The 57,148-nt window shown below is 34.6% G+C and overlaps 4 protein-coding genes and 2 long non-coding RNA genes across 7 annotated transcripts; 4 read left to right on the forward strand and 2 right to left on the reverse strand.

The window, feature by feature from the left end:
- Positions 1–6,127: 6,127 nt before the first annotated feature.
- LOC125497449 (uncharacterized) lies at positions 6,128–13,823 on the reverse strand. The gene is made up of 2 exons (XR_007274198.2): positions 10,505–13,823; positions 6,128–7,288 (listed from the first exon to the last, which is right to left on the reverse strand). It is a non-coding gene; the product is annotated as an uncharacterized LOC125497449 (long non-coding RNA).
- Positions 13,824–16,971: 3,148 nt separating this feature from the next.
- On the forward strand, positions 16,972–23,741 carry LOC104907920 (ABC transporter B family member 25). Of its 2 annotated transcripts, XM_048644376.2 has the most exons (18): positions 16,974–17,369; positions 18,321–18,430; positions 18,538–18,606; positions 18,715–18,750; positions 18,843–18,917; positions 19,007–19,131; positions 19,327–19,426; positions 19,593–19,764; positions 20,138–20,256; positions 20,574–20,684; positions 20,757–20,904; positions 21,097–21,229; positions 21,792–21,867; positions 21,950–22,015; positions 22,139–22,246; positions 22,864–22,971; positions 23,055–23,252; positions 23,341–23,741. In XM_048644376.2, the coding sequence occupies exons 6-18, from the start codon at positions 19,091–19,093 to the stop codon at positions 23,542–23,544; spliced, it is 1,584 nt and encodes a 527-aa protein (XP_048500333.1). In that variant the 5' UTR covers positions 16,974–17,369; positions 18,321–18,430; positions 18,538–18,606; positions 18,715–18,750; positions 18,843–18,917; positions 19,007–19,090; the 3' UTR covers positions 23,545–23,741. The 2 variants fall into 2 exon arrangements, with proteins under 2 accessions (XP_010695252.1, XP_048500333.1); XM_010696950.4 differs by lacking the exon at positions 18,321–18,430 and having other exon boundaries at positions 16,972–17,369.
- A 61-nt stretch (positions 23,742–23,802) lies between these two features.
- On the reverse strand, positions 23,803–26,345 carry LOC104907921 (hypothetical protein). The gene has a single exon (XM_010696951.4). The coding sequence runs from the start codon at positions 26,053–26,055 to the stop codon at positions 24,673–24,675; it is 1,383 nt and encodes a 460-aa protein (XP_010695253.2). The 5' UTR covers positions 26,056–26,345; the 3' UTR covers positions 23,803–24,672.
- A 3,593-nt stretch (positions 26,346–29,938) lies between these two features.
- On the forward strand, positions 29,939–36,497 carry LOC104907919 (RHOMBOID-like protein 12, mitochondrial). Its single transcript, XM_010696949.4, has 8 exons — positions 29,939–30,411; positions 32,507–32,630; positions 32,806–32,925; positions 34,112–34,222; positions 34,532–34,576; positions 35,462–35,566; positions 35,652–35,693; positions 36,106–36,497. The coding sequence occupies exons 1-8, from the start codon at positions 30,059–30,061 to the stop codon at positions 36,196–36,198; spliced, it is 993 nt and encodes a 330-aa protein (XP_010695251.2). The 5' UTR covers positions 29,939–30,058; the 3' UTR covers positions 36,199–36,497.
- Positions 36,498–45,244: 8,747 nt separating this feature from the next.
- Positions 45,245–47,051, forward strand: LOC104907940 (RHOMBOID-like protein 12, mitochondrial). Its single transcript, XM_048643973.2, has 4 exons — positions 45,245–45,395; positions 45,585–45,704; positions 46,473–46,583; positions 46,929–47,051. Exons 1-4 carry the CDS (start codon positions 45,351–45,353, stop codon positions 47,016–47,018), a joined length of 366 nt encoding a protein of 121 aa, XP_048499930.1. The 5' UTR covers positions 45,245–45,350; the 3' UTR covers positions 47,019–47,051.
- A 2,636-nt stretch (positions 47,052–49,687) lies between these two features.
- LOC125498007 (uncharacterized) lies at positions 49,688–51,030 on the forward strand. Its single transcript, XR_007274778.2, has 3 exons — positions 49,688–49,719; positions 49,834–49,875; positions 50,248–51,030. It is a non-coding gene; the product is annotated as an uncharacterized LOC125498007 (long non-coding RNA).
- Positions 51,031–57,148: the final 6,118 nt, after the last annotated feature.

Consider the following 57,148-nt stretch of genomic DNA (forward strand, 5'->3'; position numbering starts at 1 on the left):
TCGGGTCAGGTTTGATTGCAGGTTCTCCACCAGCTTTTCTAAAGCACTCATACTCACGGTGTCCCAATTTCTGACAATAATGGCATATCACCAAGTTGCCTTTAAAATCCTTTCCAGGGTATTTCTTATCACACCATTTGCAGAAAAAAAAAGGTTCTCTTAACTTTCTTCCCATTACCTTGGTTCCCATTATGCTTCTGACTAGGGTACCTATCGTCTTTCTCAGTTTAGTTAAATCCACCATTGGACTTAGGCTTCTTATCCCCACTTTGTTGGTTCCCATTGGTTATATACTTCCTCTTTTCCCAAAGGAGGTCCCTTCAAGCTCTCTTCCTTTAATCCATATAAGTGAGCAGCTCTACCATAAATTTCATCAAGAATCTCAATTACACCTCTTATCTTACTTTAGAGAATTAAGGTTAACTATTGCTCAAACCTTTGGGCCTTCAAAGTCTCAGAGTACTATCTTAGGTGCGAACCTCATTAACTCTAAAAATTTGCTATAATACTCATAATAGACATAGCCCCATCCTCAGATTGGTGAACTCTATAGCCTTTTGCTTCCTTAAGTACGCAGGATAAAACTTAGTCCTCAAGGCATCTTTAAACTCGTTCTACCTTAAATCTGGATCCTCTAAAAGATCATCTTTCATTTGTTTCCACCATAGGTCTACTGCATCTCTCAAATAATAAACAACATTATTAACCCTAAGGTTTTCAGGGTACACTATAGCATCAAAAAGCTTATCAAATTCTCGGATTCAGTTTCTAAGCCAGTTGGGTCTTCTTTCCCATGGTAAGGTGGAGGTTTGACAACTATTACCCTCTTAAAGACCTCACCAAAACTATTGGTCTCACCCTGCTTGACTTCCTTATTATGAGCTATCACTTGAGTGATGTTTTCAGTTATCTTTGTTAGCCTACTAATCATAGAACTTATACTCCCTCTCCTTCTTTCTGTCATTCTGCTAGATATAACAGTGTTTGAGGATAAATCTCAACTAACATTCATAGAACAATTGTGTAACTACCAAATCATTCAATAAGCATGTAAGTATAACTAGTTCAAAAGATAGCAATCACATATTTCATATATCACGGCCAAATATGAAGCCTTATTTATAACAACTACTAGAATATTTGAGCATATCAAAATATTCTTAAGACAACTAGAACGTTTCATGACCAAAACAAAACTATATATGTCTACGATCTGAAAACTTTAAACTCTGGTACATAGTCTGTCTAAATAACATTCTCCAACTCATCAATGGCCATATAATCAGACTGGCCTGAGTATTTTCGAGAGGTAAAAAAAAATACGCATAGTACTACTATTTGCTCGCTAATGCAGCATTACTCCTTGCTTATCCCATTCATAGGGGATGAAATAAACTTTTTCTCAACTTCCAACAACAATCATATAAAAGCAAAAAGAATCGAAATATTATAGGAACATGATAAAAGTAATATTAATATATGTTAACTAAAAAAAATTTGGTCCAAACTTTGTACTAAATGCATCAGTAGGACTTAAAATATTTATTTCAAAAAATTTTTAAGTGTACTTGATTTCAAGATATAGAATAGCCAAGGCGATTATAGCTCCCAGGTAAGGAAGTTACCCACAGCGTCAGGGAGAGCCTTCCTAATCCTAGACAGAGCTTGTCACCCCAACATATCTATACCTTTCATCTTTCCAAATAAATTAAAAAAAATATATAAATATATATATATACCTTTTTGTGGTACTAGCAAGATGCATCTATACGAATTGCCAAAAAGAAAATAATTAAATTTAACAAAAACATTTTAGAATGCAAATGCGAAACTCTATATGCCCATCTTATGTCTACCCATCAATTTTAATGTTCAACTTTGATCTTTTCAAGACCTGAAAAACTAATACCACTTTGTAACCTCCAAATTACTCACTTTTAAATAAATAATTTAATAATAATATTTGAGTAATTTAGGAGTATTATGCCACGTGACTAACACGCTTTCGGCAACTAACTACTAACTAACCAAAATAACTTGCAGCGGAAGACTTTAACCAAAAATAATAATACTTCTTTATTAATAAAAGTAAATATTGTCTCAATACTCAAAATAAATGAAACACTCTAATCTAGGTGAAGATCCCGTTCCTAGTATGCTCCCATGCACATTCAAAATTCACCTGCAAATCTGCTTACCAAAAAGGTAAACAGGGCAAAGCAAAATAGGAAAAAGGAAATACGCGTCAGTATAAAACTGAGTACGAAATGTACTAGATAAGTAACACATTTTTGTTTTTTTTTTTTTTGAGGGACACATTATGTTATATTTTTCGTTTCAAAACTCCATCACCAATAATTCAAGAATAACTCTTTAAGAATAACATTTTCAAACACTTAATAATAATTCAAGAAAAAGAACAAACTCTTTCCAAACACTTGAATAATAATTCAAGAATAACCTTTTAAGAACAAACTCTTTCCAAATACTTGAATAATAATTCAAGAATAACTTTTAAGAACAAACTCTTTCCAAACCACTTGGATTAAAAATAATCCTGAAAACAATTCCTCTTCTTATCACCCCTTCTATTTTGCTAAGTGTGCACACCCCCCAAGCTAGTCATCCCATCACGGAGCTATATCAAGGGGTAACTATAATTGCCAACAAGTGGACTTTGAATCTCTTGATATTAATCAAGCGGAAATAATAATAATATGACTTGTAAGTCATGAATAAACCTCCTTTCCTCATAAACAACTTTTTGAACATTCAAAGTTCATAAAAAAAAACCAATCAACCTTTCCTTGTAAAAATAATTTAATTTTCCAAAAAGGATAACAAAACTTCTATATATGAAAATGATTGATAAAATCATTCCTTCTTTTCACTTCCAAGAGTGAATAATAAAATATTGTAACCATTTCAAATCAAATTTCTAAACCAATCCAACCATTATATAATAAACATCTTTATCACATAAAACCATATTTCAAAAGATCTAGCTACATAACGTACCTTGATCTTGCACAAAAAGTTATACTCTTCACTTATTCTTATACTTGAGCTTTCTCATACCCAACCAATAAGCAATTTACCACATGAATTTAATCATGAATTTAAACATGAATGACCTATCATGAGCATAATATTTTTGAGTAAGAAATATGAAAATATTTTTCTTAAACCAAAGAAAATTGAAACTTGAATAAGAAATATAAAACTAGAATAGATAGGAAGAGAAAGAAGAACTTTGAAGTAAGAGAATATGGATTCTTCAAAGTTTTTGTGTGGAAAAGATGGCTTAAGGTATGGGGTATTAATAGGAGTAGAATAGGTAGTACTTAATTTCAAAAATTAAATAGTTTGTAACCTTCACCATAAATTAGGGGATTAAACCAAGATTTGTAACATCCATCATATATTTGGAAGTTATAGGAAAACCACTACATATCTCACCATAAATCCCGTAGGAATACATGGCCCCTAAAAAAAAAAAATTTTTTTTTTTTTTTGGTTTTCTTTAATTTTTGACTTATGTTAACTACCAAAAGCTTAACAAATTCAATTTTGGCGCTCTCCCGCCAAAATAATTAAAAATCATTGAAAATACTAAAATACCCTTTGCTTAAAATATTTATTATTTTAGAAAATAAATATAAAATAAATATTTCATTATTTAAATAAATACTAAAAATATGGGGTATTACAGTACTCTTGTGGTTTTTCAAAATTCATGGGGTACCCCTGGTTTTAAAAAAATGCACAAGGTACCCTTACTGTTTCAAACAAATGTACGAAATGCCCTTAATGACTAACGGTGTTAAGTTTCCGTTAGTCATTAACCCTAATTCATCCCTCTAACCCTAATTAAACCCTAATTAACCCTAATTCACTAACTAAACCCTAACTTATAACCCACCACCCCTCCCCTACCCCACCCACCCACCCACCACCCCTACCCCACCCACCCACCACCCGCAACACCCCTTCTCTCCCATACCCCACCACCCACAGCAGCCGCCCTTCCCCCACCCTCCGCAACACCCCTCCCCTGGCCTCCCCCACCCCCGCAGCAGCCACCCCCCCATCCCTCGCAGTCCCCTTCCCTCCCCCACCCACGTCGATTTTCGATGATTTCCCCCCACCCCCGTCGATTTTCCTCACCCAATTGATTTCTGTCAATTTCCCCACCTCCATCGTCCCCTGTCGATTTCCTTCGAATTTCCCCCAACCCCATCGTATTTATTTCGTGTGTTGTATGCGGTTGTTTGTGCGAATTTCCCACCACCCAGGTGGTTGCTTGAAAGAGGAGGGGAAATCGTCCCATGTCGATTTCCTTCGAATTTCCCACCACCCAAGTGGTGGTTGCTTGTGCGAGGAGAGAGAAGGGGAAATCGTCCCCTGTCGATTTCCTTCGAATTTCCCCCAACCTAGGTGGTTGCTTGTGCGAATTTCCCACCACCCAGGTGGTTGCTTGTGCGGTTGAGGATGGGTCATGGTTGGTGGTTGAGGAGGAGAGAGAAGCTAGAGGGAGGGAGTGAGGGAGGAAATCAACGATGGAGGTTGGGGAAGGGGTTCTGCTGTGTGCTGCGGGGAGGAGGTTTGCGGGGGGTGGGGGCTGCTGGGGCGGGGAAGGAGGGGGACTGGGGTGGTGGAGGTGGTGGGGGTTTAGGGTTAGGGTTTAGGATTTAGGATTAGGGGTTAACAATGGCAAAATGGTAAATATGACTAACGAAAACTTAACATCGTTAGTCATTAAGGGCATTTCATACATTTGTTTGAAACAGTAGGGGTACCTTGTGCATTTTTTTAAAACCAGGGGTACCCCATGAATTTTGAAAAACCACAAGAGTACCTGGTGAAAAAACCCCTAAAAGTAACCACATTTATAAACAGGACTCAAGAGTGACACCCTTTTATTGTGAAGAGTAACCTCATACTCATATAAGCAATTTTATTATTGTTCATAAGAGTAACTCTATCTGTTGATAAATGTTTGTGCACAAAGGTCAACTTAAAAAGATCATATCTTACAACATACTCAATACTTTGAAAAATTCAAGTTGAATTTGAAATTTTGGCTCGATATTTTTCTAACTTCTAATTTTTTATTTTTTTTTATTAGGAAATTAAGTTAACCCAAGAGCTAACCCCTACCAGGCTACTAGCCTGTAGGAACTACCAACACATTGGCCGGTAAGACATGCATAGCATGCTAAGGAAATACCCCAGCATAATGCTGGGGGTAAGGATCGAACCCCTGACCTCAAGGGCCAAGGGGGAGCGCTCTACCCACTTGAGCTAGCTCCTATCCTTTTTCTAACTTCTAATTGAATGCTCAATTCTGATGAATAATGAGTGGCATATGACATTTTGAAAATGAGTTGGTTGACAGACAGATGTGCGCGACCACACACAAGATGGGCTAGAAAAAAAATATGAAGCATGCATCATTCAACTGTCATTATAAATGTCATGGAGCATGCAAATCCCCGCCGCCATTTGAAGAGAAATCATTTTTTTAATTATTTACTTTTTCGCAAAGAAGAAACTGTATTTACAAGTTGTTTTTTTCCAGCCACAAATTGCTTTGGATAAGGTATAATAACACTTTTAAATTGTCCATCTATACATACGTATTTTGGTAAAGCTAAGTGAAAGGTTTGTGTCCGACATATGATATTGAAGAAATCTTAGATCTCGTAAACGACATTTTGAAAATGAGATTTTTCTTGCCTTTTCTTCCTACTAGTTGCGAAAATTATTATAAATAGTTCTCCCTAAATATTAGTTCAATAAATTTAAGGCATTTCAAGCAATATTAATGTGTAGGTAAGATAATAAGATTATTAAATTATATTGCATATATGATATGTTAGTATAAATAGTTTGTGCGTTACAAAACATGCTCAAGGTAGAAAAAAATTACTAGTTATTAGACCCGAGCTATGCCCCGGGTAAAAAAAGGTTGCTTTTAGTTGATTTTAAAAAATAAAATTACCCACGTGAGTTAATAATATATATTTATTATATATATTTAGCTGACAAAAGTTGAATGAAGAATCTGCAAAATTGTACTTAATTCCAAGGTAGGAAAAGACATATTACAGTAAGATCAGTAGTAGTATCCAGAAGCCTCCAAGAGGATGAGCTTAGCATAAGGTCAGAACTTTCCTTATACAGAAATTGAACATATACTATATTAGTTCCCACAGAAAACGTTACTCTTCAAGCTTAAACATAAAAAGAGTTCCTAATATATAACATCCCTGTGGAAGCACCTTGACGCTTATTCTTGTTGGTTTAGCCTGTGGGTTGTGACAAGTGTCCCGAATGTATTACATGTTTTAGGCTATTTCTGTACTAATAAGTTACCTAAGCAGCAAAATTATGGCTAAAAACCCTACAAGTTTTAGTAAGGAAATTCAAAACCATAGGAGCTTAATGTATCCAATGTAGTGTACCCTGCATTTCAAACAATAAGTAATTGGAATTTGGTAGCTCAATTAGCAAAGTTAGTGTAGCATACATTTAAACAGTTGACCTGGCCAATGATAAAGGATGAAATCCCACATTATCAACTTTATTCATGCTTACAAAGCGAAGTCCTTGCAGACTCTTTCAGGGCTCTAATAGTTCCTAAAATTTCATTTATGAGAAGCTAAGAACCAATAAGAAAATTATGACAAAGGCTACAATGATCATAAAGTCATAAACTCCGACAATACTATGAACAATTCAGCAATAGCTACATAGATTTCACAACAGTCCACCAAAAACGATAGCCTCCAAATATGCAAACCTAAGTACAGCACGACATGCTTACATATACATGCTAAACCAAATTCATACCTGGGCCTCCACGTGTCAATTCCCACTTTCCTAACAAAGTGCAAGCAACCCCGTTCCTGACATTTTATGGGCCCTATGCGAAGTGTGAAAAATGAGTCCCCTTACCGTTTCTATGATTTGAATAAAATTCAATAATGGACCAAAAAAAAAATTTATTTAGCATAACAAGTCTTAATACATAAAAGAACTTTTAAAAAATATAAAAAAAAAAAACCTATCTCTTTCTTAAAAATCATACAAAGCGGCTTCTTCAAGCATTTTGAGATGCAAAGTCATTTATAATTACATCAAGATCAATGTTTTCCAGCATATCCTTCTCAACGATAATGTTGCCAAACCGTTCAACCTCTTTTGCGCCATTGATGATCTTAATAGGTTTTTATTAACTTCAGTTTTGAAAAGCTTCTTTCGGCCGATGCAACGGTCACAGGCACTGTTAATAAAACTCTGTAAGCAATTGCTACATTCGGATAACAATATGCTGATTTGACATATTTAAGAATTTCAATAGCAGCCATTGATTCATTTGGCAAAGTGAATTGTGAGACTTTTAATTCGGAGAACAAACCATCTTGATCAACATCCGATAAATTGCCATGAGAAAAGGTAGAGTAAAACTTTTGACAACATTCTTTCAACTCATTTTTATCAAGTGATTTTAACTTTTATGAATTATATAAAAATCCAAAAATACTTTCAAATGTCTTCAACTCCTCAAATATGTTTTTCAAAGACGTTTTTGCCATATCAACAACAATAAGAAAATAGTTGACTCTAAATGATTCTTCCGGTGATTAACTTTCTTGATCGTCATTGTTATCTTCAAAATGTCTTTTTCTAATGACACGACGCTTTATTGGAAAGACAGGTTTAACATTGATTTCAAATGCAATACTTTTTGCAAGATTTATACTTTTTTTCAAAGCCTTCATCTCGATACTTTTCAAAATATGAAAACACATCTTCCAGTTGCTTTATGGTAGAGTTAATGCACATAGACTTAGACTGCAACTTCTTGCTAACCATATTAATAGCAAACAAAATGTCATACCAAATAACATTACCAAGTAAAAATTCAAAACTTTCTAGTGCATTAATCAAACTTTCTGCTACACTCTTAGTGTTTGCATCATTGTCACAAGATTCATACAATTCTGACAAAGCTAATCTTATTTGGGGACATTGAAACCTTATAGCTTTGACACTCTTAATTCGACTCTCCCAATGAGTATTAGACAAATATTTCATAGTTAGGCCAGGAACACTATCTAACAAAATTTTCCATCTTTTTGTGGATCCCGAGAATAATGAATATAGACATTGAATAACACCAAAAAAGGATATAGCTTTAACACAAGAACGTGCCATATCACCAAGAGTAAGATTAAGACTATGACAAGCACAAGGCATGTATAAAGCCCTCAGATTTATTTCAAGCAATCTTTTTTGAACCCCTTGATGCTTTCCTTTCATGCATATTAGAACCGTTGTCATAACCTTGTCCCCTAACATCATTAATATCTAGATCAAGAGACTTACATACTTCTAACAATTCATTAAAAAGTCTCAATCCAGAGGTATCATCCACTTTTAAGAACTCCAAAAGGAATCTTTCTATTTTTATTGAAATACTAGACATATTTACACATCGCACTATCAAAGTCATTTGTTCTTGATGACTCACATATGGGGTACAATCAAGAATCACAGAGAAATATTTTGCCTCTTTAATGATCCTTATTATAGAAGATCTAACACTATATGCTAACAAAGAAATAAGTTCATTTTGTATTCTCGGACCAAGATAATGATAGTGAATTTCTTAACTTTTGATACGTCGAATATGATCTTGCATAACTAAATCAAATTCAGTAATCATTTCAATCAATCCCAAAAAATTTCCATTACTGTACTCATAAAGTTTTGCATTAGATCCTCTAAAAGCTAAGTTGTTTTTTGCAAGACATTTCACAATAGAAACCATTCTCAACAAAACTTGTCTCCAACGCTCCTTTTCTTTTGCAATTCCTTGTTGTAAATCTTTATCAATCCCTTGATTATTACTTAATCTAGTGCGTACTTCAATCCAAGTATTCATGTTGGTCATATGCTCAACACTATTCTCATGTGTTTTAAGTCTTTCACTAAGGTGTTTCCAATCATTCAAACCATCATTTGCTAAAAAACTTTTGTTATTTTGCGATGTGAATAACTTACAAAAAGAACAATAAACTTTATCCACATGTTTAGAGTAAACCAACCACTTTCTATCACTAGTCTCTCCATACTCATCTTTCTTAGATAATGAGCATATGAAAAATGTCTAGAAAGATTATCAAGAGGAAATGTAAGATTCATTTCTCTTGTAGGCCCCTTTTCAATTATAATATCTCTCATTTTATTATCGAGAATACCGCAATTACTAGGATCATAACTATCTAAAGGAGGGACCAAATTTTCATCATTTTCCACATTATCTGTCGACGCATTTGGAACATTATCATAGTCATTAAAATTGTTGTCATTCAAGTGCTCATTAGATTGTTCAAAATTATCACCATTCACACCTTCATTAGGATGCTGAAAATTATCACCATTCAAATGTTCATTAGATTGCCCAAGATTATCGTCATTCATATTTTCATTGAGTTGCTCAAGATTATCATCATTAATATTTTCATTAGGTTGCTGAAAATCATCCTCATTGTCACCTAAATCATTAGAAGACCTTTCAACTGTTTTAGAGAAAAATTTGAAGAGAGCTCCCTTTTGTGATTCTAATAACTCTTGTGTTTGGTTTCGTTATTTCCTTTTTTCATAACCAGATAGATGTTTTTTCGGTAACATCGTATAAATAAATAGTAGAGAATATAGAACAATGTCACCTGTTTTGGCTGTTTATTACGATGTTGATTATTGAGCAACGAAAGAGGCTTGAATTTAATTTCCAACATCAACAAGAATACTATGCATATATGAAAATCAGAAGAAAAAAAATTTAACAAGTCTCATTTATTTTAGATCAAATTCATTAAAAAATAAATAGCAAGAACATGTTCTTCTGTTGTGACATATATATAAGTGATATAACTATCTTTTGCCAATTTTGTCACACAATGAAAATATTGACACCCATCAGCATACTCATTTCTATAATTCCAAAGCTTTTGGTGTATTTTTGCCGTCGGTGATAATGTGATATTAGATCCTACTGCGTATTTTTTTTCAAACTGTGCATTTGACAATGAAAATTATAACAAGAACACTAGTACTCTACCCATTCGGCATCACAAACAAGTGTTATTTTCTCAATTCAAATTACTCATTTGGCATTTGACAGATATCACAAACAAGAACAAAAAAATTTATAACAAGAACACTACACATTCGACATTTGACGGATATGAAAATCAGGAAAAAAAAATTACAAACAAGTGAACAAGTCTAATTTATTTTAGATCAAATTCATTATAAAATAGAAATATTAGCAAGAACAAAAAAACAATTATAACAAGCACACTACCCATTCATTTCGGCAGATATGAAAATCAGAAGAAAAAAAATTACAAACAAGTGAACAAGTCTAATTTATTTTTCAACAAATTCATCTAAAAAAATAGGAATTTTAGCAAGAACAAAAAAATCTTACCCAAATCGTTGAAGATGAAGTAGCCAACCGTCCAGATTTTTCTATTGTTTACCCAATTACTCCCTTCGAATCTTCGATTCTTTGTCTACCAAATTAAAACTTCGGCACTTCACGAAGTAACATACAGTAAAATTCGAACAGATAAACTCCCAAATTTGCCAAATTATCAAAATTTTGAACCCAATAATTGTGAGAAGAATAGGAAGAAAGAATGGAAATTGGTGAGATATAAAGTTCATAGGAGTTTTACTTATATGAAATATAAATCCCGTTAGAAATTTTAATACAAAATAGCCGTTTATGGGGGAAATCATCTTCAATTGTGAAGATCAATTAAGAGAATTCGGAGATTGATTGAGGATGGAAATTGGGAAAGAAAAAATTAAAAATGTTGAGATTTTCAGAATATGGAAAACTGAAAAGAAGGAATTAGTTCAAGAATTTAATTTAAACTTGGAAATTTTTCAAAATTTATTTGGTAATTGGAGGATATGAAACGATTTTGAGAGAAACAAGGAGTAGTAATTGAATGAGAGTAATAAAGGAAGGTTGAAGAATATGAGAAAAACGTCTCACACGCGTTTTTCTTTGAACTGAATTTAAAAAAAAAAAAAACTGCTTTAATAAATTTGGGCTACCTTTTCTTGGGCCCTGGGTAGGCGCCCCTCCTGTCCAGCCTGAAGGACGGGCCTGAGTGCAAGTAAAAGTATCAAACAGAAATTCAACGAGTAAATATTCATGTATGTCGTTACCATCTCTCTTTCTCAAGGAGAGGAACTAAACCTTCCAAAAAAATCAACCTCCAATACCTATTTTCTTAAACCTGTTTATTTTCATATTCCAGAGGCAGAGGCCAACAAGGAAAAATCAAGAAAATTAACATATATAAAAATAAGCTCCCTCCTAACTCGGGTCAGTGTTACTCAACAGATAAAGTACTTTCGATAAAACCTAGTCGTCATTGTAGTAGCTTTAACGTCTGAGTGGATGAAATCCATTTTTGGAGAGGAGGGGAAAATGAAATATAAACCTTATAATTGAGCTCTTCTTTAGCCTTCTCATATTCTAAGCATCTGAAACATGAAAAAGCATTGGACCAATATAAAGAGAAAACAACTACAAATTAGTTAGTTCTTTTTTATTTTTAGAAAACATACTTTGCAAGAAGCTTCTTATTATTCAGAATCAGCACCACATCCCCCTCTCCATTGTACCATTCATCACCTACATCTTACTTGGTTATTGATACATCACAACTTAACATGTCATCTCTCACTTCCCATATTTCTTCAATTACAGCAAAAGTGAGCCAAAATTCCAAGCCCTAACTTTAAAACCCGGGCTTCAAGCATAAAAAATTCCATTAATTCTAGAACAATTAATTACAAAACTTAGAAATCACCAAACAAAATAAGGATGTGATCATAAACAAAACTCAAGAGTCAAGACAATTAGAAAAGGGGGTTTTCTTTGAAAATGGCATTTGAGTTCAAAAGCCATACGAGAGTTCAACAACAACTATTTTTTTTTTCCAGACTAAAGCATAGAAAAGATTTCTTGATTAATTGCAAAGGCCTAATTTTTGGATTATTTCATTTTCCATTTCATTATAAAGCCCTCAAGTTTCAATTACAAAGGAATAGGAAAAGGAGGAGAGAGAAGAAGAAGATTGAGAAAGTGAATATGGAGTGAAAATGGTACTGATGAACATGAAAGGGACCAAATGCCCTAAATGCAGGCATGCAGCGCTTCAGAGGAAGGTCCTCGACCAGTATACAAGAAAAACTTATCATCTCTTTCGTACGCATCAAGTATCTCACTCAAATCACTACAAAATTCAACACACAAACAAAAATCAGAGGATTCAACCGTAAAATTGAATAACAACAACAAACAAACAACAAAACGAGAGGAGAGAGAAAAGGACCAATGAGCAAGCTAAAATTTCATCCGCAACAACAACTTTTGCTTGATGTGCACTTCTTGCTTCTCAACATAGTTTATATTGGTGAATTCAAATTCCTCTTGACTTTTCTCTTCTTCTTCCTACCACAATTTCCATCCTCCAAACGATCCCCTTCCAATTGAGCATCACAAATCGTACAATTAACATGGTTAGCAGCAACAACACTGGTATCCCTATTTTTCAATTCACCTAAGCCTATACATGCACCCGCATCCATTGTCCCATTCTCTCCATTCATGCTCTCCTCATTGAGCCCTAAATCGAACCTACGTTCTTCCTTCCCTAAAGAACCAACCTTTTCAATCCTAGTGTCATTCTCATCAACCCCATAATCATCATCTACTCTTAAATTTAAGTCAATACAACCCCTAATTTCCACATTATCAACTCCATCATCAAAATTCAATCCGCGATTCAAGTATGTCCAATCCACCATTTCCAACAATACCAACTAACTTACCATTTACATTACCATAATCATTAAATTTGTTCACTATACTACGTACAACCTAACACATTATCAATCACTAATTTGTGTTGCGAATTATCAATTTTCAAAGAATCAAAAGCTATATCTGGATCATTACGAAGCCGTCTTTCAGGCTTTCTCCCAACTTTCTTTGTTGTTGCGACCTTCTGATTTTGGGCAATTAAGTGAGCAACAGTATCAGAAGTAGAAGAAGAGAGTAAACGAGAAACTTGTGAGAGATCGACTTCCTCGAAATCACTGACTTCGTACATAATTCTGAAAATCCAGTTGACGAATCGTATGATTTCAAAAACTCCTTTAAGAACCCCAAACCCTTAAAACTTCTTCCTCGTGATTTTCCCCACTACTTCATCAATTTCTGATTTTGAAGGACCGATGAGCAAAGAAGACGCAGCGATGAAGGGAGACGTGAGCAGGACAAGCAAGAGGGGTTCAAAGCATTGAATGAAAACAATGTTCAGTTTGGAAGAAAATTTGGAAGAATATATAGGGATTAACAATTCTTGCGAAATGCGTGTTGATAATCCGAAGAAAGTTGCAGATGAAAGAGAAAATACGATCGATTATGAAGAAATCAATGCCAAAACCCTAAAAATTGATGTTGATGATGTTACCTCGAAAGTGGAAAATTAGAAAAAAGTTACAAAGGGGAGAGAAAACGCAAGCAATGGTGAGGAAATTGATGCCAAGAAAGTCAGATTTTGTGGAGCAGTGGAGTTAGGCGAAGAAGATGATCATGGAGGTGCTGAGAATCATGAAGGGGAGAAAAATGGGATAGAGAATAGCGAAAGATAGAGAAAGAGGAAAAGTTGGAAGAAAGAAAAGCTGGAAGGGAGGAAAAGTTGGAAAAATCGAAAAATAGAAGAAAGGGTAGGGTTGTAATTTCAATAAAGTTGCAGGGGCATAACCGTCCGCATACTGTTACTAAGGCTATGTTCAGTTCACCTGAAATTTTCTGATCTGAACTTATCTGATCTGATCTGATCTGATCTGAACTTATTTTTTCTGATCTGATCTGATCTGAACTTATTTTTTCTGATCTGATCTGAACTTATTTTTTCAACAAGATCTTATCTTTTATAAAATATATTATTACTATTATATTATTACTTTGTAAATCATTATTATGCAATACATTATAAGATATTTATAGTGTTATACTATTATTATCATTTTATTTCTATTACAACTTTATACCAACTTTTATTATTAATAATAATTTATTATTATCATTATTATAAGAACAACAATAATAATTATAATCATAATTATTATTATTACTAAAAATAATTATATAACTCAAGTCATTATTTTATAAGAGCATTATACAATGTTTCACACTTTCCCTTAAAAAAAGTTTCACACTTGAGAAGTCGGCAAACTGAACTCTTTTTTTTCCATATAAAATAGAACAAGATATACAAACAACTATGACTTGAGCAAAAAAAAAATAAATATCGTGCAACTTCAAATAGCTAGAGAGATTTGAAATTCGGTAGGAAGAGGTATACCGAATCTAAATTTATAATTTGTATCTCACACTTAGCTTATTTTGAAATGTAATCCGAACATAGTAGTTTCGTTATCATGAATTTGAGATATCATATTTTATATATTTCTTATTTTTGCGTCAATCTTATGTTCTTAACACGTGGCTTTTAATTTTCTATTATTTAATAACAACAAAATAACTTAATATAATAATAACAATGACATTTATAATGGTAACAAAAGATTAATAATAATTACCAATATTAATAATTAATAAGTACAACAACAACAATAATAATAATTCTTTTGAACAAATGTACTAGTAAATAATAATACCCCTTTTGTATTTTTTTTTATCTTTGTCACTTAGAATCTTGACACTATTCACAATAATAGAGATAATCTTTTAGATTTTTCTCAATATATAAGAAAAAATATAGTCATGTTGGGTCTTGTTTGATTCGTCTCAATGAGTACTTTATTAATATTCAATTATTATAATTTTTATTAATATGTAGTGAAAGATATTTAATAATAATAAGTTTTTAAATATAAGCATGATATGATCTGAACTGATCTGATCTGATCTGATCTGATCTGATCTGATCTGAACTTATTTTTTCTGATCTGATCTGATATGAACTTATTTTTTCTGATCTGATCTGATCTGATCTGATCTGATTAGATCTGAAATAAGCAAAAATAAGGTGAACTGAACATAGCCTAAGTTATACTTCCTCTGTTTTTTTTATAGATGCTACATTTTCCTTAAATGGAAATGTCATAATAGATGCTACATACCATAAATGGATATCTTTTCACCATAAAAATCTTAAAATACTATTAAAAAGTTAGTGGTCCCCCACCTTCTCTTTTAAAATACTCATACTTTTTCCTTAACAAATGATTTTTTATTCAAAAAGTGGTGGTTCCCTACTTTCTCTCTCTACCTTTCTTAAAAACCTCCCACTTTCTCTATGTAACAAGAATAAAAACACGGAGGAAGTAGTAGACAAACTTCTCACTTTTTAATGGGTATGGACTTAGACCTAAACTTGTACACGTACATGGTTTTGGTTTAGTTGGGCATTTGTTTGTAGTCTATACTAAGCTAAGGAAATATTACCCCGATCCATATTAATTACAACAGCTTGATCGATACATAATGCACAACATTGACTATTACTATCTCTAATTATCAATTAGGTTAGTTATAAAAGGTTGTTGTGTTGAAAATATACATTGAAATAAATCTTAGAAAAATGTTATAAACTAACAATTGTATTTATATATAAGTTAAAAATTATGGGTAAAGTAAAGCATATGAATAGTGCAAAAGTCAAACTATTGCTATTAATATGAAAAGGAGAGAAAACTAATAATTAAAGTCATTTGAATTTTCTCTTTCATTTTTCCAAAAAAAAAAAAATTCAATTACAATTGTTTCACACTCCATATATCTTTCATCGCACTCGATAAAATTTATGTTACAAATTTGGCCTTTTTGTCTAATTAAAACCTAAAAAATATTCACTTAACCAAAAAATATTATTACCAACCAAGCACTCAAAATTTATAGCCGATAAAAATTGTTATTCTTTATGCACTCTCTACACCTTGAAAAAAAAGTTTTAAGACTAATCAAATATAATAAATCTTTTTCCTTTCAAAAAAAGTATAACAAAGTGTAAATATAAAGTAAATTTAAGACTGATATACAATTAAGTACAATAAATTTAATTTTATTAAGTTCACGTGAAGAGAAGTCACCAACATTCCTTCTAACAAAAAGCCTATGTGCTACGTGACATTATCCTCACATTTCTAATGCAAATGTTTTATGTCTACGTGTACTACTCACTTGTTAAAAAATGTGTGCAAGGTATCGAACACGTGAAAAGTAAGAGTTTAACCATCAATACACTATGACTTTGTTGTCTAATGTTTCAAATAAAATATGATGAAGTCTTGTAATAATTGTAATTAACTAAAAAAGACTTAAACAAGTATATATACATTTCTAACACTCTTATTACGTAACTTACAAGAGAATATTGATATCATATTCTCTTACCACAATTCCTTTTTTAAGATATTGTTTTCAAAATCAAACCTTTCAATTTTTCTTACTTATCACGTCGTAAGGTGAATTTTTCAATTTATTAATGGATAAAAAATACGAAAAGTAGCAAAATAAATTATGAAATTTTAAAATAATAACATATTTGTTTATTGTAACTAAACCGAGGCATCATCCGGGTAAAAAAAAACTAGTTTTAATTTGAAAGTAGACTTAGTCATTAAATGGATTAAACTAGTCACCAAAAGATATTAACAATTAACATAGTCACTGTTGGATTAATTGTCTTTTTAATATTAAGCTTATCATTATCTAATTTTAATTTAAAAGTAGGCGATTTCTTACAAGACAAACTCTCCTTCTCATTATTAACATCGGCCTAATATTGTAGTGAGAATAAAGAAAGACGTGATGGATGACGAAAAGCTCGTCTTTACGTGATGAGTCATGAGAGTGTGGATTTCCACAAATTCCACTGGTGGCACTGAGAGTTAACAATGTCTTAGTATTACTTTTTGGAAACCCACTTCTTATCTAGGGACCAAATTTTGGCATTTCTACTGAATAGTCCTTAATTCGCTTATATTATCCCAAATCACAAGGCCAAAATCTGCCACTATAGTTACTTCACATTCAACATTACACTAGCATCTCACCACTTGTTTGTCCGCTATTTTCTCCAAGCAATTTGGTTTCTTTCTTTCTTTTTATTGGGACAACATATTAGATTTTTGGTTGAAAAATAATTTTAGTAGTGACAAAAAGCATGAATTTTGGAGGGCATGGTGGTGGGTATGGTGGTCGAAGTGGGCAAAGAACTCCTCTTTTGGATCGCTACGTGAGTTTTTATTTTCTTTACAAATTTCACACTTTTTCTCATTTTGTTGTTCTAGTTTGATATTTAGTAATTGGGTACCAGATTTTTGTGGGTTTTTATTAGATTTTTTAATGATTTGAGGAGGTTATCAATTTTCTCTTGTAAGTTACTTTGTAGGAATAAACTGGGTTCATTAGTTGATACTATAAAGTTTGGTAAAAGTGGGTTTTGAATATTTGGATAATTGAGGATGAAGTTTACTTCTCTTGTGTGTTTTCTAATTTCTGATATGATTTTAATGGTTGGAAATTTGTGGGTCTTAAAGATTGTAATCATTTTGATTGTTTCTTTTTATGTTCTTGGAAATAATGTGGCTTTAGTTGTTACTGAAATTAGAAATTGTTTCTTTAGAGGTTGTTATTGAAGGAAGGAGGGAATTCTGGGTGGTGGGGTATGACTAATCATCATTGTATGATAAAATGGCAACCATATACTTATATATTTCAGTACAGTTCCATGATCATTTTTCTTTTTGGATAGCTACTGCTTATGTCTGTGTTTCTTACATGTCATTTTACTCTTATGTTGAAATGTACATGGCTTCAATTGTTAGCTTATAGGAGAACTTTGACATGCCATCTCTTACTGCGATTTTGATGGTTTATTCCGCAGAGAGATCAAGCTTTGAGAAATAGTTAACAGTCTTACCATTACACAAATGTATAACTTCCTAGAAGTAATAACTGCACTTATATAATCAATACTGTAATTATTTTGCTCCTTAGATTTTGGATAAATAGTTCTGCTGCCTTGGTTGTTCTGTACACAGTACCAGTACTGATTTTTGCATGTTATGACTGCTGCCTTTGAAGATTATAATATGTGTTCATATTCTGACTTCTGAAACAAAATTGCTCCAATGTGGATCAATGCTTCAGCATCCTGGGTTTGAGCATTCAGTTTTTTCTGCAGGTGCCTGGTAAATCACCAGTTTACGAATTTGATTTGGGAACATGATTAGGGAGATTTTAGTCATTGCCTCATTATTACTCTCAAATCTAGCAGGAAGTCTTTAACTTAGGGTATGAGGTGTTCTTGATTGTTATACAATTTAGGGCCAGAATTGATCTCTATATATTACATGAAAACCTTAATTTAAGTCACTAATTAATCCTTGTATTTGTTAAAGGCTCGCTATAAGAGAAATGAACTTTCTGCTGAAGGTGGCTTAACAGACCTAGAGAATGGAGATACACCAGTAAGGCTACGTGCATATCATCTTGCGCCTAATTTTTTTTTTTCTTTCTTATCTTTGAGTGTGATGTTTAAAGTAAAAGCTTCTGATATCTCCTGTTGAATTGTTTAGGCTGCAAATGTGGGATTCTGTAGGGTTCTAGCTCTTGTAAGTACTTTTTTCTTAAGTCTCTTCATAATGTGCTCTTCAAATGTTTTCATTTCTTTCATTTCATATTCATCATTTATCTCATTTTGCAGGCAAAACCTGATGCACCAAAATTAGTTATAGCTACAATTGCTCTGTTGATTGCAGCCACATCAAACATATTAGTTGTATGTCTATATCTGTTCTTAATGAGTTGAAGGTACTATCAACTATGACCTTTATTCATATTTTAAAGCATTTGATTGTCCTATTGCAGCCCAAGTTTGGTGGAAAAATTATTGATATTGTGTCAGGAGATATCAGTTCGCCGGAGCAGAGATCTCAAGCTCGGAAAGCAGTCATGAGCACCATATTAGAGATCGTCCTAGTTGTTATCGTGGGGTAAGTCCACTGCTCAACTGAAAGGCTTAGCTCTATAGTTTATTAAACTTTATATCTGGATTATCTCCTTGCTTAGTTATAGTTCTATCCCAGAGATCTTCCTGATTGTTATCTAATGATTTTTTATCTCATCTTTCCAAGTGTCTCAGTATATCTGCTGCAGTGTAATTATATATTTCTCCTTTCCTATACCAGATCATTGTGCACAGCATTAAGGGCGTGGCTGTTCAATTCCTCTAGTGAAAGGGTCGTTGCGAGACTGAGAAAGAGTTTGTTCTCCCATCTAATTCACCAGGTGGATAAATTATCCCCTTTGAATTATTTGATGTGATGTAAAAAGTTGGTTGTTCATCTTCTTTCATACGAAGTATTATGCTTCTTTTCTGATCTCAGTTCTGAAGTGGACCAGATGTCCTCATCCCTTTTGCTTTCTCTCTCCCTTTTCTCCCCCGTACTTCCAGGAAATAGCTTTTTATGATGTTACGCGAACAGGAGAGCTTTTGAGTAGACTAGCTGAAGACACCCAAATCATAAAGAATGCTGCTACTACTAATCTTTCTGAAGCTCTGAGAAATTTAGCGACCGCATTTATTGGTCTGGGTTTCATGTTTACAACATCATGGAAGTTAACATGTAAGTATAGTTTAGTTTCCATCCATCTTTGACAAATCTTCCTCATTTGACTAAGTGCACGGATTAAGAAAAGCTTGAACATTGTCCGGAAAAAAGAATTAACAAAAGTTTGAGGGACCACAAGTGTTCTGTAGGAAATATTGATAATTTGATATGACAATGATAATCTGTCTAGTTTATCAAATCTGTGTATATGAAGTGTTGTATTGGAAGTTGATAATGGGTATGTAAACAAGGCTAGAAAATTTATAGCTTTAATTGAATTTTAAGAATATTCTGAACATAGAAAACTGGAACATTTATATGGGTCACAGAGATAGCATCCACTTCTTTAATTATAGTCTGATGAGTTTTGATCCTCATTTATGCTCAGTGTACGCAATGATTTTTGTACCCCCGATTTCTGTTGGTGTTCGTTTATTTGGCCGCTTTGTCCGTGAGCTCTCACACAAGACTCAGGCTGCTGCAGCAGCAGCATCTTCAATTGCTGAGGTATGTAGCAGGCTTTTAGATCGATGTTAATTAGAGCATTTGGTCTTCTTCAATTTAATGAGTAGCCCACAGAAATGTCAAAGGTGTATGCATGGTTATTCAGTCTTTTGCTAGCATTTGAAAGTAGAACCAGAGGTAAGATGTCAGGTGCAGTTTTAGCTTTGTTTCACTTTCACATACTCTCGTTTTGATGCATATAGGTAACATCATCACTCAAAACAAGTCTACAGAAGCACTATTGTTTCTCAAAAGCCTATATATCTCTTTGAGGTCGGAGTTGCTAGGAAATAGGTTCACACAGTGCAATTTTTTTTCAGGAGTCTTTTGGTGCTATCCGCACAGTAAGGTCCTTTGCCCAAGAAGATTACGAAATTGAGCGGTATTCTGAGAAAGTTGATGAGACATTAAGCTTGGGACTTACACAAGCTGTGAGTTTCTCCCGTGATTTATGATCTCTTTGTGTTTTATCAGCTTGTGTCATCTGATTTTGGTTGCCACAGAAAGTTGCAGGAATGTTCTTTGGAGGACTAAATGCAGCATCCACTCTGCCAATTATTGTTGTGGTGATATATGGAGCTATACTGACTATAAATGGTACCGGCATGACTCCCGGTGCTCTAACATCCTTCATTCTTTATAGCCTCACAGGTGATTCACCAGTTGTTTGCTTAAAAATGTTGCTAAAGGCTAGAAAATTAGACAGTTAATGAGCAGCAGAGAAACTAGTTGCTTGGTATTGGAATACTAATTAAGAACATACTTGACAAATGACAACTGTTGGTCTTGTCTTCTGTGTATGAAGTTCTGATAGATGTACCGTTGCAAATTTTTTATATGCAGTTGGGTCATCCATATCTGGACTGTCTGGATTATATACAGTTGCAATGAAAGCTGCTGGAGCCAGTAGACGTGTTTTTCAACTGCTAGACCGAACATCATCCATGCAGAAGTCAGGATCTAAGTGTCCATTAGGGTGAGTTTTCCCAACTTCTTCGCTTCATTATTTTTTGTTCTTCCTGGAATTAGCCTTCTTTTCTCTTTGAGAAAAAAGAATTCTTGTTCACGTGCTTGAGACAGAGGGGGGTTGGGGAACATAATATGCACCAAGGAAACTCCGTTCTTATAAGAAAAGTTCTGCTCATGCCTTTATGTATATGTGACGGTTCTCATGTTTCTTTATAGCTTTTGCAAGTATGCGCAAGCAAATTCTCTCCCCCTTGCCCACCATTAACAAATACACATACACACATGCAGTCACACACAACTTAGGCCCTGTTTTTTTGGACAGAGAGAAACTGAATTGCAGAGAGAAACTGAACTGAACTAAACCGAAAACTGAAAAGAAAATAAGTCCAAAAGAATAGGGCCTTAGTCACACACAAAATTTGCTCAAATTTATGGTGGATTGTTTTCCACTCCCTGAATTGGATATATAGTCTTGGAGAAGTTAATGGTATGTTTGATCTTTTCTGATGACTGAGGCAGTTCTGCATGTGTATTCTTTTGTCTTCTTAATTTATTTTTCTGTTCATTAGTGATCAAGATGCAGAGGTAGAGTTAGATGATGTCTGGTTTGCATATCCTTCACGCCCATCACACATGGTACTAAAGGTGAAGTAACTTAACCTCAGCTTTTGTTACCTGAATCTACTGCCTCAATGCGATTTTTAAGAGATGACCTTCCAAATTTCAGGGAGTAACTTTCAAATTGCTGCCTGGTTCTAAAGTTGCTCTTGTTGGTCCAAGTGGTGGTGGAAAGGTAATTTTTCATTGTTGACGAGCTGCTGATGTGTCAACAACCATACTGAAGGATGGATGTTTTATCATTGAAACCATATATTAATTGTTGTACCCTTTTTCTTTTCTTCATTAATTGATGCAGACAACGATAGCGAATTTGATTGAGAGATTTTATGATCCTACCAAGGGGAAGATCTTGCTGAGTGGAGTTCCGCTAGTTGAAATATCTCACAAGCATTTGCATAGCAAGGTAAAGTTGGTTGGTCTACAGGGACTCACATATATACAGGCTTTTACTCAGTCATTGGTATGAAAATAATGAGAAAGGTTTTCTGAAGGTGATCTATTTCATGGGTAAACCCATTAGCTTCACTTAGCTTAGTGTGTGTGTGTGCACGTGCGTGCATGCGTGCGTACGTGGCGTGGTGCGTGCGTGTGTGTCTGTGTCTGGGCGCTCGCGCGTGTGTGTGTCTGTGTCTGGACGCTCACATGCGTGAGTGAGTGTGTTGTGTGTACGTGTGCACGCGTGCATCTGCGGGTGTGTGTTGGGGGGAGGGGGTTTTGTACAAGAAAAGTTAGAAATAAAGGAAAATAAATTGGAAGGAAGAAAAGTTAGAAAGGAAAATGTTTTCCGTCCTTGGAAGAACCAACTTCCATCATTAAAGGAGAGGTATCTTCAACTTGTCACAAACCAAACATAGGAAAATAGAAAAATCGTTTTCCGTGAGGATAATTTATCTTAACCAAACACTCTCAAATAGATGAGTTAATATTACATTGGTACCTCCTTATTAATGATGTTTTCCATTTCCTCTATTAGCCTAAGGTTTGTGAATCTGCAAATTATGATTAAATTTTGGACTACAGATTAGCATCGTGAGTCAGGAGCCTACACTCTTCAATTGCTCCATAGAAGAGAACATTGCATATGGATTAGATGGCAAAGCCAGCGCTGCTGATATAGAGAATGCTGCTGTAAGATGCAATTTCATTGTATACCCAAGTATATCTCAACATAAATTTCTGATCTTTTTTCCATTTTTTGCTCTACATTACAGAAAATGGCAAATGCACATGAGTTTATTTCTAAGTTCCCTGAAAAGTATGAAACTCATGTTGGAGAACGTGGGATTAGGCTATCAGGCGGTCAGAAACAGCGGATAGCAATTGCTAGAGCTCTGCTGATGAACCCGAAAGTACTACTTTTGGATGAAGCAACAAGCGCCCTTGATGCTGAAAGTGAATATCTAGTACAGGTTGAGTAAACAGTAAACTTTACTCTTATATATGTCATTAATTCAAGTTGCAACTTTATATAAACGTTGAAATGTTGGGGCGGTGCAGGATGCAATGGAGCGCTTGATGAATGGAAGAACTGTCTTAGTAATAGCACACCGGCTTTCAACCGTCAAAAGTGCAAATGTCGTAGCAGTTATATCTGATGGTCAGGTTGTGGAAAGCGGCACTCATGATGAACTTTTGAGCAAGGACGGCATCTACACTGCACTAGTGAGGCGGCAGTTGCAAGGACCCAGAGCTGAAGATTAACGTTGAAGATATTATTTACAATTTACAACCCCAGACTATACACTTTCTATTGTATTTAGGTCCTTTATCTGACATGTAGTTGAACAAGCAAAGGTTATTTTTCTGGCTTCAACATCTTGATGAATGTTGGTCAAGTCCGTTCAGTGAATTACGAGCAATTTTGCCTTCAATCAAATCTTTGATGTGTACGCCATAAACTTCTGACGTGATTTCAATCACATTAGAGCAATCCGTTAAGGTAACAAGAGCTTGATAATGTGCATGAAACAATAAATTTCTCCCTGTAATGGTTATAGTTTAAAACAGAATTGTAAAGCACAAAGAGCAAAGGAAAAAAAAAACTTGTGCAAACATATTCTTTCAAGCGTTGACATTTAACAGAGAGCAACTCTGGAGAGTGGAGACTAGAGGTTGGACAGCAATAATGGTTGCAATGTCTAGCGAATATGAAAAGATTAACATTCCATAGCAAGATCAGGATTCTTCGTAGATTTTCAAGTGATCTTATATGTTATACCATCCTCATTCTGCAATCTGCATTGCTCTGTTTATTAGCACAAAAATGCCTCCCTTTTGATCAACGCCTCCCACGAGACAGATAGGACTTTGCAGACTTTCTGTATTAAACCAAGAATTTAGCGACGGCTTTAACATTCTCATGTCTTCCTCTTCATCATTTTACTCATACATGGCTACTAGTGTTGGGTATGTGAGGCTTCCATGTTTTTCACGTCTTGCTCTTAGGTTCTTCCTTGTTCAAACATAAGAAGAATCTGCTGCAGCATTTCTTATTCCATGCTCGAAGCTTTAACAAAATCACTTTAGCTGGACAGATTACAGGTCAGACGTAGCTGCACCAAAAATTAGAAGCTATTCTAACGTCAGATAGCAACCAATAACTACGAGCTCTTCCATAGATCTTGACATAATATGCAGCACAATGTCATTCACATTCAGTATCGTTCTAGTTGTGTGAGTATATGCTTTCTCTCTGGCTGGACATCTACTTCCCAAGATCTTATGGAAGTATCAAAATCCAATCAACCTTACTCTTAGTAGGATCCCTTAGTGAGCATGTGATTGGAGTAATGATCATCATGAAACAAGTAAAATTTTCAAAATTCCATGTCAAACCAAGAATTCTGTGAATGATTTCAAGTTCTTCAAATCTTCTTTTGTCTCTTCGTACTTTGGAGGCTTAAAGTGCTTCCAAAGTCCAACGGGATGCCGGTTCTTTTGTTCAACATACTCAGAAAATCTGCCATACAACTTTTCACACTCAGGATATGGCTTAACATAGAGATTGTAGAATCTCAGCCTACTTGGTTTTATAATATCCCTCAATCCTACCTCAAAACCAAGCCCGCCTCTTGATCTCAAATATTCAATCACATTGTATCTAGGAACAATTTGTTTTTCGAAATTTACCCCCAAATACTCAGGGACCTCAATTAAGCATTCAACATCAAGTTTCATCCGCTCCAAAAGAAACTCAATTTTGCTCTCAATGTCCTCAATGTCATATGTTATTGACCTCGGCTCTCGTTTCAATATGCTCAAAGCATCTCTTCGGATCAACCCATATCTACATAAGCAATCAACTCTTACTTTAACAGAAAACCCGGCTCTGAACTCCCCCTTACTCAATATCTTCTCTCTGATCGATTCTCGACACTTCAACCTCTGAATCAACTCCAAACACCGTCGTAGCTCCCCAAGCTCTAGATTAAGAATCCTAGGTTCTCTGATGATCTCTTCTCGCACTAACCGCCTTCCAAAACCCATATCCAAGAATTCATTCAGCAGAGGCTTCAACCTACTCTCAACCTGAAACCCTAATACTCCTGGAAAAGAAAGATAAATCTTATCAACAGCTTCCTTTCCAATTCCTACAAATACCCAAAAATCTATCCTCTTTCGAAGCTCGTTCTCATCGATCATAACTACCCCTGGAAAACCCTCTAAAATGCTACTAATTGTGCCATCACTAAACCCTAAACCCTTCAAAATTTGAACACAACTACAATATCTATCTGGGTTAATCCGATATCTTTTAGAAAACTCAAGAATGCTACTAACTACTCTTGGAGAACTAGATAATAGTCCCAATGAAGAAATACCCACTTCCCATTTCTTCAAAAAAACCAAGTCTAGAATACTAGGGCATCCATATACTAATGAAACAAGCAAATTTTGCTGCAATTTAAATGACAACAACAAAATTCCCATAGATTGCTCAATTTCTGATACATTAGAACTCAATAAAAATTTGTTCTTCGTAAGAAATGCGTGAAGTTCAGAAGAGGGGAAACCATACCTCTGCAAAAGATTGGCAAGTGAAATTTGTTTCCTGTATTGGGATTGTTGGAGGGAATTTGAAAGATTAAAACTTTGTGAATTTGGGATGTTTGAAAAGGGTAAAAATTTGGGAAATTTTGGGATTGAAATTTGATGTAAAGACAGAGGATTAAGCTTTCGGAAATGGTTTCTTGTTAGAGCATAGAAAGCCATTAATTTCTGGTGGAATTTCAAATCCAGTATTTGTTTGCTTTTAGTGTTTTCGGTTTTTGCAAAGCCTGTAATGTCAAATTGTCAAGAATGTCAACTTTTCCTTTGTTTTTTTTTTCGTTTTTTCATAACTTATGTGTTAAATTAATCAAAATTATCCTAAATTTAATCAAGTTCACTCTAATTTCAAAAAAAAAAAAAAAAAATCAAGTTCACTCTAAAAAATTTCAAAGTTACAAAAAGTAATCAAACTTGTATAAACATTTGATTTATCAAAGTGATCCTTACACACTTAGGCTATGTTCAATTCACCATATTTTTGCTTATTTCAGATGTAATCAGATCAGATCAGATCAGATCAGAAAAAATAAGTTCAGATCATGCTTATATTTAAAAATCACTATATCTTTCATTACATATAAGTAAAAATTATAATAATTGAATATTAATAAAGTACTCATTGAGACGAATCAAACAAGACCCCACATGACTATATTTTTTCTTATATATTGAGAAAAATTTAAAAGATAAGATCTTGTTATCAGATCAGTTCAGATCAGATCAGAAAAAATAAGTTCAGATCAGAAACTTTCAGGTGAACTAAACATAGCCTTACACTAACTGAAGTTAATTAATTACCTTATTTTATGTTAACCAAAAAGAGTAATCCGTAATTAAGACAAAGTTATTACTCTCAAAAGTTTCAAAATCATCCTAGAAGTAATTAAAGTTAACCCTGTACTTACAATCTACTAACCGAAGCTATCCTCAATTAATCAAAGCGATCGTCATCTCTATTATATAAGGGAAGACATGGAGGATACCATAAATCGTAAACTCCATTATATCCTTAAGTAACAAAACAGATTATTCACTCTCGTTTACCATTATACAATCAATTAACAAAATATTATAACATATTTAATATTTTGGTTTTTGAAAAACTGGAAAAAAATATACATTGAACTTTATAAACAATTTTTCGTACATGTTATTATGCAATTAACCTTCTATTTATTTCACACACATCGCGTGCATATAAGACAATTATTAATTAAAGTTACCCTTATGTTAACCAAAGTTATCCTCAACCTTATACAGTTGTACTGACGCTTTAAGATTTATTAAATTTCAAAAAAGTAACTAGAGATAAAATTACCAGAGTTATTTAAAATTAATCAAAGTTACTAAAAACCACTCCTAAGTGAAAGGTCTATTTATTTTAACCATTCCTAATTAAAAAAAGATTAATATGAACCACCCGTAAGTAAATGGTCTATTCCTATAATCACTCCTAATTAAAAAAAATGGATAAACGACCAAGTGAATGCTCTATTTCTATAACCATCCCTAATTAAAAAAAATTAAGATAAATCACCCATAAGTGAAAGATCTATTCCTATAACCACTTCTAACTAAAAAAATTAAAAAAAAATTGCCTTTAAATATTTAATTATATTCTCAAAGCCACTTTTTTTTTATGGTTAGGATGTACTTAAACTAGTAAATAACCATAAATTAACACTTCATACTTTATTTAGAGTCTAGCATATATATACTTATAATAAGAGCACCAACAGTCATGAACTCTAACCTCCTTATTTCACTCTCGGTACTCTGAAATGAAAACCCCATAAATTGTTAACCCAAAAAATGTGGTTGGTCCCCCCCACCCCCCTCTGTAGTGGTACTATTTTAGATTTGGTGTAAAATTATGTTGATATATTTTCCTCACTTCATAAATTCCCTAATTTTCAATTAAAATCTCTATTTATCAATTCATTACCATAATTCTGATTTGATTAATATTCTTTTAAAATAATGTGTATAATCTAATTATCTAACTATTATTGGTGAGGTCTGAGAAAGTAGGAGATAGAAAATAAGTTAGGGTATGAGAATATAGGAGAGAAAAGGTAAATAGAGAACTTATGAATGTAAGTATGAAATTGTAAGATGGAAAAGTTAGATGAAAAAATCACTGGAAAGTGATGTGGACGAATGGGGTGAGAAGAGAAAAATATACGGGGAACCCATGATTGTTGATGTTCTCACACTCGAGTATTGAGAAAAATATTTAGAATGATTCTAATTTAAGCATTAGAACACCCGCAATGGTGAGATTTGTTCACTTTCCCTCATCTTTTTCTCCTTTCTTTCTTGTTACACATCACATTCCACTAACTTTGCCTCAACATTGATTTTTTTCCCATAATTGTGAGGTTGGTTCACTTATCTCTATTATAAAAGGGAAAGGGGAGCAATAATGTCCTTTTTTGAAATGTCTATTTTGCCCCCTATCCTTTATAAATTACAAAAGGAATGTCAAAATCAAAATCGACACTCAAACAACACTACCGCAAATTAATTTATAACACTCACTCACAAATCACTTAAAAGAAGAAACTTTACAAATCACTCATACAATTGAAAAAATCACGTTATAAAAATCACGTAAATCACTCAAATAATCAGGAAACTTTATTAAAACTTAAAATTAACATATAAACTAAAACTAATAACCTAGAACATGAATACATACAAAAACATTTACAAAAATTTACTTACAAATCACTATTCTCAAGAACCATTCACAATTATGGTGGGCCATGATAAAAAAAAGAGGTGTATTTGTAGTGAAATCATAATTATTTAGAAGTTAGACAAGAAAAAAGTTTATTACTTTTTTTTTATAGTGTTTCCTAACTATAATAAAACTTTTACATATATTTGGACCTATATTTTTCTAATATATAATAGCGATTAATTATCAAGGTAAAAAGGTTTATATAAAATATCATTCAAGAATTAAAGTACAACATATCTCTATTATATAAGGGAAGGGGGGGAGCTGTGGTGTCTCCCGAATGAAGAGACTATATTACCCCTTCCCATTCTAAATTACAAATTTACTTACAAATCAAAGGTGCTTCAAACAAAAATACCAAAAATATAATTATAACAATCACTCACAAACTACAACCTATGAAAAAATTGATTTGAAATTAAAGTGTCCACTTTCTTTACAATTTATGAAGTACTAATACTATACTTAATTCAAAAATCAACTAAAAAATTTTAATATTAGAAATCATAAATAAATTCAATAAAATGTCTATTTTGTTCATAGAATTTAACTTTAAAAAGTAAAAAAGAAAAGAAAAAGAATGGTGAGAGACTTAAGTGACGAAAACTAAACCAATCAAATTTTGCAACTAAAAACAATTATAATTCGTATGTCTAATGTTCAAATTTTGACTCTTATGCCGAAGAAAATCGAGTTTCTGTTTTGAAAAAAATTCAAGCACGCATCGCGTGCAAAAAATTCTAGTTTCTCTATACCGCATCATATACTCTCTTTTGTACCCAATTTATTTTAGTATTCTACACTTTGTCCACATGCGCAAAATGATACTCTTTTACAAGCGGAAATTCAAGGCCCAACTAAAGAAATTGGGCGCGACAATTATCATCCAACCTTCTTTGTCATACATGTTTTAACACCCCATCATAGTGAGGCCTTGAGAGTAGGCTCAAATATGATACTACCTCTATTTTTATTTAGTTGCAACGTTTTGACTTTCACGCTTGCCAATGTACAATTTCAAATCGTTTTATCTCTAATTGTATGTAAGTAAAAATTATAAAAATTTGATATTATAAAAGCTTACATCGAAACGAATCAAACAAGACCTCACATGACTATATTTTGTTTAACATATAAATCAATAAATATGGTCAAATAAGAGAACATGAATAGTGCAATTTGTCAAACGTTGCAACTAAAAGAGAACGGAGGTAGTATTTGCGCTCAAAATAAGTACTAACCATTATGAGTGCTCTTATAGAGTTATAGGTTATGTATGTGGTGGAGTGGTAAAATCGCATCGTATTCGTAGTGACTAGTGCGCATGGCCATAACATAAATCCATAAAAGTTATAAAACTCAGCTCAAAACTCCGACAAGTGCACCAACTATAAAAATCTGATTTTTCACAAGAACAAAATGAGGAAGCTTCTTTCTATCAACCATAAATTCTTCTCTGAAAAACTTTCCAAATCTTTCTCAACTCCACGCCCCACTCCCACCAATTCTCACTCCATCAAACATTTCCATTCTCTCTCCAAAACCACAACTCATCACATTCCTAACCCTTCCTCTCTTCTCTCTCCTCATCATCAATGGCGGTCGTCCGCCATTACTGGGTTCCTCTCAAACTCCGTGCTCTCCAAACACTTTGTTTCTTCTTCCCACTTCAACCGTCCATTCAAAACCTTTCTGGGTTCCAGAATTGGGTTTACAACTACTCGTTTTGCCAACATTAAAGGATCTTGGTCGTCAAATCAACGGCGTCGATGGTAATATATACTCTACTTTATTTTTATTTTTGAGGTTTTAATGTTGTGTATGAAGTGGAATTTGATGTGGGTGTTACTTTTTTTTGGTTAATTTTGATGGGTTGATGTCGCATTTGTTAATGATCACTTAGAATTTTAGGGCTCTGAGTTTGTGGGGGTAAAATGTTGTTTACTATGATTATTGAATTTCTGTAAAATTAGGGTTATGCGTTTATTGGTTAATTTTGCTGTATTTTGTTTAGATCATTAATTAATAGTTCTTTGTTTCAATTTAAGAAATTTAATTTGAAGCTGTAAATGGGTATATGATGATCACAAAGAAATTGTTCACTAATGATGCATTTGACCATACTGCGTTTTCTTTTTCTGAATGAAGTAGGTGTCATGCATATGTGATGATCAAAAGATATGGTCTACCTTAACTTTGGAAATGAAATTAGTTTTCTTTCTTTTTTCTCACTCTCTGAATGTGGTACATTGTATATTTCATCTTATATGAGGCCAAGTCGGACTCAGGAAACTGTGACGGAAGGGCTTTTATTGGATGTGGATAAGTCAGTTGCATTGTGGTTAGCGAACTGAGTATCATCCGATGCGTTCCTGAGGTATTGACTTTAAAAGGAAGGGAGAGTGGACTGTGCAAGAGGGAGATGAAAGAGGGGAACTCAGGGTAGGGGTAAGGGACTTGGGACACATCTTTGATAGCTCTTGGCTTTTTGGTAGGGACTTGGGACACATTTTTGGCAGGGATGCGGCGTTTTGCGTAGTAATGGTATGAGACTATTAGTGTACTTGTAAAATACTTCGTAGTAATCAGTATACAACTATTCTTTAGGACAATTTTTTTTCTTTTTTCCGAGTTTACTGCTGGTTTAGTTTTTCAAAGAATGAAATGGTTGTTGCTGATGTGTAGGATCTTGTGGAATTTTGTGATATCTTAATACATATGACTAGTTTTCTGCTACTCCTTTTGTCAAGATGGGATGAACCTCTTTGCCTTCTTGGTTTTCAGTATCTAGTTTGATTACATTGTCTAGCTCAGCATGGAATCGAGCAACTGTTGTCAAACACTATTTAGGCTCCTTGATTCCTTTACCTTTTTCCTTTCTCAACGAGTATTGTCCGTTGTTTTTGAGATTCGTTTGTTCATTATTGCATTCTTCTTGCTCGTTCAATTTGATTGTAATTAGGAGGAAATTTTTATAAGAATAGAAGATTGCTAAACATCGCCCTAAATTTTCTTAAAATCGCCTCGGGTCCACTTTTAGTTTACTATCTTACCCCTTCTCTTTTTCCACCACCCCCGCAACCCGTCACCACTTGCTTCCACTTTCCCTCTCCCAAAACCAACCTGTAATTCGCACAAACTCTCATTTTCTCATTTTACAAAATCCATTGAACCATTCTACCAAAACCAACCTGTAACCTGCCATTTTTCTCACTTTCTCATTCTTCATTTTCTACCAAAACCAACCTATAACTCCATTGTACCAAATCCATTTCATCGAACTCCATTCTACCAAAACCAACCTGTAACTCTTCTCTCTCTCCTTTCTTTGATCCCATCCAACCCACCCCTAAAAAAACAAACAAAAACCTAACAATTGCAGAACAAAGAAAACAATAGAAGGAGACTCATTTTTTTTTTTTAAAAAAAATGGGGCGATGGGAGGAACGTCCAGCCAGACGTTCGGGTCATGGGTGGAACGTCCTGGCCGGACATTTCTCCCATCACCCCAATTAAAAGAAAAAATTCCAGAGGTGGGTGGTAGAGGAGGTGGCTGTGGGGCTGGAGGTGACGGTGAGGCTGGAGGTGGTGGCAGGAGCCAGGAGGTGGTGGTTTGGGAGGCCGGACATTCCTCCCATCACCCCAATTAAAAGAACAAATTTGAGAGGTGGGTGATGGAGGAGGTGGTGGCAATCCGGGTGGTGGTGGCAGGAGCCAAAAGGTGGTGGTTTGGGAAAAGAAAAGAAAAAAAGGGTGAAGTTGGAAATGTATGATGGCCCCGGGGCAATTTTTAAGAAGTTTTGGGGTGATGTCTTGCATGTTTCCTGACCTTGGCTCTTTTTTGCTTGCACTTGTCTTTGTCTGCAGGAGCTCATGGTCCCGAGGAGGATATTCAGCTGATAATGTAGTTTATGGACTAATCTTTGCCAATGCGGCTGTATTTTTACTGTGGCGAATTTTACCTCGGGAGTTTATGTATAAAAACTTTACAGTGAGTCTTTAACTTTTTAAAGATTGAGAGCAGTTTGTGTATTGAATTTTAATGCTATTACCATTCTTATTATTTAGTAGTTTCTGCTTGTAGTTGCAGCTTAGATATGTTTGCTTACTATTATGTTTATATGGCCCTCTTGAGTGAATTGTAATTATCTGGGTCCTGCATGCAGATTTCAGTGGACAACTTCAAAAGTGGACGCATACACACGCTGCTAACTTCTGCATTCAGCCACATAGACATTGAACATATTGGATCCAATATGATTGGTCTCTACTTCTTTGGCAGTAGTGTAAGACTGACGGCTCTGCAAATTTGTTAACGTCTCTGCTTTATATAGAAAGTTCAGAACTGGATCTCTTGTTGCATATGCTCTCACTATAGGGTAGCTCGTTTCAATCAGCACCTTGGCTTTCTTTTCTTCTTTTTTGTTGTTTATATTGAATTCACTGTTGCTCTCGACATGCTGTACTCAGTAGTGTTTCTAGGTAATTTTTTCTAGATGGAAAAATAGGAAAATGTCATACTAGCACATACTTCTTTCCAACATATAGGAAAATTTATTACTTTGAATTTCATGGGGACTTAATCTCTTAATTACTTCGTTAAGTGATTATTGTATGCCTTTTTAAGTTTCATGATTGTCATATACTCTTGTTATGATCAGATACAAATTCTATATTACCACCTTTGTGGAGATATCTAGACCTTGCTTAGCAAAAGAAGCTCCAGTGGTAGAACCGTAGAAGTTAGCTAGCAAAATCATAGAAAGAATTAGTGTTTTTTAAAGTAGCTGTTTGATTGGTGAGAATAATGATGATAATATATGAAAGAATTGAGATTATAGCTGTTTCCAACATTTCATGTGTCCTAGCTGTTTGTTGTTTAGTGGTGTATCTGTTTCCGACATTTCAAGTGTCCTTGGCTAATTTATATCTTTTTTCTTTCAATTATGTGTCGATGGTTACAGTTATATGTCATGATTTTCTTGTGTTGAGTAATGAGAGCTGTGCAGTATAGTCTAATACTCTAATCAATGTTAGTGGCCAAAGAGGTGTAGACTCTAGACAGCATTACTGTTCCTTAAATTTTAAGTCTCAAAGTTTGTTACTCATGCTCATATGAGAGGCTCACTCCTGGCAGTTTTGTTTGCTACTTCCTTTGTGCCTTCATGATTGACAAAGTATAACATTTAACATCTAGATTGTCCTTATCATCCAATTTGTCGTATAGCAGTCTAGTATAGGCCTGTGGATAGTTTCATACACAGGTCTAACAAAAGCATCCTTTCTGCGTTCTTAGACTTAAGGTAGTGCACTGCCTCATGCCCTACATGGGCGCAATCCTCTTTGGAGGCACTATCTTTGATGCCTTTTGATGAATCGGATCTTACATACCTATTTTTTGTTTGTATGGGTTTATGGATCTATTGGCTTTTTCAAACTTGTTTTTGCCGAGTAACATCATTGTCTTTGCAGATTGGAAATGTATTTGGAGCAGAGTATTTGCTGAAGCTGTATGTTGCTGGGGCTGTCGTTGGCTCCATATTCTATTTGGTTCACCATGCCTATCTAGCTAATACATCTAAGGTATAGGTGATTGAGTTTGAATTACAGCGTGTGGGGAAATGAGGTGCATCATTGATTACTCTTTTCCAAACATTGCATTGTATATTACTTAAGAAGATAGCATGTCTTGTCTTCTGCTTCCTGATCTATTATGTTGGGTTTTTCTAATATATATACTTAATTTCTTGTCTTGGGGGTGAGGTAGCAAGGGGTTTTGACAATATTAATGTGTCAATGCCCTAATCTTTGTGACTTTAAACTTTATTGATTGAAATTTCAGATTCCTATAACCTATATGCATTGCTTCTCTTTAACAAATTGCTTTTACAGAGACCAGGAACCTTCAGCTGGAATCCATATAAAACGCCAGGACTGGTAAGTTATTATTGAAGCACTTCATAATATATTTCAATTTTCATAATTTCTCGACAATGAGCTGGACAACCTACTGTAGATATTCAGGTCCAGCCTTGTGTAGGACAAGATATGTCAATACCAATATATTAGATTTTTGTGATAATTGAAAAAAGTAGTTGGCTATCAGGCTTATTTCAAAGGATGTCTGCTTCCCTGTCTGCCTTTTGGTTGTGAGATTACTATGGGAAGGGTGGGGAGACTCTAGAAACAGATTGTAGGTAAATAAGTAAAATTAATGTTAGAAATGCTGAATTAATCAGTATGCTTTTTATTTTACTGTAGTATTTCCCTGTGCTTGTCAAACCAATTGATTCTAGCCAGGGAAAAAGTTTGGTGGTGTAGGAGATGGTTATGCGAAACTTTTAACTGCAGCAGTCGGGGAAAGACAGGGAATGAGGAAATGAAGGTCTAAGTCTGTATATACCTTAAAAGCATGAAAAACAAGCTTCCGCACTAGATCCAGTGCTAATTATCATTTTTCATGCTCAAGATTTTTTCTCTAGTCATCTCAATTGATTATATGAGGAGAGGAATAAAAGAAGCAGAATCTAAGTATAGCATGAGAAGGGAGAGAAACGGTGGTCTCTGAGATTTGTGTACATGTTCCGATAATTTTTTTGTTCCACCAAATAAGTGATTTCTTCACTGAGATATAAATTCTTGTTCTATCATCGCTTATTATGTATGTTACCCCTTTACATTGATTCTGTATCTCTTTGAAGTTCTCCTGTATCTAGCTTTTGGACCGACTTTTGTTTATTCGAACACTTGTTTGTTACTACTGTTTAGTATGTTTTAACAACACGTCTTGGGAAATAATGTCCTCAATATTTATGCTTTTAGGGTGCAAGTGGAGCAGTCAATGCCATATTGCTTCTTGATATATTCCTCTTTCCGAGAAAGACGCTCATGTTTGACTTTTTCATTCCAGTCCCTGCCATATTACTGGTATGATCTCCCAGTGATCGTATTAAACTGGCTGCTGAACATAAACGTATATATGCAGTTCCTAATGAAATTTTATTGATATCAGGGAATCTTTCTAGTCGGAAAGGATCTCATGCGGATTTTAGAGGTATGCAAACTATAAAATTTAGTATTCTTAGTTACTCCCTCCTTTCAACCATTTTCTATTTTGAGGGGACTCAAATTTCTTTTTCAAATTGGGGAAGTATTACTCATAGTTAGTAGCCCGCACCAAACACTCTCCTATAATATAACATTCGATCGTATCTATAATCCCCCATTTCTACTTTGTGCCTCACTTGAACTCACTCGAACTGTGTGCCAAATCAATTGGGTGAATAGTAATTGAAGATGGAGGGAGTATTTTTGCTAACAACTTCCACCATAAAACTTGAGGAACCAATAATTGAATACAGCTTTGAAAGTTAATGAGCTGTCTTCAGCAGTGGCATGTCTGAGTTGCATGACCAAACTTGTCATGCTCGATATACTGCAAAATAACTGTGTCGCATTGTCTGCAGGGAGACCAACAAATATCTGGATCGGCTCACCTCGGTGGTGCTACAGTTGCAGCTTTAGCATGGCTACAACTAAGGAGAAGACTCCGTTTCTAAGCATTGGGGTTCTTGATTTTAATTAGGGGGTTTGCTCGATGTTTGTAATTGCTGGTGTACTGGTTTCCTACGTTGCTTTTTGGTGTCACTGGGTAGGTTTATAATCGAATTTGTGATAAAAGACCCTCCAACTAAAACTTTCTTACCAAGTTCTTGGTTTTTACTGTGTTTTGGAGTAGGGGTAGACCATATGTGGGGCAATTATCATTTATCAGATAGGTAATTTAACTTAACATTCATCTGCCACATTTGGTATTTAATTTAGCAATGGCGACATGTAGCTGTTGAACTTGCCTCGAGGTAGCCTAGTGTGACTTGTTAGCGTGTACTGTTCACCTCTCCCTTCCCCCAATTTGTGTATTTTTTCTTCCCTAATTCATCTTTTTCTCTGCATTTCCATCGTAAGTCACAGGAGTTGAAAGAGCTTCACCAACAATTCCATTTCTAATAGTAATCATAGTTGAATCTGAAAAACCCTTGTGAATTTTGTTTGGGTTGTAAGTGAAGGTCTCGTAAAATTGTTATCTAGTTCCCAACTTTAGACGTTAGAAAAATGACCTTTGTTCCCTTAGCTTATTTCTTGAGGGCTGGTAAGTGTGTTCAAATTATTTATTAAGGTTCTGCACTATTTTTTGATGGTTCAAACATAGTTGTATAGTTAATACTTGTCAAAAAATAACTTGATTTGACAACCTGACCAGAACCTGTAGGCTGGAATGATTTGTAATTGACTTGCAACTGAAATTTTGGTAAAACAGGTCACATGTAACCCGATTTGATAATAACTGATACCTGATCTTGACCTAAAACTTTATGACCTTAACTTGAACTAACACTTGCCCAAAAAGAACGATAACTGAAATGATTCGACCTGATAACAATTCGAATCCGATTCAACACCCAACTTGATTAGGACTTGAAATTGATTATAACTCGACGCAACTTGTTATTGTCCCGACTTGGTGCGAGCCGTTACCTGGTTTACCAGACCTGTTGTGACCTACTACATGGTTTTACCTGGCTTGTTGCTACATGTTACTAGATTTTATCTGACTTGTTGCTACATGTTACCCGATTTCATTTGACTTGTTGATTTTTGATAACTCGATTTGTCATTGATTTAACCACATAGTAACATAAATTATAAACTAACACTGCTATAAAAAGGCATATAACTAGATGAACTTTTCAAGCATTGATTTTAAATGAAATATTAAATTATGATACAGTGCCACACAAGTTTCCCTACTAGTTTCGTACCCGAAGCGACCGGAAACCAAGTATGTCACAACCCAATTATAACACAACCCGATAACTTTCGACCTTAACTTGACTCGAACCTAACCTAAATCGTTATACTCCTGACCTGATAAGAATCCGACCAACGTATAACCTGAACCTGAAAGTACCCGTTATAAACCAAAATAAACCCGACCGACACCACATGACCATGAAAGATGCATGATATGTCTCGAAATTGACTATATCGAACCCGGCCGAACCTGAAAGAAGAAACAAATCGAGGCAGACTTGAACGAATTACGACCTTTTCCGACCTGTTTGATTTATTGACTTGACCGAACTTGACCTGAAACCTGAGATGACCCAATAACATGAATCCGACTCGAGTAACTGAATTGACAGCTCTACATCTAGCCATACTTAAACCAAGGTTCTCCGCTATTGTGATGGTCCAAATATTGTTGTATAATTAATAATTATGTATTTAGTCGTACTTAAATAATCATATTCATATTTAGTACTAACTAAAGAAGTTTTATCTTTTCTACTTGAAAATTTGTCAAAAACTACTTTATCTCGATCTGTCAAGAACTACTTTATAAAGAAAAAATTGTAAGAAATTACCTTTTAAAGCAAAAATGTTCTACGAAACTACCTTTGGTTGTTGCGACAATTGACAACCTTTTTTCCACATTGTTTTTCTTCTTTTCTATTTGTTTTTCACTTAGTTTTTATCAAAATTTGCCAATAAACAACCACATCTTTATTCCAATTTTTGGAGGGAAATGAATATTTCGAGTGAAATTAGAGGGAAACAGAGCAAAAAAAAATCAAATAATGTCAACAGCATGAATGGTGTCAATGACCAAAATCCGGCCAAATATATCTGACACTGCATGATGGAGAGCTTTTTGGAGTCCAAGGGGACCCCCCAGTACTTAAAAGGGAAAGCACCCTTGCTAAAGCCAAACTTCTCCAAAATGTCTTCCTGGACCAACAAAGGAACACCTCCAAAATAAATGGAGCTCTTAGTTTGGTTAGCCTTTAAACCAGAAGCCTCAGAAAAACAGGAGAAAGCATCCATCAAGTGCTGAACTGACTGAAGGTCACCTCTAGCAAAAAGTCAGAAGTCATCCGCAAAAATAACACAAGGTAATATATTGGGAGACACTTAAGGTAATTGCAGCTGGATAAGTCAGATAGACTCAGTTATAAGTTTGGGTGAGATTCATCTTCTTACACCTAGGATGAAAGTGAAACCCCTGCTTATCCTTGAGCCCCATAAGGCATCTATTCAAATACTCCATACAAAGAACAAACAAATAGGGAGAGATAGGGTCTCCCTGTCTAAGACCTTTCCTACCAGCAAAAGGGATAGTGAGCTCGCCATTTATATTAAAAGAGTAGGAGACAGTAGTAAGAAAAGCCATAATCCAAGTTACAAACTGGTAGGGAAACCCCATCTCTAACATAAGGAACTTGACAAAAGGCCACTCCACAGAGTCATAAGCCTTTTATCAATCTTGATCATACACCTGGGGGGGATCTTCTGTCTTCCATAACCTTTAACCAGTTCATGACTTAGGATGATATTATCAAATATTACTCTACCTTTAACAAAAGCAGATTGACAATCCCCAATGACACTACTCAGAACAGATTGCATTCTGTTAGCCAAGACTTTAGAGAGAATCTTATAGAGGACAACATTTAAAGTAGGGCATTGTTAAAAACCCCCCAAAATTACTTAAAATCGTCCTGATCCACCAAATATTTCCAACTTTACCCTTCCATTTTCTTTTCCATAACCACCAACTTCACCCCCACACACCACCACCGAGACCACGCAAACCACCACCGAGAGCACGCACACCACCAACTAAACCACGCACAACCACCCACGAAACCCAAAAAAAAATTCAGTCGTGTCCACCGCGAAAACGTCCAAGATGTATGTTTCCAACTTAGAATAAGCGTCCAGGGCAAACGTTTCCACCGTAGTTGAAACGTCTTCCTTGGGCATTTCCACCAAGGTGGAAACGTTTTCTGTGGACGTTTCCACCAAGTTGGAAACGTACAGGCCGGACGTTTCCACGGTGGACACGACTGAATTTTTTTTTGGGTTTTGTGGCTTGCTTGTGGTGACTTGTACGAGGGTGGGGGTTGTTGGTGGGGTGGTGGTGGCAAGAGGTGGATGGTGGCGGGGGTGGTGGTTTAGGGAAAAAGAAAAGGTTATAAATGTAATTTTAAGTTATTTTAGGATGACGAATAGAGGTCCAGGGTATTGTTAAAAAAAACATGTTTTTGTAAGGTAATTTTCGTACTTCTCTTGCAAATATGAATACCACCTTTGTATTTTTGAGAAAGGCTAGATATCTTATTATTGTTTAATATTTAAATGTAAAATAGAAAAATTAATGGACCCTACTTGAAAATGACAAAATATATATTATATATGCATATTTCAAAATTTAATTATCTAATGATTATCTAGCCTTCCTTATTATTTTGGGATCATAGGGTTCGATATCCCACCTTTTAGGGTGCGTTCTGTTCAACTTAAAAAATTATGTTTCAGGTCCAATAAGTTCAGATAAGTTCAGATAAGTTGCAATAAGGTCTAATAAGTGCAATAAGTTCCAATAAGGTCTAATAAGGTCCAATAAGTTCCAATAAGGTGCAATAAGTTCCAATCAGGTCTAATAAGGTCCAATAAGTTCCAATCAGTTCTAATAAGGTCCAATAAGGTCCAAATAGTCAATGTTTAATAAACATTTGTATTATTGTCCATTATTTTGTTATTCATAATTTCATATCACTATTAGCGGACTATGTTATTATTAGAATTTTAATTAAAGCACCACAATGATTATATAGTATTATACTTGTATTAGTGTCTATTATTTTATTATTTATTTGGATTATGTCTATTATTTTATTATTTATTTGTATTATGTCTATTATTTTATTATTCATATTACTATTAGCTAATTATGTTATTATTAGAATTTTTTATTAAAGTACCACAATGTATAGTATTAAAACAAGATTATTAGATATATTAGTGATGAAAGTTATGTATAGGCAAATATATAAATATTAATTTTTTTTTGTTAAATTAATTATCATAAGAGATAATTAATAATCATTATTTTTTAAAGGACGAATTATAACAATTATTACTCCATAAAAAATTTTGAGGGGTAGTATTTACGTTAGTGGTAATATTTATGTTATTCATGGTCAATGTTTTTGTCTAATAAGGTCAAATAAGTTTCAATCAGGTCCAATAAGGTCTAATATGTTTCAATCAGGTCCAATAAGGTCGAATAAGTTTCAATCAGGGCCAATAAGGTCTAATAAGTTTCAATAAGGTCAATAAGTTCCAATCAGGTCCAATGAGTTCCAATCAGGTCCAATATAAGTTTCCAATAAGTTCAGTTCAGGTTCAATAAGTTCAGTTCAGTTAAGGTCCAATAAGTTCAGGGCTAATAAGTTGAATAGAACGCACCCTTACTTTTATCCCAAAATACTTATTATCATATTAAAAATACCCAATTTACCCCCATATACCATAAAACCAAAAGAAACATAAAATAACTCCATCATCACATACTCACATCACATATACATTGTGCATGTCAATTGTCCGTTGTTTCCTCATTTCTTGTGCATGACCTCAATCCAAACAACAAGAACAACAACAAAAACAACAGCAACAAGAAGTGGTTTGTGAAAAATATTGAAACAAAATGAGGAAGCTGATTTCTCTCAACTCCTTCTCTAGGTCATTGTATCTTCCACACTCGTTCAAAATCAGGCCTTTTCATTCTCTCTCCAAAACCACCACCACTCAGTCTCATCACTTTGTTAGTTTTCGCTCTCACACTCCATCTAATTTTCTCTCTCCTCTTCATCAATGGCGGTCTTCCACAACTACTCATGCTGCCTCCCTCCCAAAATTTGTGCTTTCCGAACACTTTGTTTCCTGTGCTCACTTCAACATTTTGTGCTCCAAATCTTTTGGCTTTTTTACAACCCACTTCTCCAAAATTAAACGATCACCTCGTTCATCAACTCGGCCTCAACCTCAACCTCAACCTCAACCTCAGCCTCAACCTCAACCTCAGCGACACGTCCGGTAATTTATTAGTGTATCTGTGTATATTGTGCATTCTTTTATACTATCTGCTAAATTTGATGGGTAAGATCATTACATTTTGTTAAGCATAATAATCTATTTACTTTTTTTTTTAATGTGATATTCATTTTTCAATCCTGTTTTATTGGGGTTGCTATAATTATTTTAAACCATCTACATAATTCTGGGGTTCAGTAGCTTTATGCAAGCTGTAAATGGGTGCAGAATGTAGTGTTTCCATTTTTGTGATAGGAGTAGGTCATGAGAGGAAAGAAGGGGTCTAACTAACCTTATATAGCATTAATGGTGCAAAGATCAATACACCAATTACGGTACAATAAAGTTTTACTTCCTCTATTATATTTTATTTTATCATAGATGTTACATTTTGCTTAAATGAAAATGTCATGGTTACATATTATAAATGGATTTTTTTTAAGCACCATAAATATTTTTAAATATTATTGAAAAAAGTTGGTGGTCTCTCACTTTCTCTTTTCAAATACTCATGTTTTTTCCTTAACAAGTGTTTTTTAATTCAAAAAGTAGTATTCTCCTACCTTCTCTCTCTACTTTTTAAAAAAACCTATACTTTCTCTATATAGCATGTATAAAAAAACATTCATTAGTCATTTCATATGCTCGTGAAATCTGAAAAATATAAAGGTTATTTTTATTCCTCGAAACCCCCAATATCAGGGTGGATTATAGTTGGGGCGGGTGGGGGCTTGACCACCCATAACTGTATAAGATAAATCAAGTAAATTGTATCTTATGTCGCAAAACAAACTGTGGCACAGTGGCCTTGAAGCAAGGTGTAATTGGAAGTTTGAGCCTTAGAAGTTGCAAGTTCAAACCTTGCATCAACTGCTTAATGTAGCCCTTAATAATAGTATATTAATATTGTGGTGTGTATTAGTGTTTTTATTCATCATTTAAAATTTTACACTAAAACTTTTATTTTATCAACCCGATCCTTGTTAAATAGTTAGTTAAGATCCGTAACTGAATATCACCATTCAATATTTTTCCGCCCACTATCTAAAAGGTTTTGGGAAAAAAATCTTATGTTCCACTTATTTGTATTACACATGCGCAACTCAGTCTTATTGGTTGATGTCAATTAATTACTATCTTTTTAAAATAAGAATTCTGTTTGAATCTAATTATATGGATCAATAATATTAAGGGCACGTTGGAATGAACCAACATACATGGTAGACAATAAACAGTAGATTAACGGTAGACGGTAGAGATTATGAGAGTGAGAAGGATGGTTAAAGAAGAACAAGCAATGATATGATTGAATTGTGTTAATTTTGGTGATTGAACTCCACTAATGGAGTTTAGAGAAGAGCTCAAGAAGACAATATAGAGAGGCAGGGCCGTCTTAAACATTTTGGGGGCCCTGAGTTGATTATATATAATAGGCCCTATAAAAAAATTACAATTATTAGAAAAATAGAGTCTAAAACACAATGAGAATATTTTAGCAATGCCTGAACATAACAATCTATATATTATAAACTACTAAGTATTGTTAATCATGAAATAAATAACAATTAAGTACTAACAACTCCCTATGAAAGAAGTTTATACACCACTGTAGCATTTAGCTTCTAACACTGATAGATTAATTGTGAGTTGGATAAAAATACCCACTAAATTAAATATCAAATACCATTTATCAACAAGATCGAGAACCTAAATAAAAATAGGATAGATAGAGTTTACTCAGAAATCCAAATTGCCCAACTTGACTCTCGTACTGACTACTAAGCAAGCTTGGAAAAAGCTTAGAGTCTTCTAGTCTACTTTTCAATTTATTGCTATTACGATTTTTGTTTTCTTCGACACAAATTAGATAGCTTATTTCAGGGTATATTGGAATTAATTGTTTTATTGAGAAAAAGGATATGAAGAAGATAGGGAAAACATCTTCATATTTCGTGCCAAAATTGACTATTGGAAAGGAAGAGGTGAGTTATGAAATCTTTGGTAATAAACAAAAATTTTAATGTCAAATTATTATACTAGTCACTACTAATTTAGAAGCAGATCATTGAACGATTGAAAGGTTTTTTGGCCATTCTAAAACCAAGGTTCGAGAGCCCAGTAGGAGGAGTTTTTTTTTTCAGCCAAAAGGATGGGCTAATTTCTAGATTTGGGGGCCCTTACAAAAGAGAGGCCCTGTGCAAGAGAGCTGTTTGCACAGCCTCTTAGCCGGCCATGTAGAGAGGAATGAAGAAAGGAAAGAGAAGAAAGGAAAGAGAAGAAAGAGACTACATTGTATTATTATGTTGTTTTATAATAATGAAATACAAGAAACTATTTATACTTAAACTAATTTCATCAACTAAAACTAACTTTCCTTGTGTTAAGGAAATCAAGTAACAAACTTTGTAACCATATATATATTCCAACAAATTGATGATCATATCACCGATTACAACCTAGCCACTCCTTCGAGAGAAATGACACTCTCTCAAGCTAACACTACTAATCTTTCACCACAATTTTCAACGTGCTTTCTTCTTTCTCATTACCACTATATAGACTATCGTAATTCCCTAACAGACTATCTAACTTATTCCTCAAGCTAACTAATAAAGAGACTCCCTAAAATACCCTTACCCCTAAATATCAATTCATAACAGCAACAAAGGCAATTCTTGGAAAAAGGTGCTCACTCTTTGCTCTAATTTTTCCCTAGAGGCATCAATTGTTAGTGTGTTGGATGATTATACAAAGAGTGATTCTCTTGTTGTTACTAGCTTTTAGGATCTTTTAAACATTTGTGAGTTGTGACTGTTTAATGCTATGAATAATTCTGTTCACTTATTAGTATTTTTTGAAGCATGCAAATGAGTATTTCTTTCTTAAAGATGTTAAAACTTTAATTTGTAGCACAATAATGCTTGGGCTTATATGGTAACGAAGAAACATCATTTTCTAGCCTTCATTACCTCGTAACCAGTTCATTTTTCGAAAACATAAATGTTTTGGAATCGGGAAATCCCAATTGTTTCTGTTTCGGGTAAAAACTTATATTACGGGAGATAGATTGAGATTAGGGTTAATGGTGGCCGAATGCTCGAAGATTGCCAAGAGACCTGCACAAAGCGAGAGTTGGACTATCCAGGGGTGGATCCAGGATCGCCCCTCCGACGATCAAGTCATTAATGTGTATTAATTGCAATGTGTGAAGTAGTTGGTCTAGAATTCATTACCTCAATAAATGGGGATATGCTCCCTATTTATAGGCGTTGAAATGTGTGAAAATGTCCCTGCCAAGTTGGCACAGGATCTGAAGTATGTGGGACTTAATGAGGGTTTGTCATGCTGGTGGAGGGCTTTGGAATATGAGGGGCCCCACTAAGGGCTTAATGGGCCGAAACAGTTTCCATGCTTACACCTTATATATAGTTCAAACTGGAATTGTTGTTAGGCTCTTTGGTTCAGTTTACTTTCTTTTTTCTCTTTCACTTCCCCAACAACTACCAGCCATTTTCTGTAAATATTTTGAAAATTTTGCCATGTTCTTGCTTGTTCTTATCCAATATTGTTTCTTCAGCCCGAACTAAGGATTCTCTATGAAAAATACGAATCGGAACTGGAATATTTCTTTCGTGCATGGATCCTGATCGAGCTTGGTTCTTCCTTGCTTCTCTCGCCTTTATTTGTGTGCAGGAGCTCGAGGTTTGGAGCATATTTTTCAGCTGATAATGTAGTCTTTGGTTTAATCTTTGCAAATGCGGCTGTTTCTATAATGTGGCAAGTTCTACCTCAAGACTTTATGCTTAAAAACTTTACAGTGAGTCTTTACTAAATGTTTTGTATACTACATTGAATTTCAATGCTATTAAGTATTACCATAATTAGCAATTTCCTATATCTGCTTGTAGTTACAATTCTATATATCTAGTCATTTTTGCTCATATTTATGTTGGTATCTTCCTACCTGTTCGTTCATCTACTTCATTCCTGGTTTATGTGCATGCAGATTTCAATGGACAACCTTCAGTGTGGACGTATACACACGATACTAACTTGTGCATTCAGCCACTTAAGCATGGGACATCTTGCATCTGATATGATCAATCTCTTCTGCTTTGGCAGTAGTGTAAGAGTCCTGGCTTTTTAGTCGTTTTAATTGTTAACATCATTGCTTATTATAGAAGGCAGAAGGTTCCTATGTGTGAATCTCTCTTAACTTTGTTGCATATGCTCTTTTCATTTTTTTACTCCGATCCATTATGGCATCTGCATGCATATTCATGTCATTTTTACTTAAACAAAACCTCACTAATAAATAAAAATAAGACAACAATATAGCAAGTAAACAGGCGATCATGTTGGGTTCGTGTTTAAAAACTCAACTCTATCCGTCCCAACCAGGCCCATCCAATAAAAAGATCATGTCAGTTTAATCCACTTAACGAGCTGAAGATCTTAACCAAAACTTGCTGCTGTGCGAGGTGGCGAGTCGTATCAATTTTTTCACATGGTTTAATTAATACTCCCAAAATATAGTTCCCATTTCCTTATTTAGTTTCACATTTTTCCGTAATTTGTCTTGAAAAAACGTGTCCCATTATGTATTTGCTTCTTGAATTTTGTTTTTTCTTTTGTTTATTCACCAATTATTCTCCATTCTCTCTCCTAAAATCATCTTTTCCCATACAACATTTATTTAAATAAACAAAAAAAATTTACTATCCCCACTTGCATAAATTACCGTGAAAAAGAGGAAATGGAAACTATATTTTGGGACGGAGGGAGTACCATTTAACATGTGTAGAGATACCTTTATTTTTCAGCCTTTTCAATTTATGCAACTATTAGAGCCGTTTTGAACTTATTTTTTGCTCAATAATATAATCTTTTGCAGATTGGGAGGGTGTTTGGACCAGAGTTTCTGCTGAAGCTATATGTGTCTGGGGCTATAGGTGGATCTGTATGCTATATGTTGCACTATGCCTATCTAGTTAGTCCATTTAAGGTATAAGGGACACAACTCACACAAGGTTGGATTACGTGCCTACATTTATACTTCCTCCATTTCTAAATAAGTGCAACATTTGCATAGTGTTTACTATTCACAGTTTAAATTTTAATTAGCTTTGGTGATTTACATTTTAGGAAAAACATAGTCATGTGGGATCTTGTTAGATTCGTCTGAATGTGAATTTTTTTAATATCAACTTTTTATAATTTTTACTTATTGATAATTGAAGATATTAATGGTTAAAATAATGCATTGGCAAATGTGAAAACAAGAAGTGTTGCACTTATTTAGAAACGGATGAAGTATTATGTTTGTCTTTGATGATGTTCTTCTTTACAGGAACAAGGAAATTCAAGCAAAGAAGCATTAAAAGCTCCACGACTGGTAAGTTTAGTGAGGCACTTTATAATGTGCTCTCTTATGTTTTAAATCATTTCCAATAGTTTTTACAATGAATTAATGAATCTAAGAGCAACTCCAATCGTGAGCTATAACACCGTGTTGTAGCTCGGCTTGTCACATCAGCTTTTTAAGCAACATTAAAGTCTCTCAATGGTAGGCTACAACATATTGTTGCTTAATTGTTTGGTCACCACATTTGTCAATTAATCTTTTCAACTTTCATTTTTTATTCCATTAGAATTAGGAAAGAAAAAAAAAGTTTGTACCTTTATTGTTGATGGAGATGCACTCACCAATCATATAAAGTGTGAACATCACTTTTTTTTTCGAATCTAAAGTCATACCGTCTTTTTGAAGTCAGCAACTAGATAACATGGTGGAGTAGGTCTTGCTCTCAAGCAGGTTCCAATTATATGTTACTCCAATAGTTGAGCAACTTGCTTACTATTTTCAAATATTGCAAGCAAGTCCAAAATTACAGCCATTAGAGTTGCTTTAACAGTACTTCGGAAGATCTGAGAACTAGAGTGTAAGGAAAGAATTGGTGTGTTCCAGCCAATTTTCAAAGATAAATTTAAAAAAGTCCCAAAAATCAATTTGCGATAATAAAATAATGATATATTTGATAGCGATAATAAATTATGGGTACAGTAACATAATTTTTGAGTAATTTTGTGGAGAAAATCCTAGTAATTTAGGTGGCAATATCAGTCCATCTTCAAATGCGTCTTTTACTCAGGAAAGTTCATTATTATCCATTACCACATTATATACGATATTAAGTGAGTGCTTTTTGATGAAGAAAAACTCATGTTTCAAAATGATGTTCCTTTATCATCTAACATGCATAAATCTTTAATTTCTCTATAAAAGTACATATAATATTTTTTTTCTCTCTCTTTACCATCATATATATTATTAACTAGCTATCAAATAGGTTGCTAAGTTCTATTAGGTTCATGTATATCTCAAAACCAATGTTAAATGAGAACTTCTTTTAAGCATTGTTTAGGGGAAATCTTTTTAAAATAGTAATAGTTAACATACGTGAAAAAATAGACAAGGCCTCAAATTTTTCTAACCAAATCACCTTATCTAAGGTTGAGTAAACATAGGCTTATTTGCTATCTTTATCATGCGTGTTACATTTACACTGACTAAAACTTATTACTTGTCTTTGGACTAATTACTATTATTACTAATTACTCGTTAAGGGTTAGCATTTGTTATTATTTCAGGGTCCAAATGGTGCAACCAATGCTATATTGCTTCTTGATATTTGCCTCTTTCCAAGAAAGACCATCTACCTTAATTTTTTCATCGGTTTTTTCACCATATACCCCTGACAATTTTTTTTTTGCACCATATACCCTTTCAAGTTTCCAAATTCACCATATACCCTTCACTTTTCAAAAATTACATCCACTTACCCTTAATGACTAACGGCGTTAACGTCCGTTAGTCATTAACCCCTAATCCCATCCTAACCTAAGTTAACTAACCTAAACCCTAACCCCCTCTAGCCTAATTAACCCTAAACCCTATCCTAATATCCCTCTAACCCTAAACCTACCCTAAACACCCACCCAACACCCTTCACCCACCCCACCCCTTCCCCTACCCCAGCCGCAACCCCCTTCCCTTTCCCCGGCAACCCCACCCCTCCCCTTTTCCCGGCAACCCCGCCCCCCTCTTCGCTCCCGCGCAGCCACCACACCCTGATCCCAACACCACCTCACCAACGAGAACTCCGGTCACAAGAAGTCACCACAACCCTGTACCTAAATCGCGAGCGAAACAGATATGGAGAGCGAAACAGATACCGCGAGCGAAACAGAGGAGAAGTGGGGGTGGGGGTGCGAAAATATGGTGGGGGTGGGGGTCAGGTGTGAACATTTGTGGGGTGGGGTCCGGCGAAACAGAGGAGAGGTGGGGGTGGGGGTGTGAAAATCCGGTGCGGGTGGGGTCAAGTGCGATTATCAGTGGGGTGGGGTCCGGCGAAACAGAGAAGCGGTGGGGGTGGGGGTGCGAAACTCCGGTTGGGGTGGGGGTCAAGTGCGAATATCAGTGGGGTGGGGTCCGGCGAAACAGAGGAGAGGTGGGGGTAGGGGTGCGAAAATCCGGTGGGGGTGGGGTCAAGTGCGAATATCAGTGGGTGGGGTCCGGCGAAACAGAGAAGAGGTGGGGGTGGGGGTGCGAAAATTTGGTAGGGGTAGGGTCCGGCGAAACAGAGGAGAGGTGGGGGTGGGGGTCCGAAAAATCCGGTGGGGGTGGGGGTCAGGTGCGAAAATCCGGTGGGGTGGGGGTCTGGTGCAAAAATCCGGTCAGTCCGGTCAGGAGTGGGGGTGGGGGTCAGGTGGTGGTGGTCAGGTGGTGGTGGTCAGGTGCTGGTTAGGGTTAGGGGGTGGTGGGCAGTGGGCTGGGGATGGGGTTGTGGGCTCTGTGGATGGGGGTGGGTAGGAGTTAGTGGGCTTTTAATAGGGTTAGGTTGTTTGGTTAATTAGGTTTAGGGTTTAGGTAGTTAATTAGGATTAGGAGATGATTATGGCCTAATGACTAACGGAAGTCTAACACCGTTAGTCAAAAGGGTAAGTTGATGTATTTTTCGAAAAGTGAAGGGTATATGATGAATTTGGAAAGTTGAAAGGGTATACGGTGTAAAAAAAAATTTGTCAGGGGTATATGGTGAAAAAACCATTTTTTCATTCCAGTGCCTGCCATATTAATAGTAAGACGTCCCAACTATCATATTACACTAAAGCTGAACATTATTCATGTACCCAAAAAAAATTACACTAAAGCTGAGTGCTGCATTTTTCCTAATTTATGTTATTGATATCAGGGAACTTATTTTGTCGGAATGGATATCTTGAGGGTTTTACAGGTACCAACAAGACTCTAAATTTGTTTTTCTTCATTCTTTTAGTAACAATTTCATGAAAATTTCACGACCCAAAGTAATAACTACTCGTAACAAAGTATCGTGTTGCTACTATCTCCGTTATTTAAAGCTTAAAGATTGCTACACACATGCATTGACTCTCATATTCGTCAATACATAATTTTGACTATTTTTATTTTTAGAAAAGTAGATTATATGATGATATTAAAAATAGTGCGAAAGTTAAAAGCGTTTGTCGTTTTTAAAATATGGAAGAATATTTATTAGTTGCATGATGGAACTTTTTATGACTCATGCGTAAATGCGTAATGCGTCTAGATATTGCTGCAACATAACGTGTTATATTTTATGCAGGGTGATAAATATAGATCTGCATCAGCTCCATTAGGTGGTGCTATAATTGCTGCAATGGTATTCCTAGGTCTAAGGAAGGGGTGGCGTTTCTAAAGCAGTGACATACATTCTTGTTTTTTTTCTTTATCTGGAGTTGCTCAACGTGGTATTTGGTGCTTCTTTCTTCGATGAATTTTAGCTTAACTAGAGTAGGTTTGAAATCAAATGTTGTCCGATCATTAAGCTTTCCAATAAATTGGTCACATTTCGAATGTAATTGTCACCTTGTCGTCACAACAAGCAAATTTGATATTTCAGATTCTAGTTTCCTAGTATATACTCTATAGGATAGTTTTATCATGTTTAATCTAGCCTAGGTTTAACGTTACAAGTGTATTGTTTAAGACATTTCAAGCAACTTGTATTGGAGATGAACTTCTTTAGATTTCTATCCTATACCTGATTTGGTTATTTTGTCATCTTTATTTAAGTTTGTGATGTTTTCCTTGCTTTAGCTATTAGTTTTTTTTTTTTTGAAAATAATATTAATTCATTGATTCAAAGTCATACGACATCTACAATAGAAGTCAAAACTAAACAAATACATATCAAAATGAAATAAATACAAATCTAATATGATAAAACCACGATCGTTGAGTAGATCTAACATTTCTGAAAACCCTTGTCTTTTCCATCACTGTCTGATGCAGCCTTCTGCAAGAGGGTCTATCGATCTTTTGTAGTTTTGAAATAAAATCGGATTCAATTCAAGTGATTGTAAACGAAGTCTTGACATCTGTTGCAACTCCGCACAAATTTCGATCAACAATTCAACATCTTGAATCACACAAAAACCCAAAAACAAATTCTCTAAACTCTCACATGGAGAGAGATAAAACCCAATAGATGGGTAGACATAACCCAATATATGGGTAGAAAAACTCTCTATGAGAGAGAGACTGAGATTTATTGGAAACATGAACATAAAAAAACTAGTAATAAAACGAGAAAAGGGGCTTACCATCGCCCAAAAGGATGGTGGTAGCCCCTAGGTTGAAAATTAGGGTTTTGTGGGAAGGAAAGAGAAGAGAGAAAAAAGAGAGAGGAGGCTTTTGTTGGGGTTCCGCTGCTTTAGCTATTAGTTGTAGCATTGAATATAGATCACTCCTTAGATTATTCGTCTACTTTTCATTTCTTAACTAGTAATTGTTTTAAAAACTTATCCATAACTTTTTTTAAATAGTAGGGTAAAATATCCTTGATCACATGATAAGTAACCCTAAATATTATGCTACATAACCCTGCATATAATAAGATAAATTGACGAGTTACTCTTTTTTCCAATCAAATAACCTGCTTGCTCTTACCATTGTTTAAGTCATTTGATTAATTTATCCTAGAAATATAAAAAAAGTTGTTTTGATTAACTTGTTTACAACATATATCTTCGTTTCCCATAATAAGTAATTTATAAAAAGTAAATTTGGTATAAACGGAGGTAGTATGTTATAAAAGTTAAAACTTTGTTGTGTTAGCAAGAATAAAAATTATTCATTATAAGCCAACAAGGATGATATTTCCTTTGCACAATAGATTTGGAGTACGAGTATCTTTGAGTTAGTGTTGGTTGATGTACCATCTTCCTCCTTTATGGATCGGTTTGAATGGCTCCTATCCAAAGTTTTGCGGGATGATTTAAGGACTATATGTGCACTGGCATGTGCTGCTCGATATTGTCTGAATAAATTCATTTTAGAGTAGGAAATTTCAGATCCCCAGTCCCCAATGGTGGCTTGTAGTTTTGGGAAACTTGTGGCAGATTATAAAGAATATGCGGGCTAGGTGTTGACTTCGTACCGACGATTTGGGAAGCCTAAGTGTTATGGGATCATTTTCACAATGCAAGTGAAGAAGTTAATAAAGAAGGGGTGTGAGTTGTTCTTCTGTAGTGTGGGAGATGTGGGCAAAGAGGTTGAGTTAAGGATTGAGGATGTACCGATTGTGAATGAGTTTATTGATGTGTTTCCAAGCAAGATTTCTGGTATGCCAACTAAGAGAGCCGTTGAGTTTACCATAGACGTAATTAGTTTTTGGAACCATGTCTATTTTAAGGCACTGTATAGAATGTCACCTCTTGAGATGAGCGAGTTGAAGACGCAATTGCAAGAATTGATGGGGAAGGGTTATATTAGGCCTAGTGCATCACCTTGGGGAGCTCTTGTGTTATTTGTGAAGAAGAAAGATGAAAGTATATATGAGGTTGTGCATTTATTATAGGCGGTTGAACAATGTGACAATTAAGAATAAGTATCCTTTGCCTAGGATAGATGACATGTTCGATCAGTTGAATGGAGCGAGTGTGTTCTCGAAGATCAATTTACGTTAGGGGTATCACCAATTGAAGGTAGCCGATAAGGACATACCTAATACTGCATTTAGGATGTGTTACGGTCATTATAAATTTACAGGGATGTCGTTTGGATTTACCAATCACCCCGCTATATTCATGAACTTGATTAATAGAATATTTTTCCATGAGTTTTTGGATAAGTTCGTTGTAATGTTCATTGATGAAATTTGATCTATTCGAAGAGTCAAGAAGAGTATGATGAACATTTAAGAATAGTTTTAGAGATGCGTAGGAAGAATCAATTATATCAAAGGTTCTCTAAGTTTGAGTTTTGATTAGAGAAAGTAGCATTTTTGAGTCATTATGTATCTAAGGAAGGAGTTTATGTGGAACTTACGAAGATTCAAGCTGTTAGTGAGTGGCCTACACTGAAGAATGTGTCAGACATTAGAAGTTTTCAAGGATTAGTTGGCTAGTATATGAGATTTATGAAAGATTTCTCGAAGATAGTTAGGCAATGGCTAATCTGATAAAGAAAGAGCCAAAATTTGAGTGGAGTGAGAAGTGCGAGGAAGCCTTTCATACTTTGAAGGAGTGTTTGACCTCAGGCCTCAGCACCTGTTTTAAACCTGCCTGACAGAAATAAAAGATTCGAGATGTATAGTGATGCTTCGAAGAATGTATTGGGGTATGTTCTGCAGCAAAATGGGAAGGTGATCGTGTATACATCGCGTTAGTTGAAACCATATGAGTCGAATTATCCTACCTATCAATAGTAGAAAAAATGCTTATTGTTGCGTCATTAAGTGGCCTATTGCGACGGTTTTGACCGCGCAACAATTAAAGGCGCAGCAATAGGTAATTAACCTATTGCTGCCATTTTTTACCGTAATAATAGGTCAAGCTATTGTTGCGGTTCCTGACAATAACTACACTTGTTGCTGCGGTTTCTACCCAAAATCGCAGCAACATGTATTTTTTTAATATTAAAAATACAGGTTTATTGCTGCGGTTTCTTCCCAAAATCGCAGCAATAGACGCAAGGCAAGTAAAAAAAAATCATTTCTCCAAGGCGTAAATTTTTTGTAGTTATAGTACAATTATGCGGTTTCTTCCCAAAATCGCAGCAACATGTATTTTTTTAATATTAAAAAATCAGGTCTATTACTGCGGTTTCTTCCCAAAACCGCAGCAATAGACGCAAGGCAGGTAAAAAAAAATCATTTCTCAAGGCGTAAATTTTTTGTAGTTAAAGTACAATTATGCGGTTTCTTCCCGAAACCGCAAAACATGTATTTTTTTAAAATTAAAAAAACAGGTCTATTGCTGCAGTTTCTTCCCAAAACTGCAACAATAGAAGCAAGGCAGGTAAAAAAAATTAATTTCTCAAGGCGTAAATTTTTTGTAGTTATAGTACAATTACAATATGTTACATAGCTACAACACTCCACTGTCACAAATACCCAATAAAAAAGAGACATAAAACTGAGATAAACAAACGGAAAAGAGAAACTAAATCTGAAGAAAACAAACTAAAAAATAAAAAACTGAAATGCAAAGACTAAGAAACAAATTAAAACTAAAACGTACGAAACTAAAAAATTAGAAAACTGAAATGAAAAAACTAAGAAACAAATTCAAAAGAAAAATTAAGAAACTGCTTCGTGAATGAGATCCCCATTTTCTTCAATAAATCTACACCAAATTAAAAACTCACAAGTCAAAGATCAAATCACCGACAACAATCACGTAAATGTCTTATGATTGAAATTCAAAGTTGATCAACACGGTGAACTGCAGTACGAAGAGGAGAGAGAATAGTGAGGAGAGAGAGGAGAGTGAAGAGAACGGCTTATGAGATAGAGAAAAGGGGGAACAAAACCCTAGTTGAGCCACAAATTTTTTTTTATACTTAAAACAGCCTATATTGCTGTGGTTTTTTCGAGGAACCGCAACAATATATTAAAATAATATTTTTTTGTACTATTTTAATATATTGTTGCGATTTTTTCAAGAACCGCAACAATATGTTTGCTCAACTAGTCAAAAAAATTTCAAAAAATTTCCGTTGAAACCATATTGCTGCGATTTTTTTGCCGAAATTGCAGCAATATGGTTATTTTGTATTTTTTTTCTTTTCTTTTTACGTGATATATTGATGCGTATGGGTAAAACCCTACCAATATCACCGCAACAATAAGCAATTATTCTACTAGTGTCTCCTTTCCCTCGCCAATTTTTCTTCCTCTCTACTTCATTCCTCGGCTGCCTCCGCAGCCCTCGTCGGACCACCGCCGCCCTTCTCTCTCTCTCTCTCTGACGTATTCTTCCTCTCTCTCTATCTGACGTATTCTTCCTCCCTCGTCTTGGTTTATTTTTCTCTCCTTTCTCTATACTATTTTAATGATAAGTTTTAATATTTTAAGTATTGTTTTGGTGGTTTAATAATTAAAGTTTGTATCTTTAACTATTTTAATATTAATTTCAGATTATATAATTAGTTTAGTAGAGTAAATAAATTTCAAATTTAATATATATGTCTAAATTAGGGTTTTGAGCATATGTTTAAATTAGGGTTTTGAGCATGAAAGCATGGATTTTTGATAGTTCATGAAAATTGCGTACTTTAATTTTTATAACTATGTTAAATAAGTTTGAAAGAGTTTATATCTTGCTGGAATTTTTATTCATATACTTATGATGGATTTCAAATGTTAAAGTATTGATTTTTAAGGGTTTTTAATGACGAGTATGATAGTACTATATTAAGGGATACTAAAGGTTGAAGTTTTAAGGTTGAAAAGAGTTTTTAAAAACTTTTTAAAAGAGTTCAAAGTATTTGAAAGTTGCTGTAATTTTTAGTAGAGTATTAATACTTTGATGTTTTGATATTTGGTAAGCAGAGACTTTACTTTGAGTGATTTCTAAGGTTGAGAAAGTAGTCTCTCATATTGTATACACAAGGCACGTACATAACTATGTGTTATTATACTAGTATCATGTCCTAAGGTTAGTATTGATATGGCATCATGTGGAGGGAATGTTTTGAAGTTCATATGTGGCTTATATTTAAGTGAATTTGCATATTTTACACCTTTGTGTGAAGAATTTTGCATATGATGAAGTATTATATGTTTGTATGGATGATTGAGTGAATTTGCATGTTTTATACCATTGTGTGGAAGAATGTTGCCTATGATGAAGTATTATATGTTTGTATGGATGATTGATGCAAGCATGTGGGTTGGGACGTGTTTTATTAATTCACATGAGAGATTAATAAATGTATTGTTTATTAGATTATGAAATGTATATATCATGTTATTTCCTTGGATTTATTACATTATTTATTTACTTTATAAGGATCGTGGGCCTTGTTTAGTAAAGCTATATATTCACCTATTGATAGGTTGGTTGGTTGTTGATTTAAGTCAACAATAAAGGTTGGATGGTTATTAATGTTATTATAAATGAATGTGATTGTTCTTTTGGATTAATTGAGTTGTTTAATCACAATATTTAATCCTATGATAAAAATTGAAGTTTTTGTGTATCCATAATATTTCTGTTGTTTATCTTATTTTTGTGAGTCTCAACAACAAATAAATTATTAATACATAAAATGGAAAGTTGATAGCAATAACCTTTAGACTTGTGCACGTTTGAACTGTTGTATTAATATGAGTTGGAGTACATGGTGGTAACCAATGACTTTTCTTGGGGCCGGATTGATCACAGTGTCCTATTTAATTAGTACCCCAATATCGTTGGTCGTGGGAGTATGGAGCGGGGTCCGTACTTCGTCTTCTATATTGAAGACATGGTTTGGTTGAACAACTCTATCCATTGACTATTCAATTTTTTATTACTTAATCTATTGGTTTTGTGGAGTCAAATTCAATATAGCGAGTCTGATATATTTGTTATATTGTTATTTATCTCTAATTTAGTACTTATTAGTATCATGTTAGGTTATATATTTTATTTATTATGTAAGTACTCAGCTTTGCTGATTACGCGCTTTTCTGTGTGTCGATCATGGTTGTACCTTATTGATCTTGTAATAACCAATTTTGGTGAACAGTCGTTTGGGATCAATAGAGTATCGACCATTCCATGGTTGAAGATGATGCATCATTGGGTTTCGGAAAATCGTTTAGAGAGCTTATGTATAAACTTCTTCAATACTTAAGTACTTTTGATTTAGTATCTCATCAGTTTGACTTTTGTGTTGGTTGATTTTGGTTTACTTTTGGAGTTAACTTTGTGGTTGGCTAAGTTTAACTATGTTTTTAAAGTTCTTTATTTATTTCCGCTACAAAATTTCGAATAATCCTTTGGTAATTTTCTATGTTTAATGGGAAAAGATATTTTACCCAATAGAGAATTGTCGGGGTGTTATAGTGCCCCATCAATATAGGCTGACATGTGCTATTCCATCTCAAACATTAACATGGCACTACATCATTTTTTGCACGGTATTCATATACTGACATGACGCTACTTTGTCTTTTACATGACATTTCTTTCAAAAAACAATCAAAACAATTGCATAACAGGTCTCAAACATCA

This window comes from Beta vulgaris, chromosome 5 (genome assembly GCF_026745355.1).
Source record: "Beta vulgaris subsp. vulgaris cultivar EL10 chromosome 5, EL10.2, whole genome shotgun sequence".
NCBI classification, from domain to species: domain Eukaryota; kingdom Viridiplantae; phylum Streptophyta; class Magnoliopsida; order Caryophyllales; family Amaranthaceae; genus Beta; species Beta vulgaris.

What these genes read in the sequence shown, in the direction of transcription:
- LOC104907920 (XM_010696950.4), top strand. Translation starts at nt 17,298, where the DNA reads ATGAATTTTGGAGGGCATGGTGGTGGGTATGGTGGTCGAAGTGGGCAA. An exon ending in CTCCTCTTTTGGATCGCTAC is followed by an intron (nt 17,370 to 18,537) that starts GTGAGTTTTTAT and finishes TATTTGTTAAAG; the next exon opens with GCTCGCTATAAGAGAAATGA. An exon ending in AACATCATGGAAGTTAACAT is followed by an intron (nt 19,765 to 20,137) that starts GTAAGTATAGTT and finishes ATTTATGCTCAG; the next exon opens with TGTACGCAATGATTTTTGTA.
- LOC104907921 (XM_010696951.4), bottom strand. Translation starts at nt 26,055, where the DNA reads ATGGCTTTCTATGCTCTAACAAGAAACCATTTCCGAAAGCTTAATCCT.
- LOC104907919 (XM_010696949.4), top strand. Translation starts at nt 30,059, where the DNA reads ATGAGGAAGCTTCTTTCTATCAACCATAAATTCTTCTCTGAAAAACTT. An exon ending in TCTACTTCTTTGGCAGTAGT is followed by an intron (nt 32,926 to 34,111) that starts GTAAGACTGACG and finishes TTGTCTTTGCAG; the next exon opens with ATTGGAAATGTATTTGGAGC. An exon ending in CAGTCCCTGCCATATTACTG is followed by an intron (nt 35,567 to 35,651) that starts GTATGATCTCCC and finishes TATTGATATCAG; the next exon opens with GGAATCTTTCTAGTCGGAAA.
- LOC104907940 (XM_048643973.2), top strand. Translation starts at nt 45,351, where the DNA reads ATGTGGCAAGTTCTACCTCAAGACTTTATGCTTAAAAACTTTACA. An exon ending in TTATGCTTAAAAACTTTACA is followed by an intron (nt 45,396 to 45,584) that starts GTGAGTCTTTAC and finishes ATGTGCATGCAG; the next exon opens with ATTTCAATGGACAACCTTCA. An exon ending in ATCTAGTTAGTCCATTTAAG is followed by an intron (nt 46,584 to 46,928) that starts GTATAAGGGACA and finishes TCTTCTTTACAG; the next exon opens with GAACAAGGAAATTCAAGCAA.